Source organism: Bos indicus x Bos taurus, chromosome 3, assembly GCF_003369695.1.
Source record: "Bos indicus x Bos taurus breed Angus x Brahman F1 hybrid chromosome 3, Bos_hybrid_MaternalHap_v2.0, whole genome shotgun sequence".
NCBI classification, from domain to species: domain Eukaryota; kingdom Metazoa; phylum Chordata; class Mammalia; order Artiodactyla; family Bovidae; genus Bos; species Bos indicus x Bos taurus.
In genome coordinates, this window is record NC_040078.1 from 53,989,181 (window position 1) to 54,061,269 (window position 72,089).

The following is a 72,089-nucleotide window of genomic DNA, read 5'->3' on the forward strand; positions in this document are numbered from 1 at the left end:
AGTACAGGTTAAGGTCTCAGTAAATGAGGTTGTCAATACCAATAAAGCCCAGGTCTTGCTTCTAATTCTGTGTGTGATCTCGGAAAAATTCTACCCCCGCCCCCCATGACACTTCTTTTTCTCTTTAAAATTTGTGTCTTGGGTGCATAGTTGAGATCATTGTACTCCTTACTGTTTTTCTGGGGCAGTATCACTTTTGTTTAATTTTCATTTAGTCAAGCTTCAAAACTCTTATCTCTTCTTCTGGTTTTTATTCCCACTTCGTCCACTGCCTTCTCAACAAACCCTCTCTAATGTGTCTAATGTGCTTGCTATGTGTCTTTGGTTTCATATATATTCTTTTAAAATACACACTATGGTATAATACACGTGTGTATGTGTGTGTGTTAGTCACTCAGTCGTGTCCAACTCTTTGCGACCCTATGGATGTATCCTGCCAGGCTCCTCTGTCCATGGGATTCTCTAGGCAAGAATACTGGAGTGGGTTGCCATTCCCTTCTGCAGGGGATCTTCCCAACCCAGGGATCGAACCAGGGTCTCCTATATTGCAAGCAGATTCTTTACCGTTTGAGCCACCATGTACATGTTTTTAATTAAATGTTATATATTTGCTCTAGAGTGTGTCTCTTACTTTTTTTTTACTCACTGTTTGCATGGTTCAGAATTTGTCCACCCCAGCTCATGTAGTGATGGGCATCTATCCTGACTACAGATGAATATCCATTTGTAGGCGTCTTCATGCATGTGTGCGTGCTTAGTAGCTTTAGTTTTGTCCCACTCTTTGAGACTCTATGAATTGTAGCATGCCATCTATGTGGTCGCACAGAGTCGGACACGACTGAAGCGACTTAACAGCAGCAGGCTCCTCTGTCCACGGGGAGTCTCCAGGCAAGAATACTGGAGTGGGTTGCCATGCCCTTCTCCAGGGGATCTTCCCAACCCAGGGATCAAACTCATGTCTCCTATGTCTCCTGTACCTCAGGTGGATTCTTTACCCATGGAGCCACCTGGGAAGCCCATGAATCTTCATAGATTTGTCAAAAGTCTCTCTGGCAGATTGCACTATAAAAAGGCTGTATCATTTCTTTCACCACTTGAACAAGTGTTCCTGTTCACTTGGTATTTTCTGACTTTGATTTTTGCCATCTGAAGGGTACAAAAAGCTATTATTTATTTTTCAATTCTCTTAAGCACTATTGGACTTAAGCATAGCTTTATATACTAGCTGGTTTTACAGAGTTCTCTGTTCTATGGATACAAATAATATACATAATTTATATGATACTGATTGTTTGCTCATTTCTTTCTTGGCTTAACTAGATTTTGTTGTTATTTGTTAATTTATTGGTGTCCCTTGAATGTTCTAGATGCTACTTCTTTGTTGGGGTTAGACACTTCAAATTTCTTGTCCAAATCTTCATTCTTCTGTTAACTCTATAATATCTATTATCAGTCAGTTCAGTTCAGTCACTCAGTCGTGTCCGACTCTTTGCGACCTCACGAACCGTAGCATGCCAGGCCTCCTTGTCCATCACCAACTCCCGGAGTCAACCCAAACCCTTGTCCATTGAGTTGGTGATGCCATCCAATTGTCTCATCCTCTGTCTTCACCTTCTCCTGCCTTCAATCTTTCCCAGCATCAGGGTCTTTTCAAATGAGTCAGCTCTTCGCATCAGGTGGCCAAAGTATTGGAGATATACTTAGATGTAGATTTTGTGTCAATAATAAATGCTGTAAATAACTTTGCTTAATCACATGTACTTTAAGATTGCGAGATTTTCTTTGATGAAAAGAAAGTCAATCATTTTCTCTCTTATGATGTGTGAGTTGGGGGTCCTATTAAAAATGTTCTCCCCATTCCAAGACAACAAAAATACTTTCCTGTATTTTTGTCTATTAGCTTTATATAGTTCTTCATACATTTAGTTTCTAAAACCTTCGAGGCTCACTTTTGTGGATGGTATGAGGTAGAGATCCACCTTCTTTTTCTCCTAGGTGATTTCTTAACACCACCGCATATATAGCACATCCTTTCTCTCCTTTTCTTTGGTACTGTACCCATCACGTGACGAGTTTCCATATGCACCTGGACCTATTTCTGAACTCAATATTTAGCTTAATGGTCTATTTGTCCCTATATGAATACCATGTATTTAAAAGAACTACTACTATGGATATATGTGTGTGCTTAGTTGCTTCAGTCGTTGCTTTATGACCCCATGGAGCCTGCCAGGCTCCTCTGTCCATGGGAATTCTCCAGGCAAGAATACTGGAGTGTATTGCATGCCCTCCTCCAAGGGATCTTCCCATCCCAGGGATTGAACCCAGGTCTTCTGCAATGAAGGTGGATTCTTTACTGTCTGAGCCACCAGGATACATAGTGTAACTTAATTTCTGGAGCAGAGTCCCTTCCCTTTTCTATACTTAAAGAACAATGTTTGGTATTCATAAACTTTTATTCTTCCGTGTCCTAAATGTGCTGAGGTCCCCTAAAATTTCTACTGTAGTTTTGATGGGGATTTCACTAAAATGACAAGTATAATCTTTGATTTTGGCACTGGCTGAGACATGAAGACAAATGTCTATGTATACAAGAGAGCTATTTCTAACATTTACTACAAATTATTGAGGGATGAAAAGTACATTTATGCATAGGGACTGGGGAGTATCTTTGAAATGTAAACTGTGGCTTTTTGTTTAACTTGCAATCACAGCAAAGGTGCAGTGTTGTGAGAATGTTTCTATAGTCCTAAAATTATAGCATTTGAGTAACATTTTATGAAGTCCTTCCATGTACGTTCACAATTGCAAACAGAAGCGCCCAACTTAAGAGATTCTGTGGTCACTGATCATTTCTACATAATGTCAACGTTGTGGGCTATCAGGTTCCTTCTGATGTGTTTTTAGTCCAAAGCCTTAATGGAGATTAAATGTACACTTTTCGGGTGATGTATCTATGGTAATCTAAACATTTACTTAACTCTGGAAGCATAGTTATTTAAATATTACCAGGGTGCATAAGATCTCTGGCTATCTTGCCAAAGCAGATCTCTTTCTCCAGAAACAAGTATTTTGAAAAAATGTGACCATTGGAGAAGTGCCGGCCAGAAAATACTTTTCTCTATTCCAAATACAGCGGGCCTGGCAGTAGCCCCACCTGCCTCCAGTACCCATCTTTTGTATAGATCTGTGCCCATTTCCCATTTAGGTCTCTGCTGTCCTTGGTGAGTTGACTTCAGGAAGTAAGCAGAGGGTCATCCAGATCGAAGCATAAGTGGTCCATAAGACATACTGTCCTGCACGCTCAGTGATACCTGCATTAGGATAGAAGCCCCGGTCTCAAACTAGTGAAATGGATCTGCAAAGTAGGCAGTGATCCTTTCTGAAGATCCTAAAATTATAATTCACATTCCATTTATGCACAATCTCAACTTTAGAACTAAGGAAAGGATGCCAACAAAACGAACATCCTAGATTTGTCCCTCCTGCACTGTTGGTGGAAATGTAAATTGATACAGCCACTATCAGTGGTAAAGAATCTGCCTGTCAATGCAGGAGACACAGGAGACACACATTCAGTCCCTGGGTTGGGAAGATCCCTTGGAGAGGGAAATGGCAACCCACTCTAGTATTTTCGCCTGGGAAATCCCATGGACAGAGGAGCCTGGCTGGCTATAGTCCATGGGATTGCAAAAAAGTTGGTCATGACTGAGCATACACACCATGCCATAACCTATAAAGAACAGTATGGAAGTTCCTTAAAAAACTAAAAATAGAACTACCACATGGCCCAGCAATTCCACTACTGGGCATATATCCAGAGAAAACCATAATTCAGAAAGACATATGCACCCCAGTGTTCACTGCAGTACTATTTACAATAGCCAGGACATGGAAATAATCTAAATGTCCATCAACAGAGGACTGGATAAAAAAGATGGGGTACATATATACAATGGGATATTACTAAGCTAAAAGAAGGAATGAAATTGGGTTATTTGCAGAGACATCAATGGACCTAGAGACTATCATACATAGTGAAGAAAGTCAGGAAGACAAAAACAAACACTATATATTAACACATAAATGTGGAATAAAAAAATGCTGTAGACAATCTTATTTACAAAGCAGAAACAGAGACACAGATGTAGAGAACAAACGTATGGTTACTAAGGGGGAAGGTGGGATGGGATGAACTGGGAGGTTGGAATTGACATATATACACTATTGATACTATGTACAAAATAGATAACTAGTGAGAACCTACTGTAGAGCATAGGGAACTCTGCTCCATGCTCTGTGGTGACCTAAATGGGAAGGAAACCCCAAAAAAGGGAGATACATGTGTATGTATAGCTGATTTATATTGCTGTACTAGTAGAAACTAACATAACATTGTAAAGCAATACACTCCAACAAAAAATTTTTTAAAATGTACCGTTACCAGATTATCTGTAGTAAATATGAAACTCCAAGTACTGGCTGTTCTGTCCTTCCAGCCCCAAAGGGCTGGATTTGCAGTGAGCCTCTCAGCGAAGGGTGTGAAGGTTGTCACTGGTCTCCACTCTCTTCTTCTCTGGGCTCCTGCAAGAGAGTGAGGGGGCATCTGAGCATGGAGGAGGGTTCCAGGAAGCCTACATGACCCACCCAAACACAGTTTGGGCTCATTGGCTCAAAGCCTATCTAAGACATGGACTTCAAGGGTCATGTCCTTGAATTTGTCCTAGACAATTACATTTGTCTACAAAAATAATTCATATGGAAGGTATTCAGCTTTTTCAAAGGAAAATATCATTTTAGCCTTCCTGAGAAGTCATCAGTCACAGAAGAGCCTCCTTCCAGCTAAGTCAGTAAATTCAGAAGAAATATCACTTTACTATAGCAGTTCATCTGTAAGGAATATGACAGTTATTTTGGTTGAACTTTACTCAAAAGGATCCAGCTTAACCTTTGAAAAAGGCTTAGGTCGACAATTAGTCAGCACCTAGGTTCTGCCAAAAGTAGACTGAATTTTCCAAAGCTGGGTTGGGGTTACAAGGAGCCAATGGGAAAAAAGGAAGCAAGGGTCAGGCTGAGTTCAACTCGGGGTTTGGGGTGTGCTTTCTGAAACTCTGCCCTGCCAGGCTGCCCACGGATTAAGTGGGGCAAAATGGTTAACAAAACTGTGTACTGGGGACACAGTCAACCATTTCAAACATGCCCTGACTGACAAGAATGCATATCTCAGCCATGGGTCAAGAGGAGAATAACCACACTTCACAGTGGATTCTTGACATGTTTTGCTTGTTTTCAGTGAAAGTCTCAGAAAGTTAATCATGGAGCTGAATAATTTATCTTAGTCCCTTCCTAGTTACCTGGAAATCCTTAGAGATAGAGACAATGGCTTACTTGTTTTAACTCCCTAACATGCAGCACAGTGCACAGCACATAGTAAAGGCTTAATTAATATTTGCTAAGTGATGGGATAATATCAGTAGACTGATGCAGGGGAGAAGCTTCATAATTTGGCTATGCTTGGGAGGCTCTCTCAGTGTGAAAGGATGTGCAGATGTAAATTCATTGTAAGGGTGGGGGTAAGCCTTCTCTAACTTATAGTCAGCCAGTCACCTTAGAAACCAAAGAACGTGGTGCTAGTGGTAAAGAACCTGCCTGCCAGTGCAGGAGACATAAGCGACACGGGTTTGATCCCTGGGTCAGGAAGATCCCCTGGAGGAGGGCATGGCAACCCACCCCAGTATTCTTGCCTGGAGAATTCCATGGACAGAGGAGCCTGGTGGGCTACAATCCATAGGGTCGCACAGAGTTGGACACAACTGAAGTGACTGAGCACATATGTTAGTTTATCAGACAAGGTTTCTATCACCTAGCATGGGATCCAAAGAAATGTCATTATTAGCAAGGAATGGAAATAGGTAGGAGAAGGGATGTCTGGGGCTTAAGGGTAGAGAAAAGAGAAAGAGGTACTTTAAAGGAAAATGGATTAGAAGAGGTCAGAAAGACAGTTCTACCCAAGCTGATGTTCAAACTTCTGGGCCTGCTAGACTATGAGAACAAGCATATTTGCTGGATTTATGGCAATCTAGGAAGCAGTAATTAGTTTTTAATCAAACATTTAGTAAGATGCGGGCAGCTTGCTGGTACCTCAATGGCATTAAGCAATAGGGACAGTGCGGGGGCAGGGAATGGGGGAATGAAACTCATAGACGGCACCCACATCTACTTAGTAGAACATCACTCCCCACACTCTTTCCCATTAGACTCTGATGAGGAAGCTCTCACCCTGAGTGATCCCACCCTTCTTTTCTAGCACTTCTGCTCTGTGGTCAGAGAAATGGGTTAAGATTGGAGTGGAGAGCAAAGAGGCGATGTATATCATACCTGGATGAGACACAAACAGACACAATTGGGGAAGGATGGGATTCTGTCTCATTCACCCTTTTGTTCTTCCCACCCCCTAGCTGGTGTAGGTCTTTGAGCATGACCCCACTCTGTAATTACGCAGTGTGAGGTGGTCACCACTGGGGGAACTGGGTGGTGGATCAGCTTCATTTAAACCCTCAAAAGAGCACATCTTTGCTTTCTGACAGGATTGGCTGTCCAGACCTCCCCTGGGCCCGTGTGGTCTTTTCAGGCTCTGTCCCAAGGCCTGTTGCAGCAACTCCTGCCTTGCTCTCCTTTGTTGAAAATGGGACAGTTCTTGCTCTCTCGGATCTTGCCTCTTCCCTGGCCCCCAGTCTTCAGGGACCCACTTGTCTTCTGGTTCATTTCCCCCCTCCCAGAGGAAGTCTTTTATCTGGGCTGAGGACAGTCCCTCTATTCTGCTACTTCTTCCAAGACTCTCAGCATGTAAATTCCTTTTTCGTTTTCATCTCCCCCACACTTTCTAAATCCTTCCGTGTTAGAATTTGTTAAATAAAACCTGGAAATTTTTGCTTTTGGCTTTGCTACAGACCTCTCTGAAGGCAATGAAGAGCCAGCACAGAGCCAGCTACTTGTTTGAAAGAGGAAGAGGAAGGGAGAAAACATAGGGAAAGGGGCGGGGGGAGGAAGGGGGGGCGGAGAATTTCTCAAGGCTTAAAATATATATTTTCAACCATATTTCAAGTATATTCAAGTATTTGTAGGTGCTCTGATTCAAAATTCTCATCATATTAATAACATAAAAAAACAAACATGTCCAGTGATTTCCCTGGTGGTCCAGGGGTTAGATTCCATGCTTCCACTGCAAGAGACTGCAAGGGTTCGATCCCTGGTGGGGGAACTAAGATCCCGTAAGCCGGGTGGTGTGGCCAAAAGAAAGAAATACAGAAATAAACCTTGAAGGGGAGATATTTATAGACAAATAGGACTTCCGGGGTCTCTCAAATGCCACTATATATGCAGCTTTCCCCAAGTGAATATAAAACCTCCTGGAACACAATATCCTGGAATATTTGGTTTGCTGACTAATATTTCCTGCCATATTTCCAAAGCTGAAAGTTGATCTCTTTTTATTTTTGACTTCCTCTCTTTTTTGTTTTATTATTGTGTGTTAGTTGCTCAGCTGTGTCCAACGCTTTGCGACCCCATGGACTGTATGTGGCCCACCAGGCTCCTCTGGCCATGGAATTCTCCAGACAAGAATACTGGAGTGAGTTGCCATTCCCTTCTCCAAGGGATCTTCCCAACCCAGGGATCGAACCTGGGTCTCTCTCATTGCAGGAAGATTCTTTACTGTCTGAGCCACCAGGGAAGTCCTACTAATAGTAAAATCTGATTTTCTTAAACTTTTCTTCTACCAAATTTGGCTTATTTGCCCTAAATCACTTCTAAGAAACTTATACAAACTTTACTAAAAGTTTGTAAATTTCTTATAAACTTGATTCTTTATAAAATTTATTTAAAATCTCCCCACCTCTCTTCCTGGCCTTCTCTCTCTGTCCTGTCAAGTCTTAGTGTTTCAGCACTTTCAGAAAAACTCCTTTGCTGCCCTCTTGTGGGCATCTGCAGATATCAGGCATGCTTCCCAAAGCTACTGAACCTGGCTGGATCACTGGTGTGGAAATGGGTGGGGTAATCATCTAGCTCCAGCAACGAGCTCCTTGTAGGTTGCTTTCCTCTCTGGCAGAAGCCAGGACACTTACCCACAGTCACAGCTAAACTCGTTTTTTGTGTTTTAATTTAATTGGATAGAGTCAGCAAATTTTCTATTATTGGCAGCTTATGAATAGTTTCCCCTATTTTTCTGTCTCAGTCCCAAGGTTTGGAGTCAGGGAAGAAAGCAAAGCATTTCAGCCTCCTTTGAATGAGCAGCCTGCCTCTCCCTGGACTGTTACAAACAGTGATCAGAATGGTCTTCTCAGGTGTCCAGATTGACCTTCATTCTGGGCACCAGGGGGTTACTGTGGGCTACCTGTGCTGCTGCTTTTCTTTACCTCCAAGGTGGGACACATCTCTTTTTTTTTTTTTTTAAATAAAAGTAACATGTTCATTTGCACATTAGAAGAATCAGATAGTGAAAGAAGGACAGTAAAGGTCATCTGTAATGTCAACACACTGACAAGCTGTTGGCAGTTTGCATTGTCATCCCACATGTGTATATATCTCTCTGAAGAGCTGTGTCCCAGTATAGGAGTGGTTCTGTATCCCTCTTCTCACACACTGCATGCAATCATTTTGCTGTGCTGTGCTGAGTAGTTTACATCATTCTTTTCATGCTGCATAGCCTCGGTGCCTTTGCACTCAGCTTTCCTTTAAGAGGATGGGAAGATTTAGGAGGTGTCCACCCCTGCCAGCTCCTTGTTGCCTCAGCTCAAATACTGCCAACCCCATGTGGTCTTCCCTACCCTTCAACACAGGGAGCTTTCTCTGTCATTTGTCATTTCCTTCATGCAGCATGCCTTGTCTGTCCTATGAATTTTTTCATTTCTTTGTTTGCTTGTTTTAGGCTTTTCCTGAGAACCAAAGGCTTCTTTATCTTCCTCAGGGCTTAGGATAGTATGTGTTGCAAAGAATTTCCTTGGTCAATAATTGTTGACTGACAGAATTAGTTCTAAGGCTGTACCAAATGCAATCAAGTCATTTCTTTTTGCAGAGACTGTAGGTGGTACCCCGTGTTTTAATATTTTCAACAGCACTGCAAGAATGTATAGATCAGTCTTATGGACTCTGTGGGAGAGGGAGAGGGTGGGGAGATTTGGGAGAATGGCATGGAAACATGTATAATATCATGTATGAAACGAGTCGCCAGTCCAGGTTCGATGCACGATACTGGATGCTTGGGGCTGGTGCACTCGGACGACCCAGAGGGAGGGTATGGGAAGGGAGGAGGGAGGAGGGTTCAGGATGGGGAACACAGGTATACCTGTGGCGGATTCATTTCGATATTTGGCAAAACTAATACAACATTGTAAAGTTTAAAAATAAAATAAAATTAAAAAAAAAAAAAAAGAATGACTTTGTGCACTTGAACCCTACTTTTTTCCCCTCCCAACATTAAATTGAAACATTTAAAATGTACAGAAAAGTAGAAAGGATAATGCAACAAACACCCATATATTTGTCATCAAGATTAAAAATTTGTTAATGCAACATTTTGCCACATTTACTTTCTCTCTCTCTCTGCATACCTTTATTGATGAATCTTTTAAAAGTTACAGACTTCACAATACTTTATCCCTGAACACTTGAGCATGCATCTCCCAAGAATAAGTATCTTCTCCCAAATAAACACATGATATTAGCACACCTAAAAAAGTAATAATAATGAATTATTCTCCAGTAAAACCTGATAGTCATCCTATATTCAAATATCCTCAACTGTATCTAAAAATGCTTTAATAACTGTTTTATTTATTTATATTTTTGCATCAGAATAAACCAAGTTTAATGCCCTATAGTGGAGCAGGAAATAGCAACTCACTCCAGTATTCTTGCCTGGAGAATCCCAGGGATGGAGGAGCCTGATGGGCTGCCGTCTATGGGGTTGCACAGAGTTGGACATGACTGAAGTGATTTAGCAGGAGCAGCATGCCCTATAGTTATTTGTATGTTGTATCTGTCTAGGTCAATCTATTAGAAGTGTCATCTTATGATTTTTTATTATTCATTTTTTTGAAAATGACATTAGATTTTTTTTCTTTTTTTGATTTTTTTGATTTTATTTTTTAACTTTACAATATTGTATTGGTTTTGCAATATATCAACATGAATCTGTCACAGGTATACACCTGTTCCCCATCCTGAACCCTCTTCCCTCCTCCCTCCCCATACCATCCCTCTGGGTCGTCCCAGTGTACCAGCCCCAAGCATCCAGTATTGTGCATCGAACCTGGACTGGTGACTGATTTCATATATGATATTATACATGTTTCAATGCCATTCTCCGGAATCATCCCACCCTCTCCCTCTCCCACAGAGTCCAAAAGACTGTTCTATACATCAGTGTTTCTTTTGCTGTCTCGTATACAGGGTTATTGTTACCATCTTTCTAAATTCCATATATATGCATTAGTATACTGTATTGGTGTTTTTCCTTCTGGCTTACTTCACTCTGTATAATAGGCTCCAGTTTCATCCACCTCATTAGAACTGATTCAAATGTATTCTTTTTAATGGCTGAGTAATAAATACTCCATTGTGTATATGTACCACAGCTTTCTTATCCATTCATCTGATGATGGACATCTAGGTTGCTTCCATGTCCTAGCTATTATAAACAGTGCTGCGATGAACATTGGGGTACACATGTCTCTTTTAATTCTGGTTTCCTCAGTGTGTATGCCCAGCAGTGGGATTGCTGGGTCATGAGGCAGTTCTATTTCCAGTTTTTAAAGGAATCTCCACACTGTTCTCTATAGTGGCTGTACTAGTTTACATTCCCACCAACAGTGTGAGAGGGTTCCCTTTTCTCCACACCCTCTCCAGCATTTATTGCTTGTAGACTTTTGGATTGCAGCCATTCTGACTGGCGTGAAATGGTACCTCATAGTGGTTTTGATTTGCATTTCTCTGATAATGAGTGATGTTGAGCATCTTTTCATGTGTTTGTTAGCCATCTGTATGCCTTCTTTGGAGAAATGTCTATTTAGTTCTTTGGCCCATTTTTTGATTGGGTCATTTATTTTTCTGGAGTTGAGCTGTAGGAGTTGCTTGTATATTTTTGAGATTAGTTGTTTGTCAGTTGCTTCATTTGCTATTATTTTCTTCCATTCTGAAGGCTGTCTTTTCACCTTGCTTATATTTTCCTTTGTTGTGCAGAAGCTTTTAAGTTTAATTAGGTCCCATTTGTTTATTTTTACTTTCATTTCCAATATTCTGGGAGGTGGGTCATAGAGGATCCTGCTGTGATGTATGTCGGAGAGTGTTTTGCCTATGTTCTCCTCTAGGAGTTTCATAGTTTCTTGTCTTACATTTAGATCTTTAATCCATTTTGAGTTTATTTTTATGTATGGTGTTAGAAAGTGTTCTAGTTTCATTCTTTTACAAGTGGTTGACCAGTTTTCCCAGCACCACTTGTTAAAGAGATTGTCTTTAATCCATTGTATATTCTTGCCTCCTTTGTCAAAGATAAGGTGTGCATAGGTGCGTGGATTTATCTCTGGGCTTTCTATTTTATTCCATTTATTTATATTTCTGTCTTTGTGCCAGTACCATACTGTCTTGATGACTGTGGCTTTGTAGTATAGTCTGAAGTCAGGCAGGTTGATTCCTCCAGTTCCATTCTTCTTTCTCAAGTTTGCTTTGGCTATTCGAGGTTTTTTGTATTTCCATACAAATTGTGAAATTATTTGTTCTAGCTCTGTGAAGAATACCATTGGTAGCTTGATAGGGATTGTATTGAATATATAAATTGCCTTGGGTAGTATACTCATTTTCACTATATTGATTCTTCCAATCCATGAACATGGTATATTTCTCCATCTATTAGTGTCCTCTTTGATTTCTTTCACCAGTGTTTTATAGTTTTCTATATATAGGTCTTTAGTTTCTTTAGGTAAATATATTCCTAAGTTACTAGAACTAATCAATGAATATAGTAAAGTTGCAGTATATAAAATCAACACACAGAAATCCCTTGCATTCCTATACACTAATAATGAGAAAATAGAGAAATTAAGGAAACAATTCCCTTCACCATTGCAATGAAAATAATAAAACACTTAGGAATATATCTACCTAAAGAGACATTAGATTTTTTAAAACAGTTTTTATTATTATTTATTTATGTATGTGTTTATTTGGCTGCTCTGGGTCTTCGTGGCTGCCCCAGTTTTTCTCTAGTTGTGGGAGCAGGGGCTGCTCTCTAGATATGGTGTGTGGGCTTCTTACTGTGGTGGCCTCCCTTATTGTGGAGCATGAGCTCTAGGGCACCTAGACGTCAGTATTTGTGGCTCCCAGGCTCTAGAGCACAGGCTCAACAGTTGTGGTGCCTGGGCTCAGTTGTTCCTTGGCATGTAGGATCTTCCTGGACCAGGGATGGAACCTGTGTCTCCTGCGTTGGCAGGTGGACTCTTCACCACTGAGCCACCAGGGAAGCCCCTGACATTTAATTTTTAAAGAACTAGATTAGTTTTCTTATAGAAGACTCCAGATAATCTGCCTGTCCATTTTCTTGCAGTTTCATTTACTTTGTTTTTCTTCCCTCCATGTTTCCTATCACTGAAGTTAGATCAGGATACTGCCTTGGATTATATGATTATAATCACTCATAGTCATGATTCTTTTTGATAGTAAAATTGTCCCAAACTTGTCCATGAGGTGTCCCTTTGGCCAGCCTCCTTGTCCTTGATATAAACTCATTAATCTTTGAGTGTGCTTCTGCTGTTTGGCACAGAACTACGTCACAGCCACACCTTATGTTTTCTGCCTATGCCTGAAACCTCTGATTTCTCCAAGGAGTGCTATTTGCTGTTATTTTTTTAAAAAATGAACAAAAATTGTTTAAAAACAAAAATTTGGGTGCTGCATTTACTCAATATTATTAGAGTTCTATAGTTTCCAGGACCTTTCAGTGGGTCAAACTGTTATATACATACATAAAATTTTTTCAATTCAAATTTATATTATACAGATTTTTCTTAACTCCTTTTATTTTATATCTTTATTTTAAACACTCACTGATCAAAACTCACCAGGGAAAAAACTTTATTTTGCTGGTTGCAGTCAGGGAAAATGTACACAATAGGTAACTAGATGGCATCTCAAAATTGGGAAATTAGGAAGGGTTCAGGGGATGGGAGTTAAACACACGATAGTCTCTGCAGGAATTGTTTAGAATTTGTGAAGTCTGGGAGTTTTAGCTATTGTTTGCAGTTTTATCTTTAGAACACAGATGTCCCTATGAGTTATTGTTAAGAATGTAGACTCTTCTATAAAAGGACTGTGGGCTGAATTAACTGGCGTTTGAGCTTAGATAATTTGTCTTGCATGTTATGGTTTGGTATATTTTATATACTCTGTGAGCCATGGTACCATTATGTAAATTGCGGTGTTTGTTTCAATTACCAGTTCCCCCCTCTTGACCTAGCTGTCCTCAGGGTAATTTTTTTTAAAGACAGTTTTATTGAGGTAGAGTTGATATACAAAAACTGTACATATGTAATGTCTACAGATGGTAAATTTGGACATATGCATACAGTCATGCAACCATCACCACAGGCAAGGTAATACTTCATTGTCTCTAAAAGTTTTGTGCCTCTTTTTTGGGGGGAGTTCTGAATCCTTAACCAGAGATTTCCCCTCTCAACAAAATTTTAAGTGCATGATGCCATATTATTGACTATAGGTTCTATGTTGTCCAGTAGTCTCTGGAACTTACTTATCTTTCATAACTGAAATTTTAAACCCATTGAACAACCAGTCTCCATTGCCTCCTCCCCATTCCCCCTCCCCCACAACCACTTGATTCACTGATTCTGTGAGTTTGACTATTATAGGTTTTGTGTATAAGTGGAATCAGGCATTATTTGTCCTTCTATGACTGGCTTATTTCACTTACACAACATCTTCCAAGTTTATCCATGTTGTCACAAATAGCAGGATTTCTGTCCTTTTTAAAGCTTAGTCATATTCCACTGTATGAATACACCACGTTAACCTATTCAGCCAGTTGGATGTTACTGTTGTTGACTTTGTCTGCCTTGCAGTTCTTTCGTTCCTCTCTTCCTGTCTTCTTTTGTGCTTTGCTGATTTCTGTTGTGGTGGTGGTACTGTTGCTGAAACTTTGCCTCTGTTCATTGGTGCTGAATAGAAATGAGGAGACAGTTTTGGATAAGTAGAAAAGTGTAGCTTTCATTGCTTTGCAAGGGAAAGGGGGCCACAGCAGGCTAATTCCCTCAAGACTGTGTGACCCACCCCAGAGGAGGGCAGTGAGGATGTTTATAGTGCTCAGGAAGAAGAGCGTGATCAGCTTGGGGACCATGCTTGGATTGATTGGCATCAAAGTCAAGTTTCAAGCATCATCAACTTTCTGGTTTCAACCAGTCTAAGGTCTATGTTCTTTCAGTTGGCAGTTTTTATCTGGTCAGGGGTCTGCTTCCTATAGAACACAGATGTCCCTATGAGTTAGTGTTAAGAATGTGGACTCTTCTATAAAAGGACTATGGGCTGAATTAACTGGCGTTTGAGCTTAGATAATCTGTCTTGCAAGTTATGGTTTGGTATATTTCCTGTAGAAACTGTGTCAGGCCTGTATCTATATTTTTAAGGGAACTGGGAATCTGGTGATTCTGCTATGTGGCAGAATTATATTCTAAATTGTTACCAGCTCCCCAGCCCAACAGTTACCCTTTGTTTCTACAGCTTCACAATCCCCAGTCACTAACTCTTGAGTCAGCATTTTACTTCAAAAGACAAGAACTCAGGATCTTGTACAGTTTCGATATTCTTTGTTTTCTCTTTCTCTTTTTAAAAAAAGTTTGTTGTTGTTCTCTAGAAGCTCACTGAGCTTCTTTAAGATGATTATTTTGAAATCTCAAATTCATTAGGATAAGTTACTGGAGATTTACTTTGTGTCATATTTTGCTGATACTTATGCTCCCTGTATCTTTGCATTGGCTTCTGTGATTTGAAAAAGTAACTCCCCTTGTAGCTTTAATGAACTGGCTATGGCAGGGAGAAGCTTTCAGCAATTGGCCTGGCTAGAAGTTCTGGGAGCTCTCAAACATTTTCTATGGATGTGCACATTCCATGACTCATCTTCCTCCTGGGAGAGAAGTTTCAGGGCTGTGTGTCTTCCCCCAGACTTGCAGAGCTGTGCTACCACCCACCATGAGCTGCTGTCCCCCACCCCCCCACCCCCACCCGTTACCTAGGGCAGATGTTAGATTCATGCCCTATTCCTCTCTCCCCCATCAGAGGGAGAAGTCTCAAGGTTATGCTCCTTCTCTCAAACTCACAGAGCTGTGTGACTTCTATAGGCCACCTGTCCCTTTTCCTAGGGCAGTGCTTTGAAAAGCCTGGCCACTGAGTGTGCACGTCTCTTCTCTCCCTCCCTCCTGAAGAGGAAGTCCCAGAATTGTGTGTCACGTCCTAATCTTGCAGAGCTATGCCAATGGCTAAGAGAGACTCACTTTTTGCTGCCCTCATGCTTATTTATCATTTGAAATAAGGGAGCCTTTAAAATTTTCTTTATGCTAGTTAGTCATTGATAGAGGTGTTAACAGCTATCAGCTTTGTTCTTGCCACATTTGTACATTTTGACATATTGTGTTGAATTCACATTTTTATTTATTTCAAAGTATTTCTAATTTCTCTTGTGATGTTTTCTTTGACACAGTCATTATTTAGGAACATGTTATTTAATTTCCACATATTTGTAAATCCCCAAATTTCCCTCTGTTATTGATTTCTAATTTAAATTCCATTGTGTTCAGGGAATATACTTTACATGATTTCAATCCTTTAAAACTTGTTGAGGTGTGTTTTGCGGCCTTGTGTATGGTCTGTCTTAAAAGAATGTTTCAGGTGTGTTTTAGAAGAGCATGTGCTGTGTTGCTGTTGGGAAAACTACTCTACAGTTGTCTGGTAGGTCTAGTGGTTTGATAGTGATGCTGAGTCCTTTATATCCTTGTTGATTTTATATTTAGTTGTTCTACCACCTAGTTTAAAGCTTTTGTGGTTCTGCAGTTTTACCATGTTGCGTCTATATGGATATTTTTGGAAGTTACTTTCTTTGATTAATTGGTCTTGAATTTGTGGTTTGGTTTTCTTTCAATATTTCTAGAGAATAATTATCCACCAATATTTCTTCTTTAAAATTTTAAAACCTGATGTATAGTTGACATAAAATATTATATTAGCTTCAGGTGTACAACATAGTGACTCAACATTTACATATATTACAGGTTAATCACTTTGTTAAGTCTGTTAATCATTCATCACTATGTAAAGTGATTACAATATTGTTGTCTATATTCACTGTGCTGTATCTTACATTTCCATGACATATTTATTATATAAATGTAAGTTTATACCTGTTAATCCCCTTCACCTATTTGGCCCAACCCATCCTCCCCTTCCCTCTAGTGACCATCGGTTTGTCCTCTGTATCTGTAAGTCATTTCAGTTTTGTTTTGTGTGCTTTTTGTTTTTTTAAATTTTTAAATTCTACATATACGTGAAATCACACAGTATTTGTCTTTCTTCATCTGTTTTGTTTCAGGAGTGTAATAGGCTCTAGGTCCATCCATATTGTCTCAAATGGCAAGTTTTTATCCCTTGTTAATGGCTGGGAAATATTCCATTGTATGTGTATACCACATCTTCTTTGTCCATTCATCTATTGGCAGACACTTATGTTGCTTCCATATCTTGGCCACTGTAAATAATGTTGCAGTGAACCTAGGGGTGCATGTATCTTTTCAAATTAGTGTTTTTGTCTTATTTGGATAGATACCCTGAAGTAGATTTTCTGAATTGTATGGTAGTTCTATTCTTAATTTTTTTGCAGATAGCTCCATTTTGTTTTCCATAGTGGCTGCACCAATTTACATTCCCACCAACAGTACATGAATGTTTCCTTTTCTCCACATCCTCACCAACACTTGTTATTTGTGTGTCTTCTTGACAGTGACTATGAATAGCCACTCTGACAGTTGTGAGATAATATTGTTTTGATTTGCATCTCACTGATGATTAGTGATGTTGAGCATCTTCTCATGTGTCCGTATGTCATCTCTGTGTCTTCCTATGAAACATGTATTTAGTCCTCTGCTCATTTTTCAACTGGACTGTTTATTTTTTTGTTATTGGGTTGTAATGAATTCTCTATATGTTTTTATATTAGCCAATTATTGAGTATATGGTTTGCAAATATCTTCTCTCATTCAGAAGATTGCTTTTTCCTTTCTTGATGGTTTCGTTTGCTGTACAAAGCTTTTCAGTTTGATGTAGTTCTACTTTTTTGCTTTTGCTTCCCTCACCTGAGAAGATAGACTCCCAAAATATCTCTAAGACCAGTGTCAAAGAGCATACTCCTGATGTTTTCTTCTAAGAGTTTTATGCTTTCAGGTTTACATTTAAGTGTCTAATCCACTTTGAGTTTATTTTTATATATTGTAAAAGAAAGTATTCTAGTTTGATTCTTTCGCATGCAGCTATTCAATTTTCCCAACAGCATTTATTGAAGAGACTGTCTTTTCCTCCCTGGATATTATAGGTTCACTGGTTGTAAATCAGTTGGCCATATAAGTGTAGGTTTATTTCTGGGCTCTCTATTCTGTTCCATTGATCTATATGTCTGTTTTTGTGCCAGTACTATACAGTTTTGATTGCTATATTTTGGTAGCGTAGTTTGATAACAGGGTATGTAGTATTTCAGTTTTGCTCTTTCTCAAGATTGCTTTGCAATAAAGATTTGCTATATAGCACAGGGGACAATCGTCAATATCTTGTAATAACCTATAATGGAAAATAATCTGAAAAATAATACATGTGTATATGTATAACTGAATAACCTCATTGTGCACCTGAAACATTGTAAGTCAACTATACTTCAATAATATAAATATATATTTTAAGAAAAAAAATGATTGCTTTGGCTAATTGAGATCTTTCATGGTTCCATAGAAATTTTAGGACTATTTGTTTCAGATTCATAAAAAATGCTACAGGTGCTTGGATAAGGATTGCATTCAATTTATAGATTGCTTTGGGTAGTATGGATATTTCAACAATATTAATTCTTCCAATCCATGACCCTGGTATATCTTTCCATTTATTTATATTGTCTTCAACTTCTTTCATCAATATCTTTTGGGTTTCAGAGTATAGATCTTTTACCTCCTTAATTAGATTTATTCTTCAGTGTATTCATTCTAAAGCAATTGTAAACTGGGTTGTATTTCTTAATTCCTTTTTGTCAGTTTATTTTTAGTGTATAGAAACACAAGAGGTTTCTGTATAGTATGTTTAATCCTGCAACTTTACTGAGTTCATTTGTCAATTCAAATAATTTTTTGTGGAGTCTGAATTTTTCTATACATAGTATCATGTAATATTATTGCCTTCCTTCTACTAACTTTGGGATTTGTTGTTATCTACTTTTTTAGTTCCTTTAGGTGTAAAGTTAGATAATTTATTTGATATTTTCCTTGTTTCCTGAGATGGACTTGTATCATTATAAACTTTTCTCTTAGAACTGCTTTTGCCAAAACCCATAGATTTGGGAATGTTGTGCTTTCATTTTCATTTGTTTCAAGGTATTTTTTAAATTTCCTCTTTGATTTTTTTTGTTGATCCATTGAGTTCACAAGCATGCTGTTTAGTCTCCATGTGTTTGTGTTTTTATCCAGTTCTCTTTTTTAAATTGATTTCTAGTCTCATACCATTGTGGTTATAAAAGATACTTGATACAATTTCAACCTCCTTGAATTTATTGAGATTTGTTTCATGGCCTAAACTTGTGATATATCCTGAAGAATGTTCCATGCACACTTGAAAAGAATATGTATTCTGCTGTTTTGGGGTAGAATGTTCTATGTACATCTGGTCTAAAGTGTTTAAGGCCAATGTTTCCTTATTGATTTTCTGTTTGAATGATCTATCCATTGTAAGTGAGGTATTAAAGTACCTCACTGTTTCTTGTATTGTTGTCAATATCTCCTTTAATAGCTGGTAATATTCATGTATATATGTGCTCTGATGTTTGGTGCATGTATGTGTGCATGCCAAGTTGCTCCAGTTGTGTTTGACTCCTTGTGACTCTATGGACTGTAGCCTGCCAGGCTCCTTTGTCCATGGGATTCTCCAGGAAAAAATACTGAAGTGGGATGCCATGCCCCGCTCCAGGGGATCTCCACTCAGGGATCAAACTTGCATCTCTACATCTCTTGCATTGGCAGGCAGGTTTCTGTATTCATGGAATTATCATCACAGTAATTCTAGCTAACATCTATTGCCACACATAGTTATAATATTTTTTTTTCTAATGATGAGAACTTTTTTATTTTGGATGATGAAGAATTCAATATTTATTAAATAGAGGAAAACAATAGAATGGGAAGACTAGAGATATCTTCAAGAAAATTAAAGATATAAAGGGAACATTTCATGCAAAGATGTGTACAATAAAGGACAGAAATGGTATGGACCTAACAGAAGGAGAAGAAATTAAGAAGAAGTGGCAAGAATACACAGAAGAACTATATAGAAAAGATCTTCATGACCCAGATAACCAGGATGGTATGATCACTAACCTAGAGCCAGACATCCTGGAGTGTGAGGGTAAGTGGACCTTAAGAAGCATCCCTACAAACAAAGCTAGTAGAGATGTTGCAATTCCAGCTGAGCTATTTCAAATCCTAAAAGAGGATGCTGTTAAAGTATTGCACTCTTTAACAGTATGCCAGCAAATTTGGAAAACTCAGAGTGGCCACAGGACTAGAAAAGATCAGTTTTCATTCCAATCCCAAAGAAAGGCAATGCCAAAGAATGTTCAAACTACTGCACAATTGCACTCACATGCTAGCATCTCACATGCTAGCAAGGGCTTCCCTGATAGCTCGGTTGGTAAAGAAGCTGTCTGCAATGCAAGAGACCCCTGGTTTGATTCCTGAGTTGGAAAGATCCACTGGAGAAGGGATAGGCTACCCACTCCAGTACTCTTAGGCTTCCCTTGTGGCTCAGCTGGTAAAGAATCCATCTGCAAAGCAGGAGACCTGGGTTCAATCCCTGGGTTGGGAAGATCCCCTGGAAAAGAGAAAGGCTACCCATGCCAATATTCTGGCCTGGAGAATACCATGGACTGTATAGTCCTTGGGGTTGCAAAGAGTCGTACACAACTGAGTAACTTTCACTTCACTTCACATGCTAGCAAAGTAATGCTCAAAATTCTCCAAGCCAAGCTTCAACAGTACTTGAACCAAGAACTTTCAGATTTTCAAGCTCAATTTAGAAAAGGCAGAGGAACCAGAGATCAAATTGCCATCATCAAAAAAGCAGAGAGTTTCAGAAAAACATCTACTTCTGCTTTATTGACTATGCCAAAGCCTTTGACTGTGTGGATCACAACAAACTTTGAAAAATTTTTAAAGAGATGGGAATACCAGACCACCTGACCTGCCTCCTGAGAAATCTGTATGCAAGTCAAGAAGCAACAGTTAGAACTGGACATGGAACAATGGACTGGTTCCAAATAGGGAAAGGAGTATGGCAAGTCTGTATATTGTTACCCTGCTTATTTAACTTCTATGTAGAGTACATCATGCAAAATGCTGGGCTGGATGAAGCACAAACTGGAATCAAGATTGCTGGGAGAAATATCAATAACCTCAGTTACACAGATGACACCACCTTTATGGCAGAATGTGAAGAAGAACTAAAGAGCCTCTTGATGAAAGTGAAAGAGGAGAATGAAAAAGTTGGTTAAAAACTCAACATTCAAAAAACGAAGATCATGGCATCTGGTCCCATCACTTCATGGCAAATAGATGGGGGAAACAATGGAAACAGTGAGAGACTTTATTTTCTTGGGCTCCAAAATCACTGCAGTTGGTGACTGCAGCCTTGAGGTTAAAAGACGCTTGCTCCAGCTTCCCTAACCAGGAAACCTTGACAAGCCATTCGTCCAACTGCATCCACAGGGAGGAACTTCCACAATAAAGAAGAACCACAAACTTCCAGCATACAGCAAGGCCACCCCAAACACAGCAATCTAAACAAAATGAAAAGGCAGAGAAATATTCAGCAGGTAAAGGAACATGATAAATGCCCACCAAACCAAACAAAAGAGGAGGAGATAGGGAGTCTACCTGAAAAAGAATTTAGAATGATGATAGTAAAGATGATCCAAAATCTTGAAAGCAAAATGGAGTTACAGATGAATAGATTGGAGACAAGGATTGAGAGATGCAAGAAATGTTTAACAAGGACCTAGAAGAAATAAAAAAGAGTTAATCAGTAATGACTAATGCAATAACTGAGATCAAAAGCACTGTGGAGGGAACCAACAGTGGAATAACTGAGGCAGAAGATAGGGTAAGTGAGGTGGAAGATAGAATGGTGGAAATAATTGAAGCAGAGAGGGAAAAAAGAAAAAAGAATTAAAAGAAATGAGGATAACCTCAGAGACCTCTGGGACAATGTTAAATGCCCCAACATTTGAATCATAGGAGTCCCAGAAGAAGACAAAAAGAAAGGCCATGAGAAAATACTTGAGGAGATAATAGTTGAAAATTTCCCTAAAATGGGGAAGGAAATAGTTACCCAAGTCCAAGAAACCCAGAGAGTCCCAAACAGGATAAACCCAAGGTGAAACACCCCAAGACACATATTAATCAAATTAATGAAGATCGAACACAAAGAACAAATATTAAATGCAGCAAGGGAAAAACAACAAATAACACACAAAGGGATTCCCATAAGGATAACAGCTGATCTTTCAATAGAAACTCTTCAGGCCAGAAGGGAATGGCAGGACATACTTAAAGTGATGAAAGAGAAAAACCTACAACCCAGAGTACTGTACTCAGCAAGGATCTCATTCAAATATGAAGGAGAAATCAAAAGCTTTACAGATAAGCAAAAGCTGACAGAATTCAGCACCACCAAACCAGCTCTTTACCAAATGCTAAAGCATCTTCTCTAGACAGGAAACACAGAAAAGTTTTATAAACTCAAACCCAAAACAATAAAGTAAATGGCAATGGGATCATACTTATCAATAATTACCTTAAATGTAAATGGGTTGAATGCTCTAACCAAAAGACAAAACCTGGCTGAATGGATACAAAAACAAGACAGCCATATATGCTGTCTACAAGAGACCCACCTCAAAACAAGGGACACATACAGACTGAAAGTGAAGGGCTGGAAAAAGATATTTCACACAAATGGAGACCAAAAGAAAGCAGGAGTAGCAATACTCATCTCAGATAAAATAGACTTTGAAATAAAGGCCATGAAAAGAGACAAAGGACACTACATAATGATCAAAGGATCAATCCAAGAAGAAGATATAATAATTATAAATATATATGCACCCAACATAGGATCACCACAATATGTAAAGCAAATACTAACAAGTATGAAAGGGGAAATGAACAGTAACACAATAATAGTGAGAGACTTTAATACCCCACTCACACCTATGGATAGATCAACTAGATAGAAAATTAGCAAGGAAAGACAAACTTTAAATAATGCAATGGACCAGTTATACCTAATTGATATCTATAGGACATTTCACCCCAAAACAATGAATTTCACCTTTTTCTCAAGTGTACATGGAACCTTCTCCCAGATAGATCACATCTTGGGCCATAAATCTAGCCTTGGTAAATTAAAAAAAATTGAAATCATTTCAAGCATCTTTTCTGATCACAATGTGGTAATACAAGCATATGGAGGCTAAACAATATGCTTCTGAATAACCAAGAAATCACAGAAGAAATCAAAAAAGAAATCAAAATATGCATAGAAATGAATGAAATGAAAACACAACAACCCAAACCCTATGGGATTCAGTAAAGCAGTGCTAAGGGGAAGGTTCATAGCAATACAAGTTTACCTCAAGAAATAAGAGAAAATCAAATAAATAACCTAACTTTACACCTAAAGCACCTAGAAAAAGAAGAAATGAAGAACCCCAGGATTAGTAGAAGGAAAGAAATCTAAAAATTAGGGCAGAAATAAATGAAAAAGAAACAAAGGAGACCATAGCAAAAACAAAACAAAGCTAAAAGCTGGTTCTTTGAGACGATAAATAAAATAGACAAACCATTAGCCAGACTCATCAAGAAAAAAAGGGAGAAGAATCAAATCAACAAAATTAGACATTAAAATGGAGAAATCACAACAGACAACACAGAAATACAAGGGATCATAAGAGACTACTATCAGCAACTATACGCCAATAAAGTGGACAAATTGGAAAAATGGGACAAATTCTTAGAAAAGTATAACCTTCCAAAACTGAACCAGGAAGAAACAGAAAATCTTAACACACCCATCACAAGCATGGAAATTGAAACTGTAATAAAAAATCTTCCAGAAAACAAAAGCCCAGGACCAAATGGCTTCACAAGTGAATTCTACCAAAAATTTAGAGAAGAGCTAACACCTATCCTACTCAAACTCTTCCAGAAAATTGAAGAGGAAAGTAATCTTTCAAACTCATTCTATGAGGTCACCATCACCCTAACATCAAAACCAGACAAAGATGCCACAAAAAAAGAAAACTACAGGCCAATATCACTGATGAACATAGATGCAAAAATCCTTAACAAAATTCTAGCAAACAGAATCCAACAACATATTAAAAAGATCATACATCATGACCAAGTGGGCTTTATCTCAGGGATGCAAAGATTCTTCAATATTTACAAATCAATCAATGTGATACATCCCATTAATAAATTGAAAGATAAAAACCATATGATTATCTCAATAGATGGAGAGAAAGTATTTGACAAAATTCAACATCCATTTATGATAAAAACCCTCCAGAAAGCAGGTATAGAAGGAATATACCTCAACATAATAAAATCCATATATGATAAACCCACAGCAAACATTATCCTCAATGGTGAAAAATTGAAAGCATTTCCCCTAAAGTCTGGAACAAGACAAGGGTGCCCATTCTCACCACTACTATTCAACATAGTTTTGGAAGTTTTAGCCACAGCAATGAGAGAAGAAAAAGAAATAAAAGGAATCCAGATTGGAAAATAAGAAGTAAAACTCTCACTGTTCACAGATGACATGATCCTCTACATAGAAAACCCTAAGGATTCCACCAGAAAATTACTAGAGCTAATCAATGAATATAGTAAAGTTGCAAGATATAAAATTAACACAAAGAAATCCCTTGCATTCCTATACACTAACAAGGAGAAAACAGAGAAATTAAGAAAACAATTCCATTCACCATCACAATGAAAAGAATAAAATACTTAGGAATAAATCTACCTAAAGAAACAAAAGACCTATATATAGAAAACTATAAAACACTAGTGAAAGAAATCAAAGATGACACAAAGAGATGGAGAAATATTCCATGTTCATGGATCAGAAGAATCAATACAGTGAAAATGAGTATACTACCCAAAGCAATCTATAGATTCAATGCAAACCCTATCAAGCTACCAACGGTATTTTTCAGAGAACCAGAACAAATAACTTCATAATTTGTATGGAAATACAAAAAACCTTGAATAGCCATAGCAATCTTGAGAAAGAAGAATGGAACTGGAGGAATCAATCTGCCTGACTTCAGACTATACTACAAAGCTACTGTAATCAAGACAGTATGGTACTGGTACAAAGACAGAAATATAGATCAATGGGACAAAATAGAAAGCCCAGAGATAAATCCACACACCTATGGACACCTTATCTTTGACAAAGGAGGCAAGAATATACAATGGAGAAAACATCTCTTTAATAAGTGGTGCTGGGAAAACTGGTCAACCACTTGTAAAAGAATGAAACTAGAACACTTTCTAACACCATACACAAAAATAAACTCAAAGTGGATTAAAAATCTAAATGTAAGAGCAGAAACTATAAAACTCCTAGAGGAAAACTTAGGCAAAACACTCTCTGACATAAATCACAGCAGGATCCTCTATGACCCACTTCTCAGAGTAATGGAAATAAAAGCAAAAATAAAAAAATGGAACCTAATTAAACTTAGAAGCATTTTCACAAGGAAGGAAACTCTAAGCCAGGTGAAAAGACAGCCTTCAGAATGGGAGAAAATAATAGCAAATGAAGCAACTGACAAAGAATTAATCTCAAAAATATACAAGCAACTCCTGCAGCTTAATTCCAGAAAAATAAATGACCCAATCAAAAAATGGGCCAAAGAACTAAACAGACATTTCTTCAAAGAAGACATACAGATGGCTAACAAACACATGAAAAGATGCTCAACATTACTCATTATCAGAGAAATGCAAATCAAAATCACAATGAGGTACCACCTCACGCCAGTCAGAATCAGTTCATTTCAGTTCAGTTCAGTCGCTCAGTTGTGTCTGACTCTTTGAGACCCCATGAATCACAGCACGCCAGGCCTCCCTGTCTATCACCAACTTCTGGAGTTCACTCAGACTCACGTCCATCGAGTCAGTGATGCCATCCAGCCATCTCCTCCTCTGTCGTCCCCTTCTCCTCCTGCCCCCAATCCCTCCCAGCATCAGAGTCTTTTCCAATGAGTCAACTCTTCACATGAGGTGGCCAAAGTATTGGAGTTTCAGCTTTAGCATCATTCCTTCCAAAGAAATCCCAGGGCTGATCTCCTTCAGAATGGACTGGCTGGATCTCCTTGCTGTCCAAGGGACTCTCAAGAGTCTTCTCCAACACCACAGTTCAAAAGCATCAATTCTTTGGTGCTCAGCTTTCTTCACAGTCCAACTCTCACTTCCATACATGACCACTGGAAAAACCATAGCCTTGACTAGACGGACCTTTGTTGGAATAGCTGCTATCAAAAAGTCTACAAACAATAAATGCTGGAGAGGGTGTGGAGAAAAGGGAACCCTCTTACACTATTAGTGGGAATGCAAACTAGTACAGCCACTATGGAGAACAGTGTGGAGATTCCTTAAAAAACTGGAAATAGAACTACCATATGACCCAGCAATCCCACTGTTGGGCATACACACCGAGGGAACCAGAATTGAAAGAGACAAGTGTACCCCCATGTTCATTGCAGTATTGTTTATAATAGCTAGGACATGGAAGCAACCTAGATGTCCATCAGCAGACGAATGGATAAGAAAGCTGTGGTACATATACACAATGGAATATTACTCAACTATTAAAAAGAATGCATTTGAATCAGTTCTAATGAGGTGGATGAAACTGGAGCCTATTATACAGAGTGAAGTAAGTCAGAAAGAAAAACACCAATACAGTATACTAATGCATATATATGGAATTTAGAAAGATGGTAATAATGATGACCCTATATGTGAGACAGCAAAAGAGACACAGATGTAAAGAACAGACTTTTGGACTCTGGGAGAAGGCAAAGGTGGGATGATTTGAAAGAATAACATTGAAACATGTATATTACCATATGTGAAATGGATTGTCAGTCCAGGTTCGATGCAAGAGATGGGGTGCTCAGGCCTGGTGCCCTGGGATGATCCTGAGGGATGGGATGGGGAGGGAGGTGGGAGGGGGGTTCAGGATGGGGAACACGTGACACCTATGGCTGATTCATGTCAATGTATGGCAAAACCAATACGATATTGTAAAGTAATTTGCCTCCAATTAAAATAAATAAATTAATTAAAAAACAGATACTTGCCTCTTGGAAGAAAGCTTTGACAAACCTAGACAGCATATTAAAAAACAGAGAAAGCACTTTGCCGACAAAGGTCCATCTAGTCAAAGGTATGGTTTTTCCAGTAGTCATGTATGGATGTGAGAATTGGACTATAAAGAAAGCTGAGGACTGAATAATTGATGCTTTTGAACTGTGGTGTTGGAGAAGACTCTTGAGATCTGTTGGACTACAAGGAGATCCAACCAGTCAATCTTAAAGGAAATTAGTCCTGAATATTCATTGGAAGGACTGATGTTGAAGCTGAAACTCCAAAACTTTGGCCCCTCGATGCAAAGAACTGATTCATTGAAAAAGACCCTGATGCTGGGAAAGATTGAAGGCAGGAGAAAGGGATGACAGAAGATGAAATGTTTGGATGGCATCACTGACTTGATGGACATGAGTTTGAGTAAACTCTGGGAGTTGGTGATGGACAGGGAAGCCTGGTGTGCTGCAGTCCATAGGGTCGCAAAGAGTCAGACACAACTGAGTGACTGAACTGAACTGATTGTGTGTATCATGGTAAACAACAGTGATTTCAGACTTTGAGGAAATAGTCTAGGAGAGAGGAGAGATAGATAATGTTATAACATTATAGAAGTATTGAATCGTTAACTCCTAAGATATACGTAAAAGAAGTAAGCTTCAAACCCATGTATTAATATATGCCCTCCCTAATAGTATTAGCTTTATTTTTACAGTTACAACTACATACACATTGGCTGTTATAAAGTGCCTGTGGGAATTTAAGCCTAGACTTTTCTTTTTTTTTATGTAGTATCTTTGTATCAGGGTGATGGTGACCTCATAGGATGACTTTGGATGTGTTTCCTCTTCTTCAATCCTTTGGAAGAGTTTAAGAAGGACTGTTGTAAGTTGTTCTTTGTATGTTTGGTATAATTTCCCAGTGATGTCATTAGGTTCTGGCCTTTTGTTTGCTACGAGTTGTTTTTTTTTTTTTTTTTTAGTATAGATTATATTCACTTAATGAGAACTTTTAACATCTACTCTCTTAGCAACTTTCAAACATACAGTAGAATGCTGTTAACTCTGGTCACCATGGCAACTGTAGTATATTACATCCCCATAGACTCTTTGGACAAGTTCTGGCTTTTGAACTCTGGCCCCTTATCTCATAATGCCTTCAAAACCGATGGTACATTCCCTTGTTTGGCAAATGTTATTGGGAAAAAGCAGCTTCCGTGCTCCACCCAACGCTCACTTTCCTGTGAAATTTGACCTAATGATGTCATTCATTACTAACTTGCAAAAATTTTATTGCTTTTAAAAAGATACATTTTAAATGCAGAATTTTAACTTGTTTTCAGTACAAGGCTTTGTTTGAAAAGATTATTCAGATCAGGTCACTGTATTTTGCAATTCCTGCTGCTGCTGCTGCTAAGTCGCTTCAGTCGTGTCTGACTCTGTGCGACCCCATAGATGGCAGCCCACCAGGCTCCCTTGTCCCTGGGATTCTCCAGTAATTTCCAGTACTTACTATCTGCTCCTTCTGCCTCTTGCCTCCGTTCTCAAACCCACTGCACTTATGGTACCAGTTAGCATACTTCTATGTCCTACTCGAGTGTCTTATCCATCCTTTCTCAGGCCTTTTTTCAAGCTATGAAAGGCAGCTCATTTTACACAAGCACAGCCTAGAAGTTTAGAGGGGTTAAAGACCTCTAAGGTAACTCTCAATTGAAGGGAAACATTGTTGGAAAAATCCTCACATTGTCCTTCAAAGGGTCACTTCAGAAACGCATTCAGTGTAGTTCTTCAAAATATCCATCTTGAGATTGATTTGCAGTTTCCCACAGGGTAACAAGCTCAATAATTCACCTTTTTGACTTTTCCATTTTCCCTTTCTTACTTTCGCTATCCTCCTTCACCCTTCTTCTGGCTTCTTGTCACTGCTTCTCAAATAAACTGTGTGCATCCATGTCTCTTTTCTGGGAGGGAGAACCCAAGAATAAACATTCTTTCCAAAGGAGCTTAAGAGCTTACTACTTCTCTCTTCATTTCAATTAACCTTTAGAGAACTTACAGGGGCTTCCCAGGTGGCTCAAGGGTAAAGAATCCAGTGCAGGAGATGTGGGTTCGATCCCTGGGTTGGGAAGGTCCCCTGGAGAAGGAAATGGCAAACCCACTCCAGTATTCTTGCCTGAGAAATCCCATGGACAGAGGAGCCTGGCGGGCTGCAGTTCATGGGATCACAAAAGAATCGCAGCACGCCAGGCCTCCCTGTCCATCACCAACTCCCGGAGTTCACTGAGACTCACGTCCATCGAGTCAGTGCTGCCATCTAGCCATCTCATCCTCTGTAGTCCCCTTCTCCTCTCCTCCTCCTCCTGCCCCCAATCCCTCCCAGCATCAGAGTCTTTTCCAATGAGTCAACTCTTCGCATGAGGTGGCCAAAGTACTGGAGTTTAGCCAGTGTTTATGTTAAGAAACTTATGGAATCAAAATGATCATTGCATGCATGTAATATACTTGAATATGTGGATTCACACTTTTTAATAGTTGAATTTCTATAGATTCTATATTGAATTTATATTGAATTCAACAAAGATCTTGTTGCAGCAAAATTCATATATTACTGGAGATAGATCATGATTTTGAGTTGCCACTTGGTGGCAGTGTCGGCAAATCTTTATAGCTTAGGTTTGGCCTTGTGCTGCTTCCATGGAAACCGTGTACTTTAACCTGTGCTTGAAATGAGCAGTCCAGAAAATGCAGGCAGGAAAGTCTGGATGTATTTCAGTAAAGCACAGCTTACTCAGGCTGGAGGAAGTCACCTTGACATGTACCCAGATGTTAGGCTTCCTCACTCAAAGAGGATGGTAGACCCGCAACAGGAGTCCCACAACCAAACCAGCCTCTTCCCCATTACCACTGACTATCTGCCATCACCCTTGTTCCTCTTCGGCCTCTGTAGGAGCTACTGGCAGTGCTATATTGTTGGGAGTTGGACAGTTAGTTGTGTAGACATGTGGATGCTTGGCTGAAGGACCCAGGCAGGAACTCACTTGGATGATGCTCAGACAGATGGACAGAAAGCATATTCCTTTTCTGTCTCTCTGCTCCAAAATAATAAGGATACTTAGACTCAAATTGCCATAGAAGTAGACACTCAGACTGAGACCTTGGACTTGGGCCATTCCATTTATCCTGTAAGACAACGATACATGAGAAGGTGACAACCCCTAGCATGTAGTAGCAGCAGCACACTTAACTAAACCAGGGGTGGACAAACTATGGCCATAGGCCAAATCTGTCTCATTGCCTACTTTTGTAAATAAAGTCTTATGGGAACATAGCCACACCCATTTGTTTATCTTTGTCTATGTATGCTTCTGCTGAATAGTTGTGACAGAGACCTATGTCCTGCAAATCCTAAAGTGTTTACTATCTGGCCTTTTCTGGAAAAGTTTCCATAGATAAGGAGAATGGTGAGGACAATGGAGACCAGGCAGATGGAGCCTCACGGCCTGACTTCCTTGGGCATCTTCCTACCAAACCTCTGTTTTTCTCTTTACATGGCTCCTTTGTCTTCCTCACTAACAAACATGTACACCCAATCATTTTCTTACCTGATCAAATAAAACCCCTTTGAAACTGGTCCAATTGGCTAAATTTCTGTAGAAAGGGGGGTGGTACCTATGTTAGTTGAGGGTCCATGCTTTGGAGAACTATGAAAATGTCCAGCCAGTAGTGAGCACCTTGGATAATACCATGAAGGATTACTCATTTTCATCTTTATTTATCTTTTTATTTTAAAAGATACTTGTTTCATTAAATATAGGTATTAAGGAACAGATTTAAAATGTTTAAGAGTTCTTCACTAACACAGTACCCAGGAATCCTTGCTGAGAAAAAAAATGCTTGAAATATACTTGGTTTACACAGCTCAATTTCACTCACTTCAAGCAATCTTATGCCCAGGAGAGAAGAGAGGCCATGGAAGCCTTTAAAGTGGCTGAAATTCCACCATAGAAAAGTGGTGGAATGTGTTAGAATTCACATTCTGCAATCCTAATTCAGTCATTCTGGACTGGCTTTTTCTAATTTCCTCTCACTCTGCTCCACACACCCATATTTGTGCTGTAGTCAAAGAATCTGGCATGACTCTGCTACCTCAGAAAGAGCATACTTTCAATTTCAGTTTAAACATATCACTATACTGGAAGAGAAGACTGACTTGCTCAGTCTTCTTTAGCTTTGATAAAGGAGAGACAAAGGGGTGGAAGGAGCAAGTAAGCAAAGGGTGAGAGGCAACTGGAACCATTCTTGGACTCCTGGTGTGTGGAACAGGTATGTCCATCTTTTATGTGCTATCTAAGATTGATTTTTGATTCAATGTGACAATTGAAGAAGTGCAGAGGTCTACAGCTGGCTTTATTTTGGGGAGCTACAGCTTCTCTGTTTGGATCAGTAGGGCTGCAAAGTGACAGGCACACTGTGTCTTCCTGGATGTGCTGCTTCTAGAAGGAGCCCTTATGGGATTTTGCCTGTCTTGCTTTGTCAAGCTCTGTGGCTGGCATTTGAATTCAGAGAACAAGATATTTCCTGCCAAGGCGGTTACAGGCAATTATAACTTAAAGAGATCATTTCTTTTCATCTTTATATCAGTCATACTTAAGAAAGCTTCACAGAGAGAGCTCTGAAAATTTGTCTATGTGCATTAAATTTAGTACCCACATAGCTGATATTTAATAATTAAAGATTTAAAATCTCATCAAAACTCTTTCGTTCTCTTCTCCTTTTCTCTCTCTCTCTCTTCTCTCCCATCTGTTGTGTTTGTTGGTTTGCTTTTCATGGTTATGAAGTTGGAGCCATTTGTAGCATTTAAAAAATCTATACCATCTGGGTTTAACAATCCCTTTGGATAATTCTTCTGTAGATCAAATTTAGAAAACCAATCCTGAGTAGGACTGAACAGCTGCACTTTGTTAATTTGAAGTTCAGAATTTTGTAGCCCATTCACAGTAAGAAATCAGAGATCTACAGATCTGTGGGTTTTTCTTTGTTTGTTTGCTTTTTTGTTTTTTGAGCAAAGAGAACAAAGAAGTAGTTTACTGAGGCAAAAGCAGAAAGACACACTCAGGGGAAAGTGTGGGGGCATCCCTGTAGGATTTTTTGATTTCATCTTTTTTCTTATTTTTATCATTGAATGAATGGGGTATTTTTGATTAGAGGTAGAATATTCATTGAGGGAGGTGTGTGTGGGGGGCTTCCTAAGTGGCTCAGTGGTAAAGAATCTGCCTTTTAAGCAAGAGATGCAGGAGATGTGGGTTTAATCACTGGGTTGGGAAGATCCCTGGAGGAGGAAATGGCAACCCACTCCAGTATTCTTGCCTGGGAAATCCCATGGACAGAGGAGTCTGGCAGTCTACAGTCCATGGAGTTGCAAAAGAGACACAACGGACAATGCATGGATGAATGATTTATTGAGAGGAAGACAGAACTGGTTTTTATAAAGTTGTTTGCAGTGGTTCATCTCACATCTTCCTACAGCTTCCTGTAATCTTCCCTTTAAGGAGGGAACTGGACAATTCTAGAAATTATAATGTAGCTGTTAGAGGCTCCTGTTTTCCTTTGTATTCTTGATTCCCACACTGAAGAACTAGACAAAAGCAAATGGTGCAGGAGCAATGTATGAAATTGCTTGCTGCTTTTCTCTGATAAAAATTTTTTATTTGTAGACCTTATTTCTTAGTAACCTAGAGTCCACAGATTGTGTTCAAATGCAGAACCCAAAGGACCAATCTGTTCAGTGCAATTTTTGTGGATAAGTCTTCATCTAATTCAACAAACATGTTCTGAAATTCTATTTTGTGCTGTGTGCTATGCTTAGATACAAGCTTATAGTATCTAATTTTATTATTAAAACATCCACCATACTGGATCTATAATTTTTCTCACATTACCCCTATAATTATCTTTAAAAACTTAAGTTTAACTAGGTGGGGCTCCTTGTTTAAGACTACATGAGTAGTAACTGATAGAGTGATTTTTTTGTTTGTCTGTTTGGTTTTTGAAGTATCTTTTGATAGTATTAAATGTATCTAGAATGTTTGACCTGTAAATATAAAACAATATTTTAGATAATTGAATATAATATCATGCTTATACATTCTGATAATGAAACATGCATAGATATTATAGGGAACTTTTAGCATAATAGCAACCAAAAATATGCCAAGAGATCCACGGTATAATAGTGCTTTTAATATTTAATTTTTCAAATCAAACTTTGCCTTGGAAAACAGTTACAAGGAAATCCCATCTCTTTTCATCTAGATTTACCTAGTGGTCATCTTTTGCTTGGAGAAGGCAATGGCACCCCACTCCAGTACTCTTGCCTGGAAAATCCCATGGGTGGAGGAGCCTGGTAGGCTGCAGTCCATGGGGTTGCTAAGAGTCGAACATCACTTTTCACTTTCATGCATTGGAGAAGGAAATGGCAACCCACTCCAGTGTTCTTGCCTGGAGAATCTCAGGGACTGGGGAGCCTGGTAGGCTGCTGTCTGTGGGGTCGCACAGAGTCGGACATGACTGAAGCAACTTAGCAGCAGCAGTAGCAGCATCTTTTGCTACATTTACTTTATCTCTCTAAATATATTGGGTTGGTTAAAAAGTTGGTTCAGGTTTTTCTGTAAGATTCTAAAAAAAATAAATGGCCAATAAGAAGGGCTATTGTTAAAAGAAAAAAAAAAACCCCAAACATAAATAACAAATATTGGAGATTTGCAGTTCTCTAGTAATTAGTGATGTTGGGCATTTATAAAATCAGTCACATTTTGAGTTCTTTGTCTGCCAGTTTTGTTCCAAGGAAATCTTTCACTAAATTTGTCCTTGGTTTTGAGGTTTGGGATTAAGCTAAAGAGAAACAATAAAGTCTTTTTAGGCTTTTCTTTTATGCATCTTCCCTGGGCCTGTGTGTGCCTTTTCAAATTTCCCATATATGCGCTGCTTTAAAATATCTTAATTTTCCAGACAGTCTCTCCTCAGGGCTTCTGATCATCTATTGTTCGCCTTTACCTTGAAAAGGAAAAATTCAGCTTCTCCTCTCAAATTTCTATCCTCCATATATCACTTCTGGTCATCACTTACGTGGGCATATAATCATACTAAGCAATTTTGACACAGTAATTTCTCAGAGTTAGTCCATACTCCACAGTCCACAGGTTAAGGGTTGAGTCCCTCAATTAAGACACAAATTGCAAGTCTAGATTGTCACTTGGGCTTCTAACTGGCTATACAGTGAAGGTTCCCACAATCTTCTCCTCAGGTTCAATAATTTGCTAGGATGGTTTACAGAAATCAGGAAAAATTGTTTACTTTCTAGGTTATTGATTTATTAAAAAAAAAAAAAGGATACAATCCAGGAAGAGCAAGAGAGAAGAAATGCATGAAAGTAAGAAAGGGGTAGGAGAAGGAAATGGCAACTCATTCCAGTGTTCTTGCCTGGAGAATCCCAGGGACAGAGGAGCCTGGTGGGCTGCTGTCTGTGGGGTTGCACAGAGTCAGACACGAATGAAGTGACTTAGCAGCAGCAGCAGCAGCAATAAAGGGGTATGGAGTTTCCATGTTCCCTCTGAACATGCTATCCTTTGGAAACCTCCATGTTTATCAAGCCAGAAGCTCTCTGAACCATTTTAGTTAGCTTTTTTTTTTTTCTAGTTTTTTAAATAGAACCCTCATTCAATAGCTATGGTTGATTAAATAATTGGTCACTAATGATTACTCAACTTTCAGCTCTTCTGTGATCCCCAGAGGTTGGGGAATGAGGCTGAAGGTTCCAAGTCTTGAATAGCATGGTTGGTTCTTTCAAATATGAACTTAGCTGGGTTTGTGCTTTATGTGGGCTTCCCAGGTGGCTCAGTGGTACAGAATTGGCCTGCCAATGCAGAAGGTGCAGGAGACAGGGGGTTCAATCTCTGGGTTGGGAAGATCCCCTGGAGTAGGAAATGGCAATGTGTTCCAGTATTCTTGCCTGGAAAATTTCATGGACAGAGGAGCCTGGTGGTCTACAGTTCATGGGGTCACAAAGAGTCAGACATGACTGAGCTACTGAACAGCATCACACATGTATTTTATGTATCATTGTTCATTGTTCTATCGGTAGGTCATGTCTTACTCTTTGGAACCCCATGGAATGCAGCATGCCAGGCTTCCTTGTCCTTCACCATCTCCCAGAGTTTGCTCAAACTCATATCCATTGAATTGGTGATGCCATCCAACCATCTCATCCTTTGTCATCCCCTTCTCCTCCTGCCTTCAGTCTTTCCCAGGATCAGGGTCTTTTGCAATGAGTCAGCTCTTTGCATCAAGTGGCCAAAGTACTGGATCTTCAGCTTCAGCATTGGTCCTTCCAATGTATATTCAGGATTGATTTCCTTTAGGATTGGGGCTTAGTATGTTGTAGGCCTTCAGTGCATGGTAACAATAACTTGAATTTTATTATTATTCTTGAAGTAAAATTATAGATAGTGATAATAGTTTGTGTTTTATTAAAAACATCATAGAGATTTGAGGAAATGATGGAGGAAAACCTCGGTAGTATGCTAATTCTAGGTTACCTGTTGTCTCATGGAAAGTACAGAAGTCTTACTGAATTTGAAGTTGACAGATGCCTTGTATTACTCTGCCTGTAATCTTATTTCTACTAGAAAGCTCTTCTAGGTTACCATGACATCTGGACCCAACATGATGAACCCCATTTGTCTGGTGGAAAATGACAATGAGATTCTGTCAGTGAACCAGAAAGCTCTACAGATTCTTGAGAAGATTTCTCAGCCAGTGGTGGTGGTGGGCATTGTAGGACTCTATCGTACAGGCAAATCCTACTTGATGAACCGTCTTGCAGGACAGAACCATGGTGAGTGTTGTACTTGGTTAGAGTCCAGTTGTTTGATTCTAGCTGACATCTTAGTTTCTTAGTTTTCTTCCTTGATCATGTGAAGGGAGAAACAAATTCCTCTGAATAAGCCAATCTTCCACTTCTAATTCTCACCACTAAATCACTACCTTATTGTGATCTATTATCATGTTCTCTGTTTTATTCCTATAAAGCAAAATCTCTTCAACATATGCAAAAATCCTACCTTATCCGACCTGATTAAATACTGTGCTCTTGCAGTTGTCTTCTCACTTTCAAAACATTTTTTTTTTAATTGAATATTCTCAAGAACATATAAAGATATTTCATTATCTATCATCTTAAAAATTCTTCCTGGATTTCATATCCTATTGTGGCTAAAACCTCTCAAACTCTCCCACTTTTTTAAAAATAATTTTTTTCTGGAAAAAATACAATCTCAATTTCTTTTTTTTTTTTACTTTTTTTCCATGTCCATATCTCACTGTAATGCACTTCTCCACTTTTGAAACTCACCATTCTTTCAAAATGCTCTTGTTACAGTTAGCCATAACCTCTGTTTTATCTGACTCATGGATACTTCTTTGTCTCCATGCTGAACCCTTGCTTGGTATCATTATTGCAATTAATATCCCCTTCTCCTTGAAACAGAGAACACACAAAGTAGGGCATTCTTGTTGAGGTAGAGACAGCACCATCATATGTACTAAGGTACTTGCATTCTAGTAAGTCTGATTTTGTAACCCCTTGGTGGCTTAGATTATCTGCTGTGATTGAATATTGCTTTCTCCCCTCCCTTTGCAGGTTTCCCTCTGGGCTCCACAGTGCAGTCTGAAACCAAGGGCATCTGGATGTGGTGTGTGCCCCACCCCTCCAAAGAGAACCACACCCTGGTCCTTCTGGACACCGAGGGCTTGGGGGATGTGGAAAAGGTGAGGTGGAAGGTCACAGATAAATCCTTTTTATTCTGGGTTTTCTCCTTATTGCTTGATGATCGTAGAACTTTAGCTGCTGTAGTCTATTTGTAAAATCCAGAAGTCAACTATAGTAAATGAGGCAAACTATGGTTTGTTTGAATCCCACTTCTAGGAAAAGTTATTAGACATATATTAAATAAAATATTTTATTTCTTGGCACTGCATGGATGACTTGATTTCTTTTAATAAATAATTATTGAACAGCTGAATTCTAGGCTTTTGGACTTAAGAAGGTAGATTGTGTTGGTGGTTTAGTTGCTAAGCTGTATCTGACTCTTGTGACCCCACAGACTGTAGCCCACCAGGCTCCTCTGTCCGTGGGATTTCCCAGGCAAGAATACTGGAGTGCATTGCCATTTCCTTCTCCAGGGGATCTTCCCTGACCCAGGGATTAAACCCGAGTCTCCCGCATTACAGGTGGATTCGTTACCAACTGAGCCACCAGGGAGGCCCAAATAAGGTAGATATCAGTGACCAAAGTAAAGGTCTTGTTCTCAAAGACCACACATGTGCAGTCAGCTTTAATAAAGGGTGATTGGTAAAGAAGAAGGTTAGAGAGAGGAGGAAGCTGAACTACATTGCAATCACCAACCCCTGTCAATTCCCTGGGAGCTCTGGGTAAGAATGGTCCTTTTGAGTTGCTCTGACTTGGAACAATGGTGCTAGTAAATTATTGAAAAGTTACTTTGGGAGCCTTTCTAATTAATAGGGCTAACACCTAAAGACTCTTTCACTGGCACTCCCAACAGCTAGGGGAATAAGTCCTTCAGTCTTAAAAGGTGATCCAGGCAGGACTTGACAGTTTCCATCACTTACAGTTAAGTTATAAAGGTGTGTTGGTAAAAAAGAGGAGAAACATCAACCTGGGATAGAGGAAGGATTTTTGATTCATCTTCTTAGCTATCAGATGAAGAGTGTATTTAAAGGTTGGAGTTAAGAGATGGGTTTACATTTTCTATGATGAAATTCATCAACTGTTCACAGAACATTTTAGAAAGCTGTGAGATACCTCTAGATGTGGTGGTTCTATAAGACATATGTTTGTCCTACAAGAAACATTTTAAGATGGATTTTTTGATATTTTAGCTTTCTACTAATGGGTGAAAGAAGTTACATTTCTTTGTTTCATTAACTTTAGAGTTATTTGGAAATAGTACCTAAATTTCTATAGCTTTTTATATTTCTCCCCAAAGGAGAATTAGAAATTCTGTTTTTATCTTGAAAGTCATATATCAAAATGATATAGTCTTGTTGTTGAAATAATTGATTGTTTTCCATAAATGCCACTTCTTCTAATTGATTATTTTCTAAGACTGAGTTTTGGGGAAATAAAGTAATGAATAGACTATTTCCCCCCAAATTCCCATATAGAAATGTCTTGACATAAATCAGTTTTTCCATTTGCTCTAGGCAGCAGCTTTACACACTCTTTACAGCAGAAATAATATATAGATTTATGCTACTATTTAGAAAATGCTATGATTTATACAAACAAATTAGTCTGGCCTTTAAGGCCCTTCATCAGGTTGCACTAGAGCTTCAAATTCACTTCTCCACTCACCTTCTGCTCCAGTCAAATGAAATAACTCTGTTTTAATTATAAGACCCCAGTATTCTCCCATCTCTAATTTTGCCTCTGTGAGTGCTTCTGTCTATGGGATCACCTTCATTTCTTGAAGTCCACATTTTGCCAATTCTTTAATACTCAGTTCAAGACTTCGAGGAAGCTTTCATGTCACGTTGTTTCTCCAACTTTCATAGCTTGGTTCTTCCTTTACAGACATAAATTTTAATTTAATGTTATAGCTATAAGTTTCTCTGCTTATATACATTACTAAGATGTCAGCTTTCTATAGGTACTGTCATCTTTGCTGCATTTATTGTTATGGATGTTTGTCACTTATTTGAAATAGGCGTCCTGAAAGGAATAATTGTCATTTTTAACATTGCTTTTTGAAATCTAAGAACAGTGGGAGAGTATTAACTTTTGTAGATATTTATTGATTTAATATAATTTAAAAGCCCAATTATGCCAACTCTGGTCTATTTTATATGAGCTATGATTAATAAATACATGTGGAATGAAGAAGTACTAACACTCATCATTGAATACATAGTTACGTACCAAGTACTGTACTAGTTTTTATGTATATGTTATTTTCCTTCATCCACTGAGGGAAAAGAAAGTCTTGTAAAGATTAGAATCACTTTATATATGAAAAAATCACAAACATAAAAAATGTCTTTGTAATTGTCAAAGCTGATATCTGTATTTGCGTCTGTCTTCAAATAGTGTCTATGAGTGTGTTAACTGAAATAATACATGAAAGCCTGATAGAATCAATGGATGAATGAATTTTTAATTTAGGAGTAAAATCCTAAACCTCTTGTTTAAATGTGATTTCTAGGGTGACCCTAAGAATGACTCGTGGATCTTTGCCCTGGCTGTGCTTCTATGCAGCACCTTTGTCTACAATAGCACGAGCACCATCAACCACCAGGCCCTGGAACAGCTGTAGTATCCTTCCAGAAACTGAACCTCCAAGTTTCACCGAGTTTGATGAAAATGATAGAGTCATTTCTCCTTCCCTATCATTTAGTTGCCTTTGGTGGAGCAGAGGGGACCCAGGGCCAAAGAGAGTGATGATAATACTTTTTAATTGGGGAAATGTAGGACTTATGCGGAGGCTGTTACTTTTCTTTAACCAAATCTTAGCTATGTGACAGAGCTCACAGAACTTATCCAGGCCAAGTCCTCTCCAAGACCTGATGGAGTAGAAGATTCCACAGAGTTTGTGAGTTTCTTTCCAGACTTTATCTGGGCTGTTCGGGATTTCACCCTGGAGCTGAAGTTAAACGGTCACCCTATCACAGAAGATCAGTACCTGGAGAATGCCTTGAAGCTGATTCCAGGTATTAGAGCACGACCCAGGCAGTGGATGGTCTAATGGAGGGTGGGATTTACTAAACACTGTCTATCATCTCTGGGGTTGTGTTGCCCTAATGGTCCGGGAGTGAGCGACAAGAATGAAGACAGAACACGAAATCTGGTGCAATGGGTCAGGGGACATGCAGCCTGTATGGGACTGAGGTGCAGAGTCCACTCTGAGTCCAGCTTTTATTCCTAATTGCAGACTACAAGACTATTTTTTATGTTATCTTTCCCAAGACACTACGCTGACATAGTCCAGATCTCCTTGTTTTTACGCCAGGTTGTTCCCTTTTGGGCTTGTCTCAACAATCAGCAAGTGTATAGGCAGTGTTCATGCTTGACATGGACCTGGTGTTCCAAGGTCCATGCTTTCATGATCCCAGTCATACTCCCTTCTGGGTCTGGTCTTGGGGTTTGTAACAAGGAGATTATTCTTAAGAAAAACATGAAAGATAATCATTAACAAAGTTTCTTAATATATGCTGTTTTTCCAGGTGCTATTTCTGTGGAATTTCTCAAGGCTGTGAAAGTACATTATAGGAATTCCCACTACATCTCCCTTTTTGTTTTTGCAGGAGTAGATATGCTGTCTGAGCAACTGCCTTTTTCATCAGTTCTCAGATGGTTTTTCTCATGCATCTGAGGACTAGACACAAAACAGTTAAAAATTTACATCCTGATATTATTGTACCAAGCAATCCTCCTCCTAAAGTTTTAATCCACATCATGGGGTTAAGTTAATGTAAGCTTTCCTCAATTTCTTCAAAAAAATCAGTTTCTGGGAGTAATTGTAAGTGATCATTCTGCATATTAGAAATAGTAGCCTGTAACCGGGAAATATCTGAGGATAGATTATTATGAATGTGTCCTCTCAAATGTTCAGATAATCGGTCCCAAGTATATGCACTTTGATTATACTTATGAGGTATGACACAAAATGAAGAGATATTCCAATCACACTTAAGATGAATTTGTAACTTAAAATTTTGTACTTTGTCCCCTAGTAGGAGAGCTGCATTTTCTAAAGCCATCAGTTGTTCATTAATTTCTTGGTCTATGTGGGTTTGACTTCCCCAGGCAGAACTTGCATTTTGGTACCACTGCTGTACAAATGTAGTCGTTTATATAGTTTGATGCAGTGCCAGCCCGGCTATTACTGCTGTCATGGCTATGGTGATAATTCCCATAATAGCTGCCATAAGGAATCCAATAAACATTTTGGAATGCTGTAGTACTTTCTTTATAACTTTTAAAAGACGATGTCTTTCAGAAGAGCCTCCCCAAGGTCTGGTTTGATTTACTGGAAGCCGTATTCCTCATCTCCTTCTTCATATAACAAATGAGTGATTAGCATTATAAAGTGAAGAATTTAAGCAAGTATATAATTTTCAATCCTGGCAAGAAAATTCTTGTACACTTTCATTGATAGAAATTGTTCTTTTCAAGAGTACATAAGGATCTCTCACACAAGCCTGAATGTAAAATGTCCAGTTTGGACTGGTATTAAATGTCAAGAAATAACATCCATCCCAAATTTGGAATTTTTTAAGACTTAAGGCCAATTTTCAAATTTCTCCTTGCCCTATTCCTTGATCCAATTGTGGGAAGGGGGGAGACATGCCACTACCATGCCATATAATTGGATGATCTAAATGAGTGGTGATATTAGTATGGTGAAAGACTTCATGCAGCTTCCAACACAGCCTTTTGTGAGAATTGCAGGACTGATTTTGATGAGAGCAATTAGAGACTGCCTACCCCTTAGGGGACCAGTCCCATCAATTCCATAGGAACCATTAATCAAAATTACTCCCTCAGTTCCACAACAATTATCCCACTGAATACGATCTTGTTTTTCAGTCCATAGCTTGAGATGCTCTCATAAAGGTCTGTCTGATTTGGTGTAATTGTCAGGTTCTGAGTTGTTATAAGCAAAACTCAGACCAGAGAGAAGATGTAGCTAAATCTTAGTATAGTTGCTATTTAAAGAATTGGTGGGCAGCCAGGCTTGCACGGATAATTTAAGACATCCTGTAGCTGGTCCTACACAAATTGTCCAGGATTCATACCCATAAACAACACTGAAGGGAGTCCCTTCCTCTTGTTTAAAAAAGAGGAAGATGTGTATCTTCAGGTCCTGGTATCCAGGAAGAATCATTAACATAAATGGGGATCATAGAATCCCCCCAATCAACAGGTTTTTGTAATGGGGGGTTAGGTATACATGCCCAATAAGTATAATTTTTAGATTCAGCTGTTGCTAGGGGTATGTGTACTCACTGCGGTGGTGATAAGAGCAAACATGGAAATGCCCGGGTTGTTAGGAGTGACAGCTTTCCCTTCATTTTCTAAGATCTCCTTTGATTTCTGTGTTCATCTTTTAATTTGTCCCCACGTGGGAATCTTGTTCTGATGTGTTGACAGGAGGGGAATCGTTATCTTTGTTTGTTTCAGACTCATGCTTTTTAAACTCATGACTGGGGTCTCTACATCCCATGTGAAGCATCTCTTCTGTGGGAGTTTGCTCATGATACGGTTTCAGATGACGTGATGGAATCCAAACGGGTGTTTCTGAATCACTAGTGAAACACAAGCGAAACCCCTTCCCCAGGTTATCAGATTCACCCTATGCCATGAGTGTGTTTGTGGATCATACCACCAAACAGGTGGTTTGGGGTGAATTTCTTTTTGTTCCTTTATAAAATGCTGTTCTGCTGCGGTGAAATCATTATCTTGATGCAAAAAATTTTAAGTAAATAATACTTTATATAATTTTTGCTGTGGTGGAAGTGACATTCCATCTCCCCCTTTCTGTTTTTGTAACATTTCTTTAAGAATCTGTTAGCTTGTTCTACAATAGTTTGTCCGTGGGGATTATAGGGAATTCCTGCATGATGTTTTCATAGACCAAGCCTTTAAAAAATCCCTAAAAGCAGAACTGGTGTAAGCTGGGCCATTGTCTGTTTTTATATTTTGTGGGAGGCCCATAGTAGCAAAGCAGCTACGCAAATGTGAAATAACGTGTCTTGTAGATTCTCCAGAGCAAGCAGTTGCCCATATAAATTTAGAGTTAATATCAACTGTGACATGTACATAAGCAAGCTTTCCAAAGGATGGAAGGTGAGTTACGTCCATCTGCCAGATCTGATTTGGCCTCAGGCCACGAGGATTAATTTCCCCCAGTTTCTGTTGGAGACATGGTTATTGCAACCATCTGACATGTAGGACAAGTGCTCACAATCTGTTTAGCTTAAGCCCAAGTGATGTGAAACTTGGTTTTTAAATATTTTGAATTACAATGTGTCAGGTCATGAAAGGCTGATGCCTCTGTAAAGGCTGGAAATAAAAGGGCATCGGCTTGAGTATTTCCTTCTGTTAAAGGCCCTGGTAAAATAGTATGAGCCCGAATATGAGTAATGTAGAATGGAAACCATCAGTGTCTAATCACCTGTTGTAAATTTGTAAAAAGTGTATATAATGTGGATGGGATAGTATCCTTAATAGTTGCTGTTTATATATGTTTAGTGACATGTACAGAATATTGAGAATCAGATAAGATATTAATTGCTTGGGGAATATTTTGTGATATGTGTATAGTAGGTAGAATTTTTGCTTGTTGTGCAGAATATCCAGGTGTTTCAATTACTAGCATAAATGTGCCTGTATATCCTGCTTTCCCTAAGCTAGTGCCATCTGTAAAATTGAGAGGAGCGGAGGGAATGGGGTTGATACTGCTAATTCTAGGCAAAATCCATCTTGTTTGTTTTAAAAACTACAAGATATAGGCAAATCAGGATAGTGGTTGCCAATATGTCCAACATATTGGACAACTAAAAGTTTGTTGCCAAGATAATGAATAATGAATTTTGAAGAGAATGTTTTAATTCCTTGGAAGTTGGTGTAGTCCAAACAAGGCAGGGATCATGTCCAGTAAGCTGTTGAACACACTCTCTTCCTTTTAGAATTATATTGGCTACCATATCTAAGTAAAGGGTAATAGATTTTGTTTGTGAATTAGCTAAGAATAGCCATTAAACTATTAAAGGAGTTTGCATAATCAACCCAGTAGGGGAATGAGGGGTGGGGAAGACAAACAACTGAAGAGGCTCTAAAGGGTCTATTTTGTCTATTTGGCAGTTTTGTACAGCTTGTTCTATAATTGCTAGTTTTTTCTCAGCCTCAGGAAATTTTTGTTGGGAGCTATTAAGCTCTGGATTTTCTCTTAATAGAATAAATGGGATAAAGAATAAGTTGGAATCCCTAGTTTAGGCTGAATCCAGTTCATTTAAAGTTTTAATTGAGTCTCTGCGTATCTGCATCTTTTGGTTTGATTGCAGTATGGGTGACTTATTTCCTGAGTACTGAAAAGGTTCAGTGTATTGTGATTTATCAGGAGCTATATACAAGCCAGTACATTCCAAGCATTCCTTTAGCTTTAAAAACATTCCTATAGGCTATCAATTTCAGGTAGGCACATAGTATATCATCCATATAATGAATGATATATGCATAAGGGAATTGCTGTCGCATTGGATGTAAAGCCTTGGCTACAAAATTTTGACAAATAGTGGGACTGTTAAGCATACCTTGAAGTAATACAGTCCATTGAAGTCTTTTATGTGGCTCTTTTAAATTAATGGAGGGAACTGAAAAGGCAAATCTAGGTTTATCATCAGGATGTAAAGGAATAGTGAAAAAACAATCTCTGAGATCAATAGCAAACAAATGCAAATTTCTTGGAATCATACTAGGATTAGGTAGACCAGGCTGCAAAGCACCCATTGAAACAATAACAGCATTAACAGCTCTCAGATCAGTAAGCATTCTCTGTTAACCAGATTGCTTTTGTATAACGAACACTGGAGAATTCCAAGGGCTAAGATCAGATCAGATCAGTCGCTCAGTCGTGTCCGACTCTTTGCGACCCCATGAATCCCAGCACGCCAGGCCTCCCTGTCCATCACCAACTCCCGGAGTTCACTCAGACTCACGTCCATCGAGTCAGTGATGCCATCCAGCCATCTCATCCTCTGTCGTCCCCTTCTTCTCTTGCCCCTAATCCCTCCCAGCATCAGAGTCTTTTCCAATGAGTCAACTCTTCGCATAAGGTGGCCAAAGTACTGGAGTTTCAGCTTTAGCATCATTCCTTCCAAAGAAATCCCAGGGCTGATCTCCTTCAGAATGGACTGGTTGGATCTCCTTGCAGTTCAAGGGACTCTCAAGAGTCTTCTCCAACACCACAGTTCAAAAGCATCAATTCTTTGGTGCTCAGCCTTCTTCACAGTCCAACTCTCACATCCGTACATGACCACAGGAAAAACCATAGCCTTGACTGGATGGACCTTTGTTGGCAAAGTAATGTCTCTGCTTTTCAATATGCTATCTAGGTTGGTCATAACTTTCCTTCCAAGGAGTAAGTGTCTTTTAATTTCATGGTTGTAGTCACCATCTGCAGTGATTTTGGAGCCCCAAAAAATGAAGTCTGACACTGTTTCCACTGTTTCCCCATCTATTTCCCATGAAGTGATGGGACCAGATGCCATGATCTTCGTTTTCTGAATGTTGAGCTTTAAGCCAACTTTTTCACTCTTCTCTTTCACTTTCACCAAGAGGCTTTTTGTTCCTCTTCACTTTCTGCCATAAGGGTGGTGTCATCTGCATATCTGAGGTTATTGATATTTCTCCTGGCAATCTTGATTCCAGCTTGTGTTTCTTCCAGTCCAGCGTTTCTCATGATGTACTCTGCGTATAAGTTAAATAAACAGGGTGACAATATACAGCCTTGATGAACTCCTTTTCCTATTTGGAACCAGTCTGTTGTTCCATGTCTAGTTCTAACTGTTGCTTCCTGACCTGCATACAAATTTCTAAGAGTTTTTTCCCACCTGGGAATACCAGGTGGTCTGGTATTCCCATCTCTTTCAGAATTTTCCACAGTTTATTGTGATCCACACAGTCAAAGGCTTTGGCATAGTCAATAAAGCAGAAATAGATGATTTTCTGGAAGTCTCTGGCTTTTTCCATGATCCAGAGGATGTTGGCAATTTGATCTCTTGTTCCTCTGCCTTTTCTAAAACCAGCTGGAACATCAGGAAGTTCATGGTCCACATATTGCTGAAGCCTGGCTTGGAGAATTTTGAGCATTACTTTACTAGCGTGTGAGATGAGTGCAAAGGACTCAGTAATATGTCCCTTGTTAAGTTGTTCATTAACTAATTCATGTAAAGCCTCAATTTTTTTTTTTTTTTTTTTTTGGTTTAGGGGCCACTGCTCTATCCACATAGGTTGATCTGTTTTCCGATTAAGGGGTATGGGTGTGGGTGGAGGAAGATTAATAGGAGCAGTGGCCACTAGTGAAAAGAGGGCGGTTTGAAATCTTGAGTAGTCAAAGGATAAATACTTCCTTGTTGATTTTTGCCCAGTCCCAATCCTGGTATATAACCTTGATTGAACATAATTTGGCGACTGCCCTTGCTATATTGATTTGGAGGACAAGGGGGAGGAGACGGAGGAAAAAATCCCTCATCATCTTCCTCAGGAGCTGAAGGAGCAGGTTTTGCAGATGGCTGCCCCTTTCCCTCAGACTCCACATACTCTGAACTTTGAGGTTATTCAAGAGAATTATCATCATTTTCATCAAAAGAATCAGAAATCTGCAAAGGTTCCAGTACTGAGTTAATTAATGCCCACATACTCCAAATAGAAATAGGGAGTGGAGTTCCTTTTGCATGTTCTTTCTTAAACTTGGCTCCAACCTTTTCCCAGACTTTTAAATCCAAGGCCCCTATTGATGGGAACAAGCAGCAATATTTATCTATTGCTTGCAACAATTCTAATAATCCCCCTTCACTAATAGAAGCTCCTCTCCCTTTCAAGAGTTGTCTTAATAAACAAATATGTGGGTGATAGTGTTCTACAGTCTCAACATTCCCATTTTCAGTTTGTTCAGTCACTTAGTCATGTTCGACTCTTTGCGACCCCATGGACTGCAACACACCAGGCCTCCCTGTCTATCACCAACTCCCAGAGTTTACTCAAACTCATGTCCATTGAGTCTGTGATGCCATCCAACCATCTCATCCTCTGTTGTCACCTTCTCCTCCTGCCCTCAATCTTTCCCAGCATCAGAGTCTTTTCAAATGAGTCAGGTCTTCACATCAGGTGGCAAAAGTATTGGAGTTTCAGCTTTAATATCAGTCCTACCAATGAATATTCAGGACTGATTTCCTTTAGGATGGACTGGTTGGATCTCCTTGCAGTCCAAGGGACTCTCAAGGGTCTTCTCCAATACCACAGTTCAAAAGCATCAATTCTTCTGTGCTCAGCTTTCTTTATAGTCCAACTCTCACATCCATACATGGCTATTGGAAAAACCATAGCCTTGACTAGACAGACCTTTGTGTTGGCAAAGTAATGTCTCTGTTTTTTAATATGCTGTCTAGATTGGTCATAGTTTTTCTTCCAAGGAGTAAGTCTTTTAATTTCCCGGGTGCAGTCAACATCTGCAGTGATTTTCTTCTACTTCTAAGTCACTTCAGTTGTGTCCGACTCTGTGTGACCCCATAGACGGCAGCCCACCAGGCTCCCCCATCCCTGGGATTCTGCAGGCAAGAACACTGGAGTGTGTTGCCATTTCCTTTTCCAATGCATGAAAGTGGAAAGTGAAAGGGAAGTCGCTCAGTCATGTCCAACTCTTTGCGACCCCGTGGACTGCTCCTCCATCCATGGGATTTGCCAGGCAAGAGTACTGGAGTGGGGTGCCATCACCTTCTCCACAGTGACTTTGGAGCTCCCCACATAAAGTCTGTCACTGTTTCCACTGTTTCTCCATTTGCCATGAAGTGATGGGACCAGATGCCATGATCTTAGTTTTCTGAATGTTGAGTTTTAAACCAAATTTTTCACTGTCTTCTTCCACTTTCATCAAGAGGCTCTTTAGTTCTTCTTCACTTTCTGCCATAAGAGTGGTGTCATCTGCATATCTGAGATTATTGATATTTCTCCCAGCAATCTTGATTCCAGCTTGTGCTTCCTCCAGCCCAGTGTTTCTCGTGATGTACTCTGTATGTAAGTTAAACAAGCAGGGTGACAATATACAGCCTTGATGTAGTCCTTTCCCTATTTGGAACCAGCCTGTTGTTCCATGTCCAGTTCTGACTGTTGCTTCCTGACCTGCATACAGGTTTCTCAGGAGGCAGGTCAGGTGGTCTGGTAGTCTCTTGAAGAATTTTCCACAGTTTGTTGTGATCCACACAAAGGCCTGGAATAGTCAATAAAGCAGAAATAGATGTTTTTCTGGAACTCTCTTGCTTTTTTGATGATCCAGCAGATGTTGGCAATTTTATTTCTTGTTCCTCTGCCTTTTCTAAAACCAGTCTGAACATCTGGAAGTTCAGGGTTCATGTATCATTGAAGCCTGGCTTGGAGAATTTTGAGCATTACTTTACTAGCGTGTGAGACGAGTGGAATTGTGCGGTAGTTTGAGCGTTCTTTAGCATTGCCTTTCTTTGGGATTGGAATGAAAACTGACCTTTTCCAGTCCTGTGGCCACTGCTGAGTTTTACCATTTTAACCCTGTAAATGCTTGAAGACTTACCAGCAGGAATTTTCAGAGGCCTCTCAACTATCCCAGGTTCTGTGTTGCTGTAATTTCACTTTTGCTCCTAGTAGTCTTTTGCTCTGGCCCTACGTTTGGTGCCAATTGTTGCCCTAATGGTCTAGGAGTGAGCAACAAGAATGAAGACAGAACACAAAATCTGGTGCAATGGGTCAGGGTACATATAGCCTCTATTGGACTGAGGTGAGGGTCCACTCTGAGTCCAGCTTTTATTTTTAATTGCAGACTACAAGACTATTTTTGATCTTATATTTCCCAAGGCACTACACTGACATAATCCAGATCTCCCTGTTTTTACTCCAAGAAGTTCCCTTTTGGGCTTGTGTTGGGAAAAATCAGCAAGTGGGTAGGCAGCATTTATGCCTGACGCTGAGCCAGTGTTCCAAGGTCCATGCTTTCATGATCCCAGTCATACTCCCTTCTGGGTCTGGCCTTAGGGTTTGTAACAAGGAGATTATTCTTAAGAAAAACATGAAAGATAATCATTAACACAGTTTCTTAATATATGCTGTTTTTCCAGGTGCTATTTCTATGGAATTTCTCAAGGCTGTGAAAGTACATTATTAGGAATTCCCTCTACAGGGTTGCATTTGTACTTGAGACTAGATCAAAATCTGTAGGAATCATGGCTGGAAAGTGGGTTGCAAAGCTCTAGCCACTGGAGTTGATGTTCACTTAAGAAAAGTAAAGTGTAAGGTGAAGTGAAATTATTCAAAATCAATTTGTTTTTTATACCATTTGTAAATTAGCATCCAGATTACAATGGGTGCTAAAGCCTTCTAAAGACCAGACGCCTGTGTTCCCTATTTTGGCTTCTGCTTTTCTTTGTTGAGGAAAACAACTGACCAGGTACTTGTTGGCATGAAATTATAATGAAAAGTCTATCTAATAAAAAAAAACCCAACAACTGCATTTCACATAGGTAGATTTTATTCTCAAAGAGGGATCTTTCTAATCCTGTATAGTTATGTGCTAGGCTAAGTCGTTTCGTCATGTCTGACTCTGCGACTCTATGGACTGTAGCCCTCCAGATTCCTCTGCCCTTGGGATTCTTCAGGGAAGAATTCTGGATTGGGTTGCCATGTCCTCCTCCAGGGGATCTTCCTGACCCAGGGATCGAACCCACATCTCTTACGTCTCCTGCATTGGCAGGCAGGTTCTTTACTGCTAGTACCACCTGGGAATATCATGTAAAAAATGACTTAATGTTCTAAATAAACCTGATGAAGTGTGTGTCTTTTCAATCTATGCTTTTTCAATATTTCTGATAATTTTTAGAACATTCATTTTACCTTCTTCATCCCAGCTTTCTCCTGATTCTCACATATTTACCTGTGTTTTAATTACAAATTAATGAATTATTTTAATGGGTTACATTTACACTGGGTATATCTGATGAAATCTTGAGAGAGATATCAATTCTGATTTACTCATTCTTGCTTTTTCTATTTATGCTTTCTCAAAATATCTATTGAGAAATTGTCTGGTCAGAAGAGGACAACTGTCAGATCAAATATAATAGTTTTTGTCAGAGTTGATTGATTAGTGGTGACATCTTAAAATTGAATTTTAGTTACGTTTATCCTTCAGAGGTTTTTGCTAAAAATTAGCTAACTCTGTACCAAGTATTTTTTAGCATCAAAATCATTTTCTCTAAATAATTAGGGTGTCATTCCCAATATTTCAAGTATTGTCCCTTAACCCTTGTTTATGGCTCTTCTTCTCAGCCTCACGGCTCAATTCCTACATGAGACTAAGTAGAGCTAAAATTTACATTTGAACTTTCATCCTTTTACCCATTAGTTCAGTAAATATCTAAGAGACAACTTCTCTACAGTGTGCAGGTCTGCAGATATCAGTTTTAGGTTTCTTTTATTGAATCAGATGTCTCCCAAAACTTCTCTCCAGAGTTATATCAATGGTGTAAGTTTTATGTGCAAGGAAGTGCTGAGTGTTTATGTTAAATAAGTTATTAGCATAGAAGACAGCAAAGAAACACAAATCCCTGTCCTGAACACCATGAGCTCCATTGTTTCAAAAGTCTTCCCTCTCTAATCTGTTTTTCTGTCTTTCAGGCAGGAATCCCAAAGCCAAAACATCCAATCTACCCAGAGAGTGTATCAGGCATTTCTTTCCAACACGGAAGTGTTTTGTGTTTGATTGGCCAACAAATGACAAAGAACTCCTACACAATATTGAGAATGTGTCTGAAGACCAACTGGATCCTAAATTCCTGAAACAAACAAACAATTTCTGCTCTTACATCTTCACCAATGCAAAAATCAAGACCCTCAAAGAGGGGATCATGGTCACTGGGAATCGTGAGTCTCTTTTTCCTGATTCCATGGGGGTTGATGTGTGCTGAATATTGTGTATAATATGTTTTTCAGTATTTTTGTTTGATTCTTTATGGAATTTGGGTTTTACAGACACTCATACTCCATAAAGAAATATGTATGCTTCATAATTATCTTACTTTGGGGAATTTACAAATCCCTTCCTTAAATGGCAAGTTTTGTCACTGAAATCTGTGGCTTCTACTTATCTGGAAAATTCCTCTACTGAGAAAAAACTCACTATCAGGGTATAAAAACAGAATCTTCCATTTTCTGAAGTCCTATATAGTAAGTGTTCTTTGCGAGTAGAATATGAAAGATATTTTGGAAGATTCAGCTTAGTTCAGTCGCTCAGTCATGTCTGACACTTTGTGACCCCATGCACTGCAGCATGTCAGTCTTCCCTGTCCATCACCAACTCCTGGAGCTTGCTCAACCTCATGTCCATCGAGTCAGTAATGCCATCCAACCATCTCATTCTCTGTCATCCCCTTCTCTTCCTGCCTTCTATTTTTCCCAGCATCAGGGCCTTTTCAAATGAGTCAGTTCTTTCCATCAGGTGGCCAAAATATTGGAGCTTCAGCCTCAGTATCAGTCCTTCCAATGAACATTCAGGACTGATTTCCTTTAGGATTGACTGGTTTGATCTCCTTGAGATCCAAGGGACTCCCAAGAGTCTTCTTCAACACCCAGTTCAAAAGCATCAATTCTTTGGCACTCTGTTTTCTTCATGGTCCAACTCTCACATTCATATACAACTATTGGGAAAACCATAGCTTTGACTAGACAAACCTTTGTTGGCAAAGTAACATCTCTGCTTTTTAATACGCTATCTAGGTTGGTCATAGCTTTTCTTCCAAGGAGCAAGCATCTTTTAATTTTAAGTGTCTTTTAATTTTTTTGAAGATTAGAGTGGACCAAAAATAAATACTAGTCCATAAATCACTGAAAAATCCATTCAAAGCCTCAGAATTGTGAGTAAATATAATCTTATATACCCTGTCTCATCTTAATACCTATGCAATCTATTTTGCTTTTAATATTTCAGATGCCTCCTAGTTTATTACATAGAGGTAGATTTTCAATTTTTTCTGCCCTGTGGACTGGAAAAACATAAAAATAAAGAGTCAATAAGAAAATGAAGGTAGTGATAGTAGAAGGGGGAACGGTGTGTGTGTGTGTGTGTGTGTGTGTGTGCATGTGTGTCTTTAAAAATGTAGTCTGAGAATCTTGGTGCCTATTGATTGATAACTTAATATTTATCCCTTAAATGTCCTGACTTATTTAGGACTGAGGACTCTGGTTGTGACCTATGTGGATACTATCAATACCGGAGCTGTACCTTGCTTGGAGAATGCAGTGACAACTCTGGCCCAGCTGGAAAACTCAGCAGCTGTGCAAAAAGCAGCTGACCACTACAGTGAGCAAATGACCCAGCGACTGAGCCTCCCCACAGAGACGTTCCAGGAACTGCTGGAGGTGCACGCAGCCTGTGAGAGGGAAGCCATTGCCATCTTCATGGAGAGCTCCTTCAAAGACAAAGATCAGGAATTCCAGATGGGTCTTGTGGTAATTTGTCTTTGTATTTACCATTTTCCCCCCTCCCCTTGAATAATGAAGCCTAGCAGTGCCCTTATGGTCCCCATGGTTCATCCCTCACTCAAGGATGAAGTAGTCTGTGTTCACATGAGGGATAGAGTTTCAAAGGACTGTGTTGTCTTCTTTTTTCTACCAAATCTTGGGAAGTTTATCTGGAAATGTCTCTCATCTCTGCTGTAAAACCAGTATAGATATCCTTTGGAAGTAAATATTTCTGCAGATTCCAGTGCTGTCCAGGGCACACACACAAGTCATTCTTAAGTTGATTTCTTTTTCTTTGAACACATTCTTTTGATCAGGAACTAAAAATTTTCTAATCAGACTCTTATTCCAAGACATTTTCAACTTAGGTTGCTCCTTGCTATATCATTGAAAATAGAATCACTGAGCATTGCAACTGCAAAGAACCACAGAGAAGAGATAATGCAACTCCAACATTTCAGATAAGAACCTGAAGGGAAGCTGAGAAAATTTCCTGTGCTCTATCAGAGAGTTTTCAGAGTTGTGATAGATCAGGTCTTGTGATTGCTTTTTTATTTGATTTAAAAAATATACTTTTCTCATGAGGACAGCAGTTAGACCAATCCTTCTACTACGTTCTTTGAAATTTTATCTCCTCTTTTTCATTTTCCTGGTGACATCTCTCTATATTTCCCTTGCAGGAAGTCATAAAGAATAAGAAGGAGGGTTTCATGCTGCAGAATGAAGAGGCATCTATCAAATACTGCCAGGCTAAACTTGATAAGCTTTCCAAGGCCCTAATGCAAAGTATATCAGCAGGTGCTTTCTCTGTTCCTGGAGGGCACAAACTCTACAGGAAAGCAATGGAAAGATTACAACAGGACTATTGCCAAGTGCCCAGGAAAGGAGTAAAGGTGAGGAACAAGGGGAGCATGGGGAGCCTACAGAATAGAGTCCAGAGGGTCTCTTGAAAATCTGAGAGCAAAACACCAAGTGTAGGTAATAAGAAAACATGGGGAAATCATGAAAGTTTTAGGTCTTAAGATTCACTGTATGAAATTCATTAATAACTACATTTGTACCTATTTATTAGACTCCACATATAAGTGATATCATATGATATTTGCTTTCTGTGTCTAACTTACTTCACACAATTTGATAGTCTCTAGGTCCATCCATATTGCTGCAAATGACATTACTTTGTTCTTTTTTATGGCTGAGTGATATTCCATTTATGTATATCTTTTTAATCTATTCCTCTGTTGATGGACATTTAGGTTGCCTCCATGCCTGGTTATTGTAAATAGTGCTGCAATGAAAATTGGGATACATGTGTCTTTCTAAATTTTGGTTTTCCTGGAATATATGCCCAGGGATGGGATTCCTGGATCTTTCCTTAGACCCTTTAATCCTTCAAATGACATTAAGATGCATCTACACTTATTGTCATCATCTTAAAGATCTGAACTGAGAGGATTAGCAGGTTAAACAAAGTTGCCTTAAGTTTTAGCCATCAAGTGAAGAAGCACAAGCTGGAATCAAGATTGCCGGGAGAAATATCAATAACCTCAGATATGCAGATGACATCACCCTTATGGCAGAAAGTGAAGAGGAACTAAAAAGCCTCTTGATGAAGGTGAAAGAGGAGAGTGAAAAAGTTGGCTTAAAACTCAACATTCAGAAAATGAAGAGCATGGCATCTGGTCCCATCACTTCATGGGAAATAGATGGGGAAACAGTGGAAACAGTGTTAGACTTTATTTTTCTGGGCTCCAAAATCACTGCAGATGGTGACTGCAGCCATGAAATTAAAAGATGCTTACTCCTTGGAAGAAAAGTTATGACCAACCTAGATAGCATATTGAAAAGCAGAGACATTACTTCGCCAAAAAAGGTCCGTCTAGTCAAGGCTATGGTTTTTCCTGCGGTCATGTATGGATGTGAGAGTTGGGCTGTGAAGAAAGCTGAGAGCCGAAGAATTGATGCTTTTGAACTGTGGTGTTGGAGAAGACTCTTGAGAGTCCCTTGGACTGCAAGGAGATCCAACCAGTCCATTCTGAAGGAGATCAGCCCTGGGATTTCTTTGGAAGGAATGATGCTAAAGCTGAAACTCCAGTACATTGGCCACCTCATGCGAAGAGTTGACTCATTGGAAAAGACTCTGATGCTGGGAGGGATTGGGGGCAGGAGGAGAAGGGGGTGACAGAGGATGAGATGGCTGGATGGCATCACTGACTCGATGGATGTGAGTTTGAGTGAACTCCAGGAATTGGTGATGGACACGGAGGCCTGGCGTGCTGGGATTCATGAGGTCGCAAAGAGTCAGACACGACTGAGCAACTGAACTGAACTAAACTGAGCAGAGGAAAACAGCAGCACAGTTTAGAGGCAATATTTCACACTGGGAAGACAAATATATAAAAGTACTGGAGATCTTGGGTTTGTAGAACTGAAGATAGTTCTGACTGGCTGGAGTCTAGAGTGGCTAGAAGGAAGTAGCACTGAGAGGGAGATGGGAGGAAGACAGGTCACTCTAAGGAGCTTAGACTTGTAGGGGACTACTGTGGAATTTTAAACATGAAGAAAAATTATGTGGATGTGACTGTTTTTGCACTTATCTCCCCAATGGAAATCTAAGTTCTGTGTTCCTTCTTGGTTCCTCAGGAAAATGAAGTCCTCCAGAGCTTTCTGCAGTCACAGGTGGTAGTCGAGAAATCCATCCTGCAGGCAGATAAAGCCCTCACTGAGGGGGAGAAGGCTGTAGCAGGTACGGGGTAGGGTTTGGCTCACAGGGAATGGGTAGACTTGGGCAGTGCCCTCTGACAGGTGTGAGACTAAAACCCTGGTACAAAGAGATTCCTCTCCATCTGTGGAACAACTCTGCTACATCTGAAAACAGTAAAAGGAATTGTGCAATCACAACAGGGTTAGACATCAGCCAGACTCCCATCACATTCTGGAATGTGCTCTTGGTGATGTGGACAAAGCAAGGAATTCAGAGATTTCCCACCTCGCTTTCCAACTTTATTTTAATCTCTGAGGTCAGGAGGGTAGAGATCAGTCCTTACCTTATTTTCTTCCCTCTCTAAAACCTTCCTGGGGCAGAGGAGCGGGCCAGGAATGAGACAGCTGAGAAGGAACTGGAGCTGCTAAGACAGAAACTGCAAGAGCAGCAGCAGGAGATGGAGGCGCAACAGAGGAGTCTCCAGGAAAACATAGCCCAGCTGACAGAGAAGCTGGAGAGGGAAAGAGAAAACATACTGAGAGAGCAGACTATGATGTTGGAGCATAAGCTGAAGGTAAGTCAGGCTGTGGCCTTAGTCGTGCTCGATGGTCATTACCCTGGGACCTCAGGAAGGGATGGGTAAAGGTTACAGCAAGACCATGGAGGGAAGAACCATTGACATTTACTGCTTGTGATTCATTAAAACCCCAAAGCCTTTGAATCCTTCCAAAGTCTTTGAGTGCTATTCTGTAAGTAGACTCTGGAGACTTCAAGAGGCATAGGGCCTCTGCAAGCCATCAGAGAGTATGAACACGGTTTGTATTTATAAACCCTATTATAAAATTTGGGGAGTTTTAAAATGATCTCATGAGGCTTGGTTAAATGGATATTCTAACCACATGTATTTAACTGGTTTGCTTTAGAGCATCACTGCCAGTTACCCTGCTACCACCCAAAGGCCCTATCTATGCTGACATAGAACTATCAGCAAGGCCCAGACTTAAAAAACACAGGGCAGGGATAGCTTCTAAATGTGCTGCATTGTCTCCAGGGGTGGATACCCAAGCTATCGTGCGGCAAAAGGGAAACTCTCTCACTGTCCATCTGGGTGTGTTTAGAACAGATGTCTATGATTTGGATGACTATACCATCCTGAGTGGGGCTGAGACTTAGTGCAATCACACCTGGCATCTTTTGCCTAGAACATGTATTTGTCCTCATGTCAGGCTTAGCTTCACGGGCTAAATCCAATGGTGTATGAGTAGTAGTAAGACTGTAAATTACAATTTCTCTTAATGTTCAGGTCAAAACTGGTAGATATTCTGTTTACAAAATTCTCCTTCCATGATTGAGTAAGAGAGAACAATGTTAGGAATAAAATAGACAGTTTGATGAGGTTTTAAAATTTGAGAAAATGTAATCCTTGAGAAAAAAGGGAATTTAAAATTTTTTACTTTTCTCACTCTTTTTTTTTTAGGCCCAGGAAGCTCTGCTTATAGAAGGATTTAGACAGAAATCTGAGAATATGAGTGCAGAGATAAATCATTTGAGAAATATGATTGATAATACTAATGATGGTAATGCTTCCTGGATTGCACTAGTCTTGGACAGATTTGGCAAAGAGATTGCTTCAGTATTGTGTGCTCCAGGCAAACTTCTTGGTCATATTGTGAGAGGCGTGGGCTCCCTATTTAAAAAGTAGATCTCCTTTTAAAAAATTAAAGATATATTATATATGTATATGCTCTGGCCTATGTTTGGTGTGAATGCTTTTCACTTTCATTTAGCAAGGCTTTAAATATAAAAAGTGGTTACTAAAAATATCAATGCCTGGCCCATGTTAGACAGAATAAATGCCTAGACATTTTGATACAGCATCTCCACTTTTAAGAAATATATGTGTGCAAAATCACACACACACACACACACAGCATATACACACATATACACATATATAGCTTCCCTCTAGCTCAGACGGTAAAGAATTTGCTCTCAATGCAGGAAACCCAGGTTCAATCCTTGGGTCAGGAAGATTCTCTGGAGAAGGGCATGGCAACCCACTCCAGTATTCTTGCCTGGAAAATCCCATGGACAGAGGGGCCTGGCGGCCTATAGTCCATGGGGTCTCAAAGAGCTGGACATGATCGAGCGACTAACACCACTACTGCTTTATACACATATATATACAAGAGGTCCATTGAGGCATCTCTTTTAATGGCAAAAGACTGAAAACTACTTAACTGTCTATCTATATAGTTGGTATTAATAATGTATATTTTGCATGTACATATACTGGAATACTATGTAGCCAGTAAATAAATCAACAATGGAAGTCTATCCACATAAATATGCTATGCTATGCTAAGTCACTTCAGTCGTGTCCGACTCTGTGCGACCCCATAGACTGCAGCCCACCAGGCTCCCCCATCCCTGGGATTCTCCAGGTAAGAACATTGGAGTGGGTTGCCATTTCCTTCTCCAATGCATGAAAGTGAAAAGTGAAAGGGAAGTCGCTCAGTCGTGTCCAACTCTTAGCGACCCCATGGATTGCAGCCTAACAGGCTCCTCCGTCCATGGGATTTTCCAAGCAAGAGTACTGGAGTGGGGTGCCATTGCCTTCTCTGCCGCATAAATATAGAAAAAGCTTAAAGATATATTGTAGAATGAAAAAAAACTGAGGTAGAAAACAGTTTGCATTATCTGTTCACCATAAAAACTGCAGTTATTATGTGCACTCATTTATATGGAGCATCTCTTGAAAAACTGATATCATTGATTTCTTCTGGGGAGGGACAGCTTGGTATTAAGGGTGTTTAAAAAAAACACGTTTTTCATTATATCGTTGTCATTTCTCAAATAACAAAGAAAGCATGAAGTATAATACTAAAAATGATAATAAACGGAATTTGAAATTGACTGTTAGATGATAAAATTGTTCATTGTTTCTAGAAATATTAGCCTGTTCAATGAGTTGGAGCAAAACACTAGAAGGCATCAAATTTGCATCCTAGTTTTGTTTTCCTCTTGGTTTGGTTTTTAATCCCTTACATTTGCTTCAAATATAAGGTATAAACTTTCCTGTTACCCCTTGATTTCTCAGCTAGAGGGACCATTAGTGGTAGTGGTTTAGTCACCAAGTTGTGTCCGACTCTGCCTTTACTTCCTGTGAAGTACACTTGTAAGATGCTGGAAGAAAATTACTAAACATTAGGAATATTCCTGGTGAGAGGAATCCCATCTTGCTTGAAAGTTCACTGGTGGCTCTCTGCTGCAGGCAAGAGTAGAAGGAGGGATGTACCATGAAGAACTGGATGTCCTGACAGTACTGGGGCTGATAGACGCTGATACATGGAGGCCAGGTGTTGGCATTTAAACATCAAAAGTCGAGTACCCACAATGATAGTGGTGAGAATCAGGGTTTGTCTTAGCTCAGGCTCTATAACAAATTAACACAGACTGGATGGCTTAGACTACAAATGCTTATGTCTCCCAGTTATGGAGGCTGTAAGTCCAAAAGTGTGTATCAGCACTGCTGGGTTGTTTGTAAGTGTCCTCTTGCAGCTTCACAGATGGCAACTTTCCTATTGTGTCCTCATAGTTTTGGAAGAGTGAGAGAAGGAATACCTCATATTTCTTTGTTATGAGGGCGTTAATCAGACTCATAAAGGCCCCACACTCATTACCAAATAATTTCCTCCCCAAAGCCCCACTTCCAAGTACATTGGGACATTGGGAGTTAGGGTTTCTGCAAATGAATTTTGGAGAACACAAGCATTCAGTCCATAAAATGGTTGGAGTGGAAGCCAGCGGGACCTGGCCAGAGAAAATTCTGAATATGGCAAATAGAATAGGATGACCATAGAGTCAAAATGGATGTGGAAGAAGCAATCAAATGGAATCAAGGATGTTTATCAGGAGGCTGAGAGGTAGCCTTGATCTAAACCAATTTCAGATAATGAACTTATCACCTGGAGAGGAAAGGAGGATCGCAAGAGAAATGACCCTTCAACTCTAGAACAGGGTTATATGATAATGATTTTCCCATTCCCCTTCTAGGGGACCTCTGGAAATTTACTTGGTACCTGTGTGCTGGAGAATGGGGATGCCTGCATGTTCTGAGGACTCTTGGAATCAGGATCCAAATTTGCAGTGATACCCAGATCCTGAAAATAATTTACAGTGTCCCTGTTAAAGTAGAGGCACACGGGATCTGGTGATAAATCCAGTCCTGGCCCGGGTGCAATGCAACAAATTTTGTCTAGTGTTTGTTTTCAAATGAAAGTAAAGTTCATCCGAGTTCAAAAACCATGACCTACTTTTCTGCGCATCTTCATGGAGTATGTTTAGGCACAGAGTATACTGCATAAGACTCTGCTGGAAACACAAAATACTGATACATGCATGATGGTTATCAATTGCCAGAGTTCCATGAACACTCCAAAGGCCTGAAGGAATAGATAATTTGGATTTCACACACTAGATTAAGATCTCTAAGTTGATTTAAATGCTAGCGGAATAAAAGAAACTTTTCTGGCACAGTCTCCTCCTCTGTGACCTCCTCTGTGTATCACAATCTCTGTGCCTCTGCAAGGATGTTAACACATCTCCACTGGAGATTTTAAATGACTTTATCAATTATAACTGTGTCTTCAAGTGTTCAGAAGGAAGAATGACTTTGCCTTTTAAGTAAGAAACTGTTTAGTAAAGAGTATGTGGCCAGTAAATGATAGGGTTTAGTGGAAAAGCAAATTATTCTATAGAAAACCTGTATATCTTTTCCCATCAAGAACTTGAATTAAGCAGATGTTCTAGTCCCTTAGACCAGAGACATCCTGAATTGAAGAACATAAAGAAGTCTTGACGTTTTTAGATTTGACATATAAGTGACATTACACAGTACGTGTCTTTCTTAGTCTGACATCTCACTTAGTATAATGTGCTTAAGGTCCATCAAATTGCCGCAATGGCAGAATATCCTCTTGCCTCATTGCTGAATAACATTCTGTTGTGTATATGTATCACTTCTTTTTTGTTCATTCATCTATTGATTGGTGTTTAGGTTGTTTTTATATCTTGGCTGATGTGATTAATAGTGCAATAAACATGAGAGTACAGATATCTCTGTGAAATAGTGTTTTCATTTCCTTTCAATAAAAAATAACCAATACAGTATACTAACGCGTATATATGGAATTTAGAAAGATGGTAATGACAACCCTGTATGCGAGACAGCAAAAGAGACACAGATGTATAGAACAATCTTTTGGACTCTGTGGGAGAGGGAGCGGGGGATGATTTGGGATAATGGCATTAAAACATGTATAATATCATATAAGAAATGAATCGCCAGTCCAGGTTTCATGCAGGATACAGGAAGCTTGGGGCTGGTGCACTGGGATGACCCAGAGGGATGGTATGGGGAGGGAAGTGGGAGGGGGGTTCAGGATGGGGAACATGTGTACACCCGTGGCAGATTCATGTTGATGTATGGCAAAACCAATACAATATTGTAAAGTAAAAAAAAAAACCCAAAAAACCAACTTTATTGATCATTTAAAAAAGAAAAAAAACTTTCAAAAGTAGTTAACAATTTATTCATACACCTGTTCTAATACTTATTAAGGAATATTTAGTTCTAATTATTTACACTGTTTGCTAAATTCTTATGCCCTACCTGCTATTGTCCTGGATTATCTGAAGAGAGAAAAGTAAAAATATTGTTTTCATGCAGATTACACCCTGTATGGACCATACATAATATTATGGCAATATTTAGGTAGTAATAAATGTTGTGTATGTGTATATATATATATATATATATATATATATATAACCTGGATAGTGATTAAGACTCAAAGTAGAAACCAAATACTCATTAAGTGTGATTTCAATCTAGTCTTTCTTATCTAGGCATATAATTGTGCATTACTGAATCCTAAGGACCAAATAAGATAGCATCAAAGCATAATAAAACCCAGAATACATGATGATTGAAAGAATGAGTAAATAGATGAATGGTTGGCTGAATAAATAAGTGTAACGTTTCATTATCATTTCAAGGGATAATCAATATCCATTATTGACCATTACCCATAGTCAAAATAGTAAAGGTGTTTGCTGAGAATGTTGTGTTTTTCCATCTGATGGAAAGAACATACAGACAAGATCTCAAGTAGAAGGATTATGTTAATGGATTGAAGCGAAGGTCTTGATAGGAAAAATGTGCAAGCTCTCTCACAGAGCAAGTTTTGAGCTTTATAGCTCTGAACTGTTAACTCTGGAGTCCCAGAGTGAGGCTAGGACAAAGGTTTCTGACCTTAGGTAGATATTCGAAGTGATTTTCCATCTCAGGTCTGAGTGATGGAACATTTAACATAGCTAAATTGAGCTCATGAGTCTTTTCCAGCTCTTTTTAAAATAATAAAATCTCTTTATCTCTCTAACACCAGTGTCCGGAGAAATTATCATTGCTGGTCTTGGACTATTTGCTCTAAGGTCTGTTCTGTTCCTTTCCTGCTGCTCTCCACTGCTGTGGAAATTTCAGCTCAGCGCTACACACATTCCTCCTTCCCCCTGCCTGCCTACTAGCTTCAGCCAAGATATGAGGCACTGGATGAAAACTGTGAGTGAGGAGGAAGGGACAGTTTGAGGTCTCTGCATCCTGTGTTCTTCAGGTGGTGTCTGGGAGGAGGTACATCTCTGTGGCTCCAACTCCCTCAACAGAGGCCTGTGAGGCATCACTTTCTGCTTGTGGCCCAGGCCTCTGGACTTCAGTATCAGCATCTTTATCAGTTTCAGCATTAGTATCAGTCTCTAGTTTCTGAAGCCTAGGATGTTGTTTCTTACTGCAATTACTTAGCCCCCAGGGTTATTGCATGAGCCCCTGTCTCTGTTCCTGTGTCACTTGTACAAATTTATTATGTTTAAACAAACTGAAGTGGTTTCTGTTTCTATGACTGACTGCAACTGGTATATCAGCTCTACAGTGTTTTTCCTAGTATCTCTTTCCTTGGAAAGGTGCCTTCCCTACTCAGCATTGTTATTTGAATGGAATTCTTTTACTTCAGCAATATGATCCTATTTCCCTGACCACCGTTTTTATGCCCAGTAGTCTCACGTTGCACTGAATATGGTGCTCACTCTTGGCCCAGTTGACTGATGCAGGGACTGATTCCAGTCCCTGATCAAACGCAAATTAATGAATTCCTCTCTGATATATTTGCACTAGGAGAGGTCCCAATGTCTCTCTGTCCCTGCTGACTGTCCACTAATACATAAAATGCAGAAACAATCAAGTCTATTTCCTTCCACTTAAAATATTTAATTTTTTTCATTGTCGTGAAATATATACAACATAATGTTTGCATTTTATCTATTTTTAGAGTACAATCAGTGGAATTAAGTACATGCACATAGTTGTTGCAAGCTTCACTGCTGTCTCTTAGTCTTTTTCATTTTTCTAAACTGAAACTTTGTATCTAATAAACAAGTCTCCATTTCCTTCTCACCAATTTCCTGGTAATCACTAGTAAACTTTCTATGAACTTTACTCTGAATACCTCATATAAATGGTGTTATACAGTATTTTATGTGATAGGTTTATTTCACTTAGCATAATGTTTTCGGGTTCATGTGTGTTGTAATGTGTCAGGATTTCCTTCCTTTTTAAGGCTAAATATTATTCCATGGCAAAAATATACTGCATTTTATTTTTATTTAAAAATTAAAAAAATTTATACAACTTTTAAGGTTACAATTAATTTACAGTTATTACAAATTAATGGCTATATTCTCTGGGTTGTAGCTTATTTTCCATCCAATATTTTGTACCTTCCCTGCCCCCACCCTTCTATTATCCCTCCCTCCTCCCACAGTAACCACCAGTTTGTTCTCTATGTCTGTGTCTGCCTCTCTCTTATTATATTCACTAGCTTGTTGTATTTTTTAGATTTCACATATCACTGATATCATGTAGTATATTTCCCTGGCTTATTTTATTTTGCGTAATGCCATCCAGTTCCATCCATATTGCTGCAAATAGAAAATTTTCATTCCTGTTTATAACTGAGTAGTAGTCCATGGTGCATATATGCCTTACCTTCCTTATCCATTCACATCTGTTAGTGGACACCCAGGTTGCTTCCATACTTCGGCCATTGCAAATAATGTTCCTATGAACACTGGGATGCATGCATCTTTTCAAATTAGTGTGTCTTCTCTCATTCTTTTTTTTTTTTTAAATATATTCCTGGGAGTGGAATTGCTGAGTCATATGATAGCTCTACTTTTAGATTTTTGAGTCACCCCCATGCTCTTCCACTATGGCTGCACAGATTTATATTTCCACCAAGAGTGTACCCAGGATTCCCCTTTTCTCCACATTGTCTACAGCATTGGTTACTTGTGGTTTTTTTTTTTGATGATAACCATTCTGACCAGTGTGAGGTGATAGGTAACACATTTTATTTACCCATTCATAAAGTTGGTGGATAATTGGGTTAGTTCTGCTTTTTGGTTGCACAATCTTTCCAAGTTCACATGTAACATTCACCAAGATAGATGGAAACAGTGACAGACTTTATTTTCTTGGGTTCCAAAATCACTGCAGATGGTGACTGCAGCCATGAAATTAAAAGATGTTTCTCCTGGGAAGAAAAGCTATGACAAACCTAGACAGAATATTAAAAAGCAGAGACATTACTTTGCCAACAAAGGTTCATATAGTCAAAGCTATGTTTTTTCCAGTAGTTGTTTATGGATGTGAGAGTTGGACCATAGAGAAAGCTGAGTGCCAAACAGTTGATGCTTTTGAACTGTGGTGTTGGAGAAGATTCTTGAGAGTCCCTTGGACAGCAAGGAGATCCAACCAGTCAATCCTAAAGGAAATCAGTCCTGAATATTCATTGGAAGAAATGATGCTGAAGCTGAAGCGCCATTACTTTGACCACCTGATGGGAAGAGCGGACTTACTGGAAAAGACTCCGATGCTGGGAAATGCAGGAGAAGAAGGGGACAACAGAGGATGAGATGGTTGGATGGCATCACTGACTCGAGGGACATGAATTTGAGCAAACTCTGGGAGATGGTGAATGACAGGGAAGCCTGGCATGCTGCAGTCCATCGTTTTTAAAGAGTTGGACATGACTGAGTGACTGAACAACAATGACAAGACCACATTATGGATGGCAAAACACACCTTAACAATTTAAAAGAATAGAAATGTTACAACACATGTCTCAGATCATGGTGGAATTAAACTAGAAACTAATATCAGAAAGATATCTGGAAAGTCCTAAAATAGCTGGATACTAAACAATGCACCTCTACATTATATATAAGTCAAACAAGTCTCAACGGAAATTTTAAAATGAATGAATTGAAATGAAAATACAACTTATCAAAACTGGTGAAATATAGTGAAAGTTGAAAGAGATTTGTAAGTTTTTTCTTTTGCCATGATATGTAATCTTATGAAGACTATAGACTAACAGCTGTCTGGGTGTTTTAAAAACTCATCTGAGTGGATAAATTATCCGCTTTGTTGCAATTAATCTTATCAGCCTCTGGTAGTTGCATTTGAGGTTCCTACATTTCTCAAAAGTCCCAGAAGTCCCAGAAGAAGCCTAAACCTTGAGTGGTTGTATAGCATTTAAGGGCTAGAATGGGAAGGGGAAAGTCTGACATGGGTGGATTGGGGGTTGTTGAATGCAGGAAGGGGAACACTGATAGAGCTCAGAATAGAGCTCTCTTTCCTTTTCTCCTAGATGAAAGGGAACATATTAGTACATTAGGTCTTGGAAGAGCCAGTACCCTTTCCATTTGGCTTTTTAACAGCCAGAATGAAAGTGTTGCATGGGCTAGAAATAGGAACCAGAAGTCCCTTATCTAAAAATCTTTGAATTATTGGGAAGAGTCCTTCAAATCCATCTAAGGCTAAATTACACTGGGGACTTGTGAGGAGGACCATGGAGACATCTACCTCTACTTATCATAGCATTCTATGATGGGGTTCTACACCACATAGTTGCCAATATCAGTGGAATTTCTTGTCTACAATGAAGTGAAATTCTGTCCACTAATTGGCTTAAGTCCTCTGCAAAATAGGTACGAGGTTGAAGAGGACAGAGAAGATTAGTGAAATCGGGCAAAGCCATTAGAGGAAGCAGGTGTGAAGGAAGTGAATAGACGTGTGAAAGAAGTCCTTCAGGGTCTCAATGACGTTTAACACCCCAATTCACAAAGTTATTGGGGTAGTTGATCTAAGAAGAAAACTCTATTGACACTGAAGGGATCTTATAAAGATATTGAGAGTCTGGCAGGCAAATTGTGAAACAAGTTGTCAAAGCCCACTACTGGCAGTTTGGTAATTTTGAAGGGGCCAGAAAAAGAAACAGTGTTAAGAGTGAAATGTGTCATTCCGATATCTATGATATTGTGATTGGGTGCCAATCACAAGATTGTGAAATAATCACAAGATTGGATGCCATTCAACTCACAAGGGTAACATCATCTGGTGAATTTAGTGGGAATTAAGGGCATGGTATGTCTGCTTTCTCAGAGCTGAGTTAGTATTTCTCCTGTGAAGAGGGTTTTGGGTTCTTTTCTTTCCATCTGAAGGCTGAACATTCCCAAACCCAATAGTTTTTTTTTTTTTTGCAATACCAGCAAGCATCCTGGTCAGTGCAGGCCCGTATTATGGGGTTTTGTCTTCATTTAACTTTTCCTAATTGCTTTAATAAATAAAGTCATATGATTTGATTATGCATTTTCCGTTTTTTAAGAACTGTTGCCCTCATAGTGCTAGGCTAATGTCTGAAGTTCAGACATCTCAGTATTTTAACAATAGCCATTTTTTGAGGGAGTAGTGTCATGAAGCTTGAGTCTTAGGTCATTCAGAAAGCTGTGACTAGAGCAAAGGCTGCTTGGTAACTGAGTTCAAGTCCCGAATGCTCTTTCTAAGTAATGTCTAATTGCTGATGATAATTTGTCAAGGTTTCTCCTTTAGTTGTTTTCAAGTTTGAATACATGACCAATCAATTTTAACAGGATATAACTCAGAATGTCTTCTAATGATTTTTCTTTGACTTTTTTACCCCCTGAATGGACTCTGCAGTGGTTTGAGATCTCTTAAAGGAGATCACTCCTGGGTGTTCATTGGAAGGACTGATGCTAAAGATGAAACTCCAATACTTTGGCCACCTCATGTGAAGAGTTGACTCATTGGAAAAGTCCCTGATACTGGGAAGGATTGGGGGCAGGAGGAGAAGGGGACAACAGAGGATGAGATGGCTGGATGGCATCACCGACTCGATGGACATGAGTTTGGGTGAACTCCGGGAGTTGGTGATGGACAGGGAGGCCTGGTGTGCTGTGATTCACGGGGTTGCAAAGAGTCTGACACGACTGAGCAACTGAACTGATCTGAACTGAACTGAAGGTTTTCCAAGATAGTAGTTCCTTTAGCTTTCCAAAACTAAAGAAAGGCATACCACAAATAAGAGGATAAGTTGATACAAGTTGGAGGATCTCAGAGAGTAAGCACCCAACAACTCCTGAATTGTTAAATAAATTTCTCTCTTTCATTTGGGGACTTGGTGGATTTTAGTTGTGAAATTTGATCTAAGACCAAGGTTTAAATGTTACTGTCTATGTTCGGTTTTGATTGTGAGTAAGTGGTGGGGGTGTCTTGAGCATCATCTACAGATGGTGGAGACTCAATACTTTTACCTTGGAGGTTAACTTAAAGGCAGAAGAGCATTTTAAGAGCAGAAGGAAAAGGGACAGTGGAGAGGGGAATATGGAGACACTGGAGAATGGAGTGTAGACGATAGTGTTTTGGGAAGGCCAAGAAGGATTTTAAGGTCTGAATGAAAGATCTTGGAATCTTTTTATTACTGGGATTCTCTAAGTTAAAAGTAGTCAGCAAGGATTCAAGATAGGGGTGTGAACTGAGAAGCTCTCATGCTTTAGATCATTGATGTCTGAAATTCTAATGCAGTTTCAAGATTATACATAGACTGTTAAGAATAAAAAATTTGTCCTTACTGTGCTATCATCTGAAGCACTGAGGTAGGAGTTGAACTCAGTAACTGATCTCTAATCAAGTCAGGAATGAAGAAAAAATTTTAACAGGTGTACAACTGAAGTCCAAGGTGAAAGTTCTGCAGAGCACAATGGTGAATCTGTTGCAGCAATAGACTGTAATAGAAACAGTATACTAACACTTCTTAAAATGGCAAGGAAGTCTTTATTCAAGATTTTTGCAAAAGGGGTCAAAGCTGTTGCAATAGAGAAGAAATATTGAGCTCTGATACAAATATAGTAAAGTCAGTTGGGAATATATAGCTGACAAGCAGAGTTAGAGGGTCAGGGCATAAAAAATTACTGAAGGTGGCACAGCGGTAAAGACTCTGCCTGCCAATAGAGGAGACGAAGGGGATGTGGGTTTGGTCCCTGGAGTAGGAAATGGCAAACCCACTTCAGTGTTCTTGCCTGGGAAATTCCATGAACAAGAAGCCTGGTGGGCTACAGTCCATGGGGTCACAAAGAGTTAGACACGACTCAGCACGAAGACAGGTAGGTAAGGATAAGGAAATTCTTGTTAAACTGGCTTAATAGGACTGCTAAAGACAGACCAACAGCTTAGATATTGAGTCTTAGTAAGTTCAGGTGCTGTAATAAAAACACTATAGACCAGGTGGCTTAAACAACAGAAATTACTTTGTAATAGTTCTAGAGAAAGTACAGGATCCTGGGAAGTACAGGATCAATGTGCTAGTGGATCTTGTGTCTGGTGGTTTGTAGATAACTGTTTTCTTATTGTATTTTCATGTGGCAGAGAGCAGAGAGAGATCCTATGTTTCATTATCTTTTTATTAGGACTGAAATCCATTCACGAAGGTTCTTCTTTATGATCTAATTACTTTCAAAAAGCCCATTTCCAAATACTATAACATTGGGAATTTTGGCTTTAACATATGAATTTTGGGGGAACACAAACATGATGTCCATAGCATTCCATCACTGGCCCCACCAAATGCATGTCCTTTACATGTGCAGAATACATTCACTTTATCCCAACAGGCTCAAAATTAAAATTCTTGGTACATTCCAGTAACAGCTCTAAAATATAATGACCAAAGTCTCACACAAGTATATTCTGTATCAGATATGGATGAGGCTTGCAGTAGGAATCATCCTGAGGCAAAATTCTCCAGCTGTGAACCCATGAACCCAGACAAGCTGCATGCTTCCAAGATACAATGGTGGAGCATGGACAAATAGTATAAGGATGGATATACAATCCATCCCCATAGGGAAAAATAGGAGAGAAAGGTGGAAGGTGTGAGGGTCCTAAGCAAGTCTAAATTCCTAGCAAGGCAAGCTCTACTAGATCTTAAGGAAGGACAATAATACTCTTTTTTTTTTTTCAATGCACTGCCTTCTATATTTATTGGGGCAGAATTCTGCCCCTGGGCTCACTGAGTCATTAGCCCCACAGTTCTGCCTGGTGGGGGTTGTGTGGGTGAGGCTCTCCATGGCAGGGGTCAGGTGCCTGTGGCTCTGTGGGGTGAAGGTCATATGCCACAGATTCTCTGCTGGGCATTTTCCTCACCCCTTGAAATCAACATAAAGGCACCCCTGTACTCCTAAACCACATGTCCATGAACTCTGTGCCTGAGGTGGAAGTGGCAGCCCTGACGATCTCTGAATTGTATTTGGGGTTCTTCTTCTCTTGTCTAGAAGAAGAGTACTTATTAACTGACGAAGAGCTCTATGGTCCCGTTCTCTTGAATCTAAGAAGTCCAACAGACTTTCTTCATTTCATCCCACTTTGTCTGTTTCCTGTAGTTCCAGCTGGCAGTGTTTCTGTGGGTATAGTCCCATCTCTATACTTGCCTTGTGTTGAGACGGCTGATTAAATTCATGCCTCACGCCACACTGATTTTCTTATCAAATGGTTCTGCCACCACAACTTTATTGTGCTCTTCTGAGTGTACTTCCTTATTTTTTATAATGTGGTCAGCCTGAGTGAGAGTTTTCAAAATCTTTACATTCTGGTTCCTCTTTCCTTAGCATTTACAACTTCATTATTTTCTGTCTTCTCACATTTTAGTATAAAGCAGTTAGAAGGAATGAAGCTTCTCTCTCAACACTTAGAAATCTCAACTAAATTTCTAGTTTCATCTATTTTCTACTAAATAGTAGAACATGAAGAAATTGAGGCAGGTTCTTTGTCACTTTACAAAAAGAATTATCTTTCCTTCAGTTTAAAAAAACACGTTCCTCATTTCTGAGGAACTCTGAGAGGAACTCTGAGAACTCATTTCTGAGTTCTCACCAGAATCACCCTTACATGATTCTCTTCATGGCAGTATTGGCTTTTTCTTGCATCTACTTCAAAACTCTTTCAGCCTCTACCCATTACCTAGTTCCAAATCTGCTTCCACATTTTAAGGTGTTTGTTGAACTTTAGCACCTCAGTTGTTGATATCAAATTCTATCTTGGAAGGATACAGACATTTAGTCCATAACATCAAGAGTGAGTGATGAGGAATTTAATCATTAATCAAGGATGGGGGAATCTCAGTAAACTAACTTAGCAGGATTCTTACTGAAGTTGGGCTAGGAAAGGACAAGGATTAAAGTCAAGTTCTACTTGATGGGAAAAGTGAACTCTGAGAAAGCCTCAAGAGGGTATCTTTGTCTTTGGGAGGAGCTATATGGCTAAGAAGCAGATCAGACCCAAAGGAAGAGAAATTGATTGAGGTAGGGAAACATCATAAAAAGCAATTCAGGGTGAAGAATAGGTTGGTAATGGAGGGAATAGAACAAGATGTCTAACTGATATGGAATCAAAAGTAGTAGCCGGGGAAAGAGAAATGGGACAGAGGCCATATTTGAAGATACAATGTCAGAGAATTTCCCAGAACTTTAAAAATCATCCATGTGCAAATGCAAGATTAAATCCAAGTGGAAAAAATGGTAAATATACACCTGAGAAATCAGAATGAAATTATGGCATGCAAATGAGACTATCTGAAGAATATTTACAGAAGAAGAACATATTTAGTTCACAGCAAGACAGAGTGAAAGCTGACTTCTCAGCAGCATCAGTGGAAGTGAAAAGAAAGTGCAAGGTAAAGAAAAAGATAGTTGTTAACCTAGATATATGCAGGAAAAAAAACATTCAAAAATGGGTACAAAATTCATATCTGGTGGAGAGTTTACCATGAGCACATCAACTCTAATTGAAATGCAGGAGTAAAAAGATCCAAGAGACAGGAAGTCTGGAGTGCAAAAGCAAATGAAAATCTAAGACAGCAGTAGAATGTGAAACAATCAATAAATGACTGACTGCATGAAACAATCATAATAATATATGCTCGGACTAAAAAATGAGAAGATAGAATTAACATTAAATAGTTCAGGAAGATTGGGGCCACAGATCAAGTGTTCTAAAGTCTTTGAATTATTCTGGAGGAGAGTAAAGGTGAATAATTTTGAGTGTGATGATTTAAGCATGAATGTTTTTCACTTATGTCACAATCAGATAAAGAACAGAGAAGGCTTTTAATTTCTGTACTGTGAAACATAAAAGTGACTTACACATCTCAGTAATTCAGAAAATAAAAGACTGAAAAATCGGAGAAATTAGAAAATGTCTTAAAAACTTAATGAACAAACTTGGCTTAATGTTTAATTGTAGAACCTTCACCCTGAAACATAATACTCATTCTTTTAAAACAGATTTGGAGCCTTCACATGAAGCTTACATATACTAAACCACAAAGGAAGCTTTGTAACGTCTTAGGTCAGTTTCCTCAGAAGCAGAGACTGAGAGCTATAGTTTCATACAAATGACTCACTGAGTGAGTGCTTTCAGAAGGGGACTGAGAGAAGGGGGAGAGGAAAAGAATATAAAAATAAAAAAGGTTACAGTCTCAGGTGGAAAGTGGCTTCAAGCTGGTCCCATGTGACCACTTTAGCACAACCAGCACCAGAGTTGGTTCCTCCTTGCAGCAAAGGGTTGGATATCAATATCCCACAGCAGGCATTGGCTGTGGGCCATTCATTTTGGGCAGAGAAGCTCCCATTTATTCCAGGGAAACTTTCCAGAGTAGATGATTAACCAAGCCAGTTACAAGCAAACATGTCCTTAGACATTGTCAAATGTCACCTGGGGGCCAAATCAGCACCATCGGGAGTTACCAAGCTGGAATAACTGAAACCATCTCTATGCAAACACATCCCAGTCTCATAACTGGTGCTCCTGGGCTTGACCAGTCTTCAGGGTTGAAGAAAAGTATGGAGGAAGGAGCCACTTCACAATGACTACAGAAGATGTCTTCTTTGCCCTAAGATGTTTAAATTGCCTGATTTGGTGTAGAAAATAAAAGTAATAGGATTCAGTTAGCAAATTCAGGCTGTACTTCCTCAGATTTCTGCTTTTTGTTGCTTATTAATGCTTAATTATTATTAAGCATTATGTATTTATTATATATTTATTAATTAAACATTATTAATTATTTATTAAGCATTTTATGCTATTAATGCTTAATTAATGCTTATTAATGCTTAATTAATGCTAATTTCTGCTTAATTAATGCTAATTTCTGCTTTTTGTTGCTTATTAATGGGTCTGGAAGATCCCCTGGAGGAGGGCATGGTAACACACTTCAGTATTCTTGCCTGGAGAATCCTGTGGACAGAGGAGCCTGGCAGGTTACAGTTCATGGGGTCGCAAAGAGTCAGACATGACTGAAGCGACTGGGCACACAGATAGGCAAAACTGATACCACGTCATGCCACCAACCTTACAAATAGACCAGTCTGGGGCTTCCTAGAATTAAAAGCAAGACTTAAAATGCTAAGTGCCATATACTTGCTCTTGAAAAAATAACAATGAAAGGTGCTGTAACTCTTTGATGCAGTTGCTGATGAAAAATTAATCTGTTGATCTATGGAAGAAATCAGAAATTTTATTTGAGTCAGATTTGAGGATTATAACGAGAAGAGAATCTCAGAAAGCTCAAAGAACTGTTCCACCTGTTAGAAGTCAAGTCAGTGATAAAAGATTTTGAGGACAGATGCTGTACATTATGGAGAAGGCAATGGCAACCCACTCCAGTACTCTTGCCTGGAAAATCCCATGGATGGAGGAGCCTGGTAGGCTGTAGTCCATGGTTTCGAAGAGTCGGACATAACTGAGTGGCTTCACTTTCACTTTTCACTTTCATGCACTGGAGAAGGGAATGGCAAACCACTCCAGTGTTCTTGCCTGGAGAATCCCAGGGACAGGGGAGCTT

At 39.3% G+C, this 72,089-nt stretch overlaps 1 protein-coding gene across 1 annotated transcript; it reads left to right on the forward strand.

Annotated features, from left to right (window-relative positions):
• The first annotated feature begins 30,886 nt into the window (after positions 1–30,886).
• On the forward strand, positions 30,887–56,520 carry LOC113889631 (guanylate-binding protein 6-like). The gene is made up of 11 exons (XM_027536584.1): positions 30,887–31,063; positions 35,425–35,633; positions 36,438–36,565; positions 39,019–39,128; positions 39,327–39,523; positions 50,235–50,480; positions 51,784–52,064; positions 52,757–52,969; positions 54,720–54,822; positions 55,161–55,354; positions 56,258–56,520. The coding sequence occupies exons 2-11, from the start codon at positions 35,444–35,446 to the stop codon at positions 56,480–56,482; spliced, it is 1,887 nt and encodes a 628-aa protein (XP_027392385.1). The 5' UTR covers positions 30,887–31,063; positions 35,425–35,443; the 3' UTR covers positions 56,483–56,520.
• The last annotated feature ends 15,569 nt before the right edge of the window (positions 56,521–72,089 follow it).

Coding starts and splice junctions, on each gene's coding strand:
- LOC113889631 (XM_027536584.1), top strand. CDS start 35,444: ATGACATCTGGACCCAACATGATGAACCCCATTTGTCTGGTGGAAAAT. Junction 52,065..52,756: donor AATTCCAGATGGGTCTTGTG/GTAATTTGTCTT, acceptor TTTCCCTTGCAG/GAAGTCATAAAGAATAAGAA. Junction 54,823..55,160: donor GGGGGAGAAGGCTGTAGCAG/GTACGGGGTAGG, acceptor TTCCTGGGGCAG/AGGAGCGGGCCAGGAATGAG.